Here is a 67,904-nt window from a genome sequence, read left to right as displayed (position 1 = left end):
TTACGCTTACGTACCTCACCTATGGATTGGACTCACAGCTTAAGTATGTGCCCTGACCAGGAATTGAACCTGCAACATTTTGGTGTACAGGCTGACACTCCAACCAACTGAGCCCCATGGCCAGGGCTTTGTAACTGTATCCATACTCTTTAATTTCTCCACCTTTTCATCTATCCCCCCAACCCCCTCCCATCTAGCAAATACCAACTTGTTCTGTGTCTATGAGTTTCCTTCCTTCCTTCCTTCCTCCCTTCCTTCCTTCCTTCCTTCCTTCCTTCCTTCCTTCCTTCCTTCCTTCCTTCCTTCCTTCCTTCCTTCCTCCATATATAAATGAAATTATACTGTTTTTCTCTGCCTGGCTTATTTCATTTAACATAGACTTCTAGGTCCATCTATTGTAGGGAGCCATTTCAAGTGGCATGGAAATGTAGCTCAGCCCCCATGAGGAAAATGAGTGGGAAGTGAGTCCGCACACAGGACCATGTTCACGGAGAGGTTTTCTCGTGGGGGATCAGGCCTGCATTGTACCTAGACTTCTGTAAGACTTGCTTTTGCTAAAACTCCCTCACTCTGAATTGAGGCACAAAGTGCTTACTGTAACTTCCTAAAATCTGAGCTAAACCTCCCAAGTATGGAGTATGACTGGTTTAACTACTTTTCCCCTTGGTCTGCAACATCCTTCTCTCTGAAGTAATTAGCAACATTCTTTCCTTTGTTATCTGTAAAAGGTAATCACCTGCATCGAACCTATGTGTAGTAAATGAGGACCATCCTCCATGTAATGTATGCAGAAAAGCTATAAAAGCATGTGCAGGCAGGGGCCAGGGCAACTCTCCCTTAGAGAGTGGCCATGCCATCCCTTTTCTCCACAGGACTTCTGTAGTCCGTGTGTATTTGTTCATAGCAACCACAACACACAGAACCTGCCAGCCAGGATCCACATCAGTCTATGTTGTCACAAATGGCAAGATTTCATTTGTTTTTTATGGATGAGTAATATTCCATTGTATGTGTACTACCTCTTCTTTATCCATGCATTTACTGATGGACATTTATGATGCTTCCATATCTTGGCTATTGTAATAATGTTGTAATGAATATAGGGGTGAATATATCTTTTCAAATTAGTGTTCTTGATTCCTTTGAATAAATAATCAGCAATGGAATTGCTGGGTTTTTTAAATTTTGGAGGGAAACTCCATACTGTTTTCCATAGTGGCTAAACTGACTAACAATCCCACAGACAGATATATAATATTAAAAGACTAAATTTGTCAAGTAGAATTAAATAGTATCCCTTAATTAACATGCTGTACTGGACATCTATAACATTTTTATCTATCCCTGTTGCTCATAGGCCAGAAAGTATTCTAAGTGTTTAACATGCAATGACTTACTTAGCTCTCACAACAGCTCTGTGAGAAATACGCAGTTATTATACCAGTCTTAAAAGTGATATCTCTAAGCTATCATAGAGCAATTCAGAATAATTATCCTCACTTCCATATTTCAGCATCTACATTTTCCCTTCTGCGTATGTACCTCTAGACATTCCTCATAGAACATGCTTTCTACAATCTTCATATTTTTTGAGATATAATTGACATAATCATTGCATTAGATTTAGGTATACAGAATAGTGGTTTGATATATGTATATGAGTCTATTACAAAATGATTACCACAAGTTTAGTTAATATCACCACACATATTTACAGTTTATTTTCTTGTGAGGAGAACATTCACTCCCTTCACAACATTCAAGTGCACAATGCAGTATTGGTAACGATGGTACATTACATCCCTGGGGCTTGTTTATCTCATAACTGGAAGTTGATACCTTTCCACCACTTTCATACATTTTGTCCTCCTCCTCAGGTCCTACCTTTGGCAACCATCAATCTGTTCTTTGTAAGTTCAGTTTTTTTGTTTTGTTTTGTCTCAATTTCCACATATAAGTGAGTTCATATAGTATTTGTCTTTCTATCCCTACTTATTTCATTTAGCATAATGTCCCCAAAGTCTATCCATATTGTTGAAAATGGAGAATGTCCTTCATTTTATGCCTAAATAATACTCCCATGTGTACCTGCATTACATTTTCTTTACCCATTCATTTGTTGATGGACACTTAGGTTGCTTCCACACCTTGGCTATTGTAAATAATGCTTCAGTGAATGTAGGAGGGCAGATACCTTTTTAAGATAGTGATTTTGTTTTATTCAGATAAATATCCAGAAATGAAATTGATAGATTATATGATAATTGTATTTCGAACTAATTGTTGAGGAATCTCCATACTACAGTGGCTGTACTATAGGAAATTTACTTTTCCACCAACAGCACATGAGGGTTCCTTTTCCCTCACATCCTTGCAAACACTTATCTCTTATCTCTTTGATGATAGCCTTTCTAACAGGTATTGATAACTCATTGTGGTTTTAATGTGCATCTCCCTGATTGTTAGTGATGTTGAGCAGTTTTTCACATTCTTGTTGGCAATCTGTATGTCTTCTCTGGAAAAAAAATGTCTATTCAGATCCTCTGCCTGTTTTTTAATCAGATTGTTTTTGCTATTGGTTGTAGGAGTTTTTTTTATTGTAGTTTGGCTATTAATCCCTTATCAGACATATGATTTGCAAATATTTTCTTTCATTTCAAATGTGGCCTTTTCATCTTGGTCATGGTTTTATTTGCTGCCAAAGCTTTTTAGTTTAATGTAGTCCTATTTGTTGATTTTTACTTTCGCTACTTTCACTTTTGGTCAAATCCAAAAAATCATCACCAAGCTTGGTGTCTAAGAGTTTACAACCTATTTTTCTTCTAAAGGTTTTATTGTTTCAGGTCTTAAATTCATTTGGAGAATTTACTAGTGAAACCATCTGGTCCTGGACTTTTAATTATTGGGAGGTTTTTATGGTTGTTTCAATTTCTGCATTGTTGATTGGTCTATTTAGGTTTTCTATTTCTTCATGATTCAGTCCAGGGGGTTGTATATTTCTAGGAACTTGTCCATTTCTTCTAGGTTATTGAATTTGGTGGCATATATTCTCTCATAGTATTCTTTGAGTAGGTACGATCCTTTGTATATCTGTGATGTCTGTGGTAACTTCCCTTTCATTTGTGATTTAATTTTTGTGTATGGTATAAGTAGGAGTTCAGTTCCATTCTTTTGCAGATGGCTGTTCAATTTTCCCAGCATGATTTTGTTACGGAAAACAACTCAGCTGCTTTCTGGTGTAGAGAGTGGAAGTTTATTTTATGCGTGGGCCCAGAGGAGTCAGTTTCCAAATTCTGGGCCTTGAACAAAGGGAAAGCAGTGATTTTATAGAACAGGGGCGGGATAGAGGGGGGTGGGGAGGCCTGTCCTTGGAACCTTTATTTCTGACGCAAAAGCAGGAGGCAGCTTACAGAAGCAGAAGGAGCAGAGCGTTATCTCTGGCATGTAGACGATATATAGTCCAGAGGCCAAAAGAGGCTTTTGGCCTCTTTGGGCCAAAACAAGCCACCGGGCTGCAAAAACAAATCACTCTCTAGTAACTGTGTTGTGTCTTAAAATGGCTATCAATTTCCCCCAGAAATTTATTGAAGAGACTATCATTTCCCTATGGGATAATCTTGGCTCACTAGTCATAAATTAATTGACTATGTATGGTTTATTTCCAACTTTTTATTTTGTTCTATTGATCTATGTGTCTGTTTTTATGCCAGTACCATACTGTTTTGATTACATTTCAATACAGTTTGTTTATTTTTAAATTAAAAAATTTTAATTAAATTTATTGGGGTGACATTGGTTCATGAGGTCATATAGGTTTCAGGTGCACATTTCTATAACACATGATCTGTATATTGCATTGTGTGCTCACTACCCACAGTCAGATCATCTCTATCACCATATATTTGGCCACTTTTACCGTTGGCTACCTCCCACCCTCTTCCCTCTGGTCACCACTACGCTGTTGTTGTTTATGTCTATGAGTTTCAGTTTTATATACCACAGAAGAGCGAAATCATAAGGTTCTTAGCTTTGTCTGATGACTGATTTTGTTTAGCATAATATTCTCAAGATCCATCCACGTTGTCACAAATGGCAGTATTTCATCTTATGGTTGAGAAATATTCCATTGCATGTATGAATCACATCTCCTTAATATAATTTTCTATCAAAGGCCACTTTGGTTGTCTCCATGTCTTGACCTCTGTGAATACTGCTGCAATGAACATAGGTGTGCACATATCTTTGCCAATAAATGTTTTTGACTTTTTCCTATAGATACCCAGCAGAGGGATTGCTGGGTCATATGGTAACTCTATTCTTAACTTTTTTTGGAACATCCATACTGTTTTCCATAGTGGCTGTACCAGTGTACATTCCCAACATCAGTGAAGGAGGATTTCTTTATCTCTGTAAACTCTCCAACACTTGTTATTACCTGTTTTGTTGATAAATAGCCATTGTAACAGGTGTGAAGTGGTATCTCATTGTAGTTTTGAGTTGCATTTCCCTAATAGTGAAGTTGAACATCTTTTCATGTATCTGCTGGTTGTTTGCATGTATTCTTGGAAAAAGTGTCTGTTCAACTGATCTTCCCATTATATAAATTTAATTGTTTGTTTTGTGTTTAGTTGTATGAGTTCTTTATGTAATTTGGATATTAACCCTTTGTTGGAGCTGTTGCTTGCAAATATCATTTCCCATTCAGCTGGTTGCCTTTTTGTTTTGTTGTTGGTTTCTTTTTCTGTGCAGAGCTTTTTAGTTTGATATAGTGCCATTCATTTATTTTTGTGTTTATTTTCTGTCTAATTCATAAAATTTTCTCTATGTCCAAGGTCCATAAGTTTAGTACCTATGTTTTCTTCTATGTAGTTTACTGTTTCAGATCTTACATGTAGGTCTTTGATCCATTATGAATTAATTTTTGTTCAAGGGGACAAACTATCATATAGTTTCATTCTTTTGCATATGGCTTTCCATTTCTAGCACCATTTTTTGAAGAGTCTTTCTCTTCTCCATTTTGTGTTTTTGGCTTCTTTGTCAAAAATTATTTGCCTATATGCTTGTGGTTTTATTTCTGGGCTCTCAATTCTGTTCCACTGGTGTGTGTCTGTTCTTCTGCCCATATTATGTTGTTTTAATTATCATAACTCTATAGTAAAATTTGAAGTCAGGTAGTGTAGTACCTCCAGTTTTGTTCTTTATTTTCTCAGGATTGCTTTGGCTATTCAGGGTGTTTAATGGTTTCATACAAATATGACAAAATTTTGCTCTATTTCCTTAAAAATTAGCATCAGGATTTTGATGGAGATTGCATTAAATCTGTATATTGCTTTGGATAATATGGGCATTTGAACTATGTTGATACTTCCAGTCCATGAGCACAGAATATCTTTCCATTTCTTAGAGTCTTTTAAAATCTTTTCAGAAACTATACTATAAAGGACATGTGGACAGGAAGGCGGAAGAGGATATGAAGGCAACATAATTTCCCTCTCTTCCCCTTCTCTCTAAGATAATTTGATGTGGAAAAACCAAAGGGGAGGGTAGAAGCAAGGGAGAGAGGGAGTTTGGCTGGGGTGGGGTAGAATTGTGGGGGCAAAATGCAGACAACTGCAATTGAACAACAATATAATTTTTAAAATGCTATGAAGTTTTCAATATGTAGGTACTTCATGTCCTTTGTTCAGCTTATTCTTAGATATTTAATTCTTTTTGTTGCAGTTACAAAAGAAATTGTTTTTTTCCTTACTTTTTCTGAAGTTTCATTGTTAGTATATAGGAAAGCAATGGATTTTTGTATGTTGATTTTATATCCTGAAAGTTTACTGTATTTGTTCTTTGTTTCTAATAGTATATTAGTAGAGTTCTTCAGGTTTTCTATATAAAGAATCATGTCATCTGCAAAAAAGTGCACTTTTATTTCTTCATTTCCAATTTGGATGCCTTTTATTTCTTTCTGTTGCTTGATTACTGTGGCTAGGACTTCCAGAACTAGGTTGAATAAGAGTGGTGAAAGTGGACATCTTTGTCTTGTTCCTGATTTTAGGGAAAAAGGTTTCTGTTCTTCACCATTCAGTATATTAGCTGAAGGTTTGTCATATATGGCCTTCATTGTGTTGAGGTGCTTTCTTTCTATACCCATTTCATTGACTGCTTTAATCATAAATGGGTACTATATCTTATCAAGTGCTCTTTCTGCATCAATTGGTAAGATCTTGGGATCTTTATCCTTTGTTTTGTTAATGTGGTGTGTTACATTAATCGATTTGCATTGTTGAACCATCCTTGTGCTCCTGGAATGAACCTCACTTGATCATGGGTATTATTTTTAAAATATATTGTTGTGTTTGATTGTGTATTATTTTGTTTAGCATTTTGCACCCACATTCATCAGAGATATTAGTCTGTAGTTTTCTTTTGTAGCGCTATCCTTTCCAGGTTTAGTTATCAGGGCTATGTTGGCCTCATAAGATGTGTTAGGAAGTATTGCCTCTTCCTCAACTTTTTGGAAGAGTTCAGTAAGAATTTGTATTAAGTCTTCTTTGAATGTTTGGTAGAATTTACTAGTGAAACCATCTGGTCCTGGACTTTTAATTATTGGGAGGTTTTTATGGTTGTTTCAATTTCTTCACTGTCGATTGGTCTATTTAGATTTTCTATTTCTTCATGATTCAGTCTAGGAGGTTGTATATTTCTAGGAACTTATCCATTTCTTCTAGGTTATTGAATTTGGTGGCATATATTCTCTCATAGTATTCTGGTACAATCCTTTGTATATCTGTGATGTCTATGGTAACTTCCCTTTCATTTGTGATTTTGTTTATATGAGTCTTAACTTTTTTTTCTTAGTGAGTCTATCCACATATTTGTCAATTTTATTAACCTTTTCAAGGAACCAGCTCTTTGTCGTATTATTTTTGTGTAGTGTTTTTGTTCTCCATTTCATTCAATTCTGCTCTAATCTTTATTATTTTTTTCTTCTGACTTTGGGTTGCTTTTGTGTTTTCTTTAAGTTCTTTAGTTCTTGAAGATGTTGTGTTTGGCTGTTAACTTGTAATTTTTTTTGTTATTGTTCTTGAGATAGGCCTACAATGATATAAACTTCCCTCATTTTTAAAGATTTTATTTATTTTTAGAGAGATGAGAAGGGAGGGAGAAAAAGAGGAAAAGAAACTTCAATGTGTGATTGTCTCTCCCATGCCCTAACTAGGACCTGGCCCTGACTGAGAATCCAACTGATGACCCTTTGGTTCATAGGCTGGTGCTCAATACACTGAGCAACACCAGCCAGGGCTATACTTCCCTCTTATTACTGATGTTTTGATATATTATACCGCCATTCTTATTTGTCTCTCTCTATATTTTCACCTCATCTTTTATTTCTTCTGTGAGTCATGTTTTGGTAGCATGTTGTTTAATCTTCACATATTTATAGATTTTTAAAAAGATTTTTATTTATTTATTTTTAGAGAGAGGGGAAGAGAGAGAGAGAGAGAGAGAGAGAGAGAAAGAAACATTAAGATGTGGTTGCGTCTCATGCACTCCTCACTGGGGACCTGGCCTGCAACCCAGGCATGTGTCCTGACTGGGAAATGAACTGGTGACCCTTTGCTTTGCAGCCTGGTGCCCAATCCGCTAAGCCACACCAGTCATGGCTGTTTGTAGATTTCTTGACTTTGTTTTGGCAGTTGATTTTTAATTTCAAAGTACCTACTTTTAATTTCAATTGTACCTAAATATGCTAGGTACAATTTCAATCTTGAATTTGTTGAGACTAGTTTTGTGATATAACAACATATGTTCTATCCTCGAGAATGTACCATGTACACTGTAGAAGAATGTATAATCTGATGTTCTGGGGAGGAAGGCTGTGTAAATGTCAATTATGTCCATTTGATCTAATGTGTCATTTGAGGATGATATTTCTTTGTCGATTTTCTGTTTGGATAATCTGTCTAGAGCTGTCAATGGAGCATTAAGGTCCCCAACTGTGACTGTTTTTGCTAGTTTCTCCCTTTAGTTCCATTAGTATTTGCTTTATATATTTTGGTGCTTCCTGATTGGGTGCATATATATCAAGATGTATCAAAAAGCACCATAATGTAACTCTTTTTGATATAGTGTCCACTTTATCATTATAGAATTTCCATCTTTGTTTCTTGTTACCTTTATTGCCTTGAAATCTATTTTGTCAGATATAAGTATGGCTATACCTCACCATAAGTTTTGGTGCTGCTATGTTGGGTGCATATATATTTACAAGTATAGTATTCTCTTGTTTGATTGACTGTTTTATCATTATATAATTAACTTTTTGCCTCTTATTTTAGTTTGATTAAAGTCCATTTTGTCTGATGTACATATAGACAAAAACTAAAGCTTCAGTCATGTGCATGAGCTCATTTAGGAGATACCAGGAGTGAGGAGACCTGGAGTGAGGGGAAAGAAAGGGTGAAGATGGTGTCCGCTGATTTTCTGGTCTCTGAAAATTGTAGCTGTCAGCTGGTGGGTGTATATTAAATAGATGCCTGCCTCTAAGGTCACAGCTATTAAGATAAGCAAATATGTCTCTTTTATGGAAAAATTGGGTGTATTCCTGCCCAACACAGGTGGCCTGGAACACTGCCACCTTTGTTCCAGGTCCTCGGGGTATAATCATGGTGACTACACTGGCCTTCTAAGAACTGCCACTGAGTTTTCCATAGCCTAGTGGGTGTTGTGAACTCAAGCCTCTTTGACTTGCAAAGATAGATGTTTGGGGGCTCATTTCTTAAATGAAAGACTTAAAAGTCATGGCAGTAGATGTGTGCCAAACCCTCATTCCTCAGACTGATGCTGGGATGTGTGAGTTCTCTCTCTGTTAAGTGCAGCTGTACTGAGCTGGAGTTGATTGTGAAATTGTGTTTCAGTCTCTACTCTCTGTTCAAGTTTTTTTTCTCCCATTTGCTTGATGTAGAGGAGCTTCTCAACTAGTTTCTGAGTTTCTTTCAAAGGGAAAGTTCCATATATAGCTATATATTTGGTGTCTGTGGGTGGAGGTGAGTTCAGGAGTATCCACCATGGCTATCTTGAACTGTAACCCTTCAATCTTCATCTTTTTAATCATTCTTTTCTAGATGTCCACCAGTTTACTGGTGTTTTTAAAGTTTAGAATCTATTACTATAGTGTTCATAACACCCAAGATAAAGGATTATTGACACATACATTGCAATAGCTACTATCCTTGTTATAGACAATAACAATTGTGTCACTTCATCTTAGCATAACTCCGGCTTTTTAATAGTTACTTGAGCTTGTAGTTAAATAAAACTTTTATATTTCTTCTACACAAAATGTTGGCACATCTCTTATTTTGAAATTTTGAAGATGATTTTTAGTCTGAGATGTTATATGTATTTGTTTTAAATTCTCATTTTTTCCATCACAAGAAAAGAAATATTTATTATAATTACCTATATGCAAGGCACAGTGTTCTTGGCATTATTTGGGAGAGATACAAAAAATGATGCAAAGGCAGAGCCTGCTACGAAGAAGCTCAAAGTCTAGTAAGGATGAGTCATAAACCAAAGTAGATATAATGCATAATAGAATGTGCTAATTTCCATAATAACTTTAACATTGCAATTTGATGTGAAGAGAATGGTTCCAGAACACAATACAAACTGAATGAAAATCAGATAATTTAGAGGCAGAAACAATTTTGACATTAAAAAATGAAGAGCATTTAGACAGAAAAATATAGGAATATATTAGGGCAATGGAAAAGTACAAATAAATATTGGGAAATAGGAATACATCAAGACTGCCTGAGTTTGAAAAACACTTATTAGCCTATGATTATGTAAAATCCAGACATTTTTATTCTTTAGATTCAAAATTAAATTTGAAAAGTTTCATAATTTTTTTTGAGCTTTTTAACAGTGAGATTTCACTGCTTCCCTCTCTTGTGAGGCTGAATGATGTGCAGGTTTGCTTAACTTTCTTTTTGTAATCGTCCACAAATTTATGAAAGGCAGGAATCAAAATCTGCTGCCAGTGTGATGATTCTTAGCCCTCACCACTGTCCCGTTTGTTGTTTGAATAATTGAAATATTTCCTGAAAAGGGATTTACACTTCAACATTTTCTGAAGTTACAACCAGGCATAAATCATTGATCAGTGCACCCATGTAAATTTTTTTATTCATAAACACACATAATATATCCTATTTTATTAGAATAAAGGGGTAAAATATAATGTACATATCAAGAATAAAAGTATTTTTTTACTTCTTACAATAGAGTCATAATACTTTGTGCTATAAAATTGACTTTGAAAGTCAATCACCATATCTCTTTTTATAATTTTTAATATATGTTTTTCTGTCCCTTCTACTTTATCTGTGGTATTCATTTTTGAAAAATGTATATTAATTATAATAAAAAGCACCACAATAATGTTTTTATACATTTGACTCAGGTAATTGTTGCATAGTTTGTTCATAATGATTATCAACAAAGGGAGCATATTAGTATCCTATAGGCTGAAAGACATTTATAATATTACTTGTTAGACTTTTGCATTTGTTTCATATTAAAAAATCTATGAAAAGAATGAGCAGTTTGTCAATTATTTATACAGACTACATTTTTATAATTTTCTTCTTTTCTTCCTATTGTCCTCTGAAATACTACAGTAAAAATTATATCTTTCTTTTTAAATATGGAAACATGGCTTCTAGTTCTTGTGTCCAAGCTCATGAGTGGTCTATTTATTAAGCATGGGTAAATAAATTATTCAGCAAGTGATTCTACACTTTGTTTACATATGATCTACAAGCCTTTGCTTACTTTTTATCTTCTTGGTTAATGAAATTTTTATGGCTTTTATTTATATTCATCTAAGGATGAAAAGGCTTAATATTGAAAATTTGTTAATTATGCTGCTTACTAATACTTCTGTAAATATTTCTTGGAGAGTATAAAACTCTTAGTTCAAATAGAAAGGTCAGATTTTTTTAAGATTATGACTGAATCAAGGGGTCCCAGGGATGTAGTAAAGTGTTATTTTCCAAGAATTCTTACTTTTATTTGTTTTTCATAGCCTGTTGTTTCTTTTTAGTGCAAGCATCAATTTTTCAAATTTCTCAGTATACATTGGATTTTTTGTTATTAGAGTTCTCTCTGTTCCCTTAGCTTATTCTATCTGTATTTACTCTTGTTGGCAATTTTTAAATTTATCTTGGCATTCTGTGTCTCTATGTGCCTGGTGCTTTTAGTTTGTTCATATTTGAGAATAGAAGACTGGTGACTTGTCACTTTTCTCTGCTTTTGTATGCCTGTTTCTCTGTTAGCTTTCTCTCACCTGTAGGACTAGGACTAGGAAGTCAGGTGTGAACAATATTGGTGATCTTTAGAGTGAACAGATGGGGAAATCACTCTTTGAATGTGGAAATGAGGAGAGCTTTACTCTGGCACCAGAAGTCATTCCAGAAACATTAAAAACCTTATGCTTATGCAGTTAATTCCTTTGAGTGCTATTTTGATGTGCCTAGAAGTGTTATGCTGGGCTGCTATGTTCAGTGTGCATGGAAAAAAGGAAGGGGTTAGAAAGGAAATCAGTGTGGGGCACCAGACAACACAGTATTTCAGTAGACAGACTTTGTAAACCTTCTTCCTACTCTCATGTTCCAGGACACTTGTCTTTGAGCCACGTACCTTCATAGGCTCAGGAGAGTTCTTCGTATAGACTGTTTATGTAAATATTGGGCTGCCTTTGCCTTTTATCTATCATTATCTTCATTTGTATAATTTCATGAGGTACTTAAGAGAAAGGAGAGATAAATTCTTCTCTTTAGCTGTTTTTAACTGGAAGAGACATTTTTTGCAACACTTGCTTTAAAAGTTCAGTTTGTTAGTTATATGGAAAATGGAGCGTACTAAGGAGCAAAGGCTGGTTCCAGGGACATAAGTAATCAGGTTCAGAAATAGGGTGGTGACAGTAGAAATGGAGGTGAAGAAAGAGAGGAATTCAAAGGAAGGTGAAATGTGTAACATTTGGTGACTATTCTGCCATCAGGAGTTGTGTATACATTGATAGAAATGATTGCTTCCTTTTGCATAACCAGTAGATATAATTCTAATACAAAAACATTATGTAAAGCTCCAGACTGCGTGTCTCTTCAGAATTACTATCTACCAGTATAATTAGGTTTTAAGTAATTAAAATTCAATCTACTGATTTTCATTGAAAAATTGTATTTTCTGAAATCTAATTCCAGAGCCATTATGTCTGGATTTACATGTAAACAGTATGAGCAATTCATAGAAAAGATGGAAGATGTAATTCAATACTTAATTCTTCATTTTTTCCTCCTCTTTTTCCATCACTCCATAAAATAATGTCTGAGTCTCAACCTTTTAACTCAGATTAATCAAATGTTTATGCTTTTGATTCTGGGGCAAAAACTCCATTCTTATCCAAATAACAGGTTTATTCATTTGCATTTGATATATTACTTTTGTTGTATTATTCTATGGGTTTTGCTTAGTTACTCCTCATAACTTTTCCACAGAATACTAAAAAAAAATCCACGCCTGATTAAGACCACTAATGTCACCCTCATCCAGATCCTCATGGTTGCTGATATTTGCTCTCTATGTTAATTCTAAATTATTTTTACAATAAAAAATTTTTTACTCATTTTCTTTGATTCCTTTTTTTCATCATGCCCAAATGTACTAAATTACGACCTTTACCAAATCCATTTAACACTACTTTCTCTAAAGCCTAATTATATTCAAAGCTCTAAATCCCAAGCAAATAACAAAATCATGTCTTTTTTTTTAACTCACTGTAACATAGAGTAAGATTAATTACCATCTCATAGAAACCTCTCATTTCTTCTTTTTAAAATTTTGTTGCCTTTTTCTGTTTTATTGTTGTTCAAGGGCTGTGGTCTCCATTCCCCACCCCCAACTCTCCCCAACCCCACCCATTCCCACACCCTCTTCAATCCTACCCCCCTTTGGCTTTGTCCATGTGTCCTTTATACATATTCTTTGTAAAACCTTCCCCCCTACTATCTCTCCCCGAACCTTGGTTACTGTCAGTTTTTTCTTTATTTCAACGTCTCTGGTTATATTTTGCTTGCTTTGTTTTGTTGATGAAGTTCCATTTATAGGTGAAATCATACAGTATTTATCTTTTACCACCCAGCTTGTTTCACTTAGCATAATGCTCTCCAGATCCATCCATGCTATTGCAAAGGGTAGGAACTCCTTCTTTCCTTCTGCTGCAAAGCATTCCATTGTGTAGATTTTTGACCCACTCATTTACTGTTGGGCACTTAGGTTGCTTCTAATATTTGCCTATTGTAAATTGTACTGCTATCAACATTGGGGTGCATAGGTTCTTTTGAATTGATGTTTCAGGGTTCTTAGGGTATAATCACAGCAATGGAATTGCTGGGTCAAAAGGCAGTTCCATTTTTAGTTTTCTGAAAAAATTCCATACTGTTTTCCACAGTGGCTGTACCAGTCTGCATCCCCACAATGGTGTACTAATTTTCCCTTTTCTCTTCAGCCTTGCCAGTGCTTGATGTTTATTGATTTATTTATGATGGCCATTCTCACCAGTGTGAAGTGGTATCTCATTGTGGTTTTAATTTGCATCTCTCTGGTGGCTGGTGATGCTGAGCATCCTTTCATATATCTCTGTGCCCTCTGTATGTCCTCCTTGAAGAAATGTCTGTTCAGGTCCTTTGCCCATTTTTTAATTGGGTTTTTTGTCTTCCTGGAGTGGAGTCATGTGAGTTCCTTATATATTTTGGAGATCAAACACTTGTCCAAGGTATCATTGGCAAATATATTTTCCCATGTGGTTGGTGCCCTTTTTGTTTTGCTGATATTTTCTTTAGATATGCAAAAGCTTTCCTGCTAGTTTCTAGGCAGTTCTACTCCAACCTTTGTGGACTTTTATTCCTCTTTGCAGTAAAGTATGGTGTCCCAAGGCTTCTTCCAAGTTTGACATTCTTTAGTTTTCATGCAATAGAATTTCAGCGGATTAACTCACCCACTCGTGCCTTTGATTCCTAAATTTAAACCTTTAAATATGTGGGGTACTGCCATAGGTCATAGGAAATCTTTTAGATGTTTATAGGTTAGACAATATAACAAATAACTCAATGGAAAAAATAGAAATATATTTTCATAGAGCGGAGCTCATTTAGAATACAATTGAAAAACCTGGGAGTTGTCTTAAAGGAAAAAAGTCATTATTTTTCTCAATTTTTTTCTATGTATTAAGAAATGTCATAAATTTTTCCCTTGAAGGAAATCTGAATAGTTGTTTTTAAAGATAGTTGCACTTTAACCATTGTGTGTATGTGATGGGTTACTTGTTCAAACTTTTCAGAATTATAGAAAGTAGCTATTAGTTCCTGCATATTCCTGTCCCAACTGTGAAATAATTACTATTAAATTGATATATGTTCTTCCAGATTTTTTAATTTAAGAGTATTTTATATAGTGTTATGTAATTACTACCTTTTTAAAACAAAGAATGAATTACAATTCTACATATTTCTGCAAAGTAACTTGCTTTTTCTGTACCTACTACATTATAGACATTTCCTTCTTCCCCTCTCTCCCTGTCTCCTGTCTAAATGCTTATGAATCTTAATTTTAAGAAAATAAAATGTCCTTCTCTATATGAATGGTTATTTATTTATTTATTTTTTAAAATTTTATTTACTTACTTTTAGAGAGAGGTAAAGGGAGAGAGAAAGAGAGAAACATCAACATGGGGTTGCCTCTCAAGTACCACCCACTGGGGGACTTGGCCTGCACCCCAGGCATGTGCCCTGACTGGAAATTGAACTGGTGACCCTTGTGTTGCAGGTTGGTGCTCAATCCACTGAGCCACACCAGCCAGGCTGAACAGTTATTTATTAAATAATCCACAATTGGTTAACATTTAGGATGTCTGTATTCATTTTATTGTTAATATTAAAACAATTTTGAAACACCCAGATACGTATATCTTTGAAGGCTTTTGCATTTATTTAATATACCTGTAGAATAAATTCCAGGAAAAAGTTGCTTACTCAACTAATATGGACATTTAATATTTTATACTTAATACTGTATTTTCCTCCTGATTAATATCAACTTACTTTTCCATCAAGAGTGTGTAAAAAGTGTTGCTTTCTTGACCTTTTACTATCAATGGATAATTGATAGAATAATTCAAACTTTTGAATCTTCTCTAATCTATTTTCTACTAGCTATTAATGTTGTTAAAGTAAGTTTTATATTTATCACTATGCCTGTTTCCTTTTAAAATATTTGTCTCATGTATTTGTAGTTCTCCCTTGATCATGAGTAAGCATATTATGTCTTCTCTAATGCTGCCCTTTTCTTTTGTCTGAGTGCATGTAGTGTTGTGCATGACAGAAAAATTTCATCTTCTAGAATTCGATGGTTGGTTTTTATATATACTTTTGTGTGTGTGTGTGACCATGTATTGTATTTTAATTTTTCTAAATGGTTTTACTTGATAGCAATGTTTTCAGCTTTATGTTACAGTCTACCTGAACCAGTGGCCTAAGTACTAAATGATTTCTTAACACATGCATGATCTCACTTAAGAATTTTGGAATTTTGGACACAGGTAGTCCAGGACTGGTAGGACAGTTCTGTGGTGTCACCAAAGACCCATAATCCTTCTATTATGTGAGTTTCTGTGTTTAGAGTATTGACTTCCTCACTCATTATGATTGCTGCTGTATTTTCAGGAATCAAATCACATTTGAAGGAGGAAGTTGGCAGAACAATGGAGCCAGTCACATCTACCCTTTTTAACACAAAAGTAAATGCTTTATGAGAAGCCCTAATAGCCTTCTGGTTATGTTTCTTTGACAAGAGCTGAGTTACATGGCAACCCCTAGGTACAAAGAAGCCAAGAAAACAACTAGTTTTAAAATATATGTAGATCTACAGGATAAACCTACATTCTAGATACATGCTTTTTAACATGTATCTAAAAACATCTCATGTAGTTTTTATGATTGCATATCTGTGCTTCTGCTGTAGGACATAAGAAATATAACCTTTGTACTTCTCTTTTTTCTCTCTTTTTACACATATCCCACGTGTGTGAGATCATAATTCTGCACACTTTTTACAAAAATCTTATTTTTCTTTACTGTTATAATAAATATTTTATATCCTTTTTTACATATACTTAAGTATCATGCCTACCATCTACCTTACAATCCAATTTTAAGAAAAAAGAATTTATTATACGCATAAATCATAATTTATTCATCTACTCAGCAATGTTGAACATTTTACATATTTATTAACAGTCTCTTCATGTAAACTCTGGTATGGTAAAAAGATCTGTGGACATGAAGTAGAAGAAGGTCACTTAATTTTTTTACTTCTTGTTTTCTGTAACTTGAACATTTGGAGGTTGTATCTTGCCATCTCCAAGGTTGTGCACAATTGAAAACCTGTGTTTTCTAGTGAGGCTCTATGTGCAAAAGTGCCTTAACATATATACACAGATGATGCCACTACTGTTACTGCGATTTTGCAGTCGCTCAGTACGCTGGAAACGTGGGTTGAAGACAGTAGACTGGGGCCCTGCACAGGGATGCAGAGGAACACGACTGCACTGTGAAGGGGCAGACTGATAGGCAGTTTATGTAAGTAAACCAGATCTAATTACTAGCTATCGTCACTCTTCAACTGGGGCTTAGATGTCAAAGTGAAGTTTGTACTATTTTGTCAGCATTGAGTAGCAAGGTATTTGCAACACCAGTGAGATTTTTAATAGAGAGCACAGTGGCTCCAGAGACATGGCTAGGGATTTTGATTTAATTGGTGATTTAATAGGGAATGAGGCTGAGGTATTGGAATTTAAAAAAATCTCTCCACGATTAGTATTTTTAAAAAATGTAACTTAAACATTTAACCTGGAGTGAAAATCACCCGTACAGGATAAAGTTGATTTCTCTGTATTTTACACTGCGTTTCCCCTACTTCTCCCCCTTCTCCCACCATTCTGATTAGTATATTCATTATGGTTTTTGTGTTTCTATCACTTTACTACCTTAAAAGCTGATTTAAAAATGGTAGGCAGGGCATTTCCATTCGTGATCAGACCTACTCACCCTTGCTCGATGGCCTTGAATCACCCAATCTGGAACAGATTTGACTCCATACATGTGCCATGGCTTTGCCTACACATTTCCTGTGAAGATGATCAAGATGCAACATACAGATGACCAGCGTGAAGATATTTTCTGCATGATTCTACATAATTTTAGATTTTGTGTATTGACTGTTTTGCTCTTTGACGAGGAATAGCAAGTTGGATATGGGGATCTAATTTCAATTATATGCTCAATCTTTATGGTTGCCTTTATTTAACTATTTGATAACTATTTCCAGCTGCCTTGGAAAAATAGAAATACACATATACACATTCACTAAATTGATTGGAACATAATTCAGTCTGGTTATCAAAAATAGTAATTACTAAATTAGTCATTACTTTTTATGTTGTACACTATGTATTCATAAAAGTGGTCTGTTTCTTGTTTGATAATGCAAATAGCATCAAATCGTCTTTCCTACATAAATATTAGTACGTTATCTATGGCACATTGTAGAAATAACAAAGTGAATATTCAATAGAAATTTGTGTCCCCATGAGTCTGCTGGCACAGCCAAACAGAGTTGATGAGGTGTCCTGTCACCTGCGGCACAAAAGACCTTAGGAGTATATCACTTATGCATATAAAACTTGGCTTTGAAAACTTGTTTATTTAGAAAAGAACTGTTCAATTTCTGTATTTAATTTCTCTATTAGTCTTTCTATTTATTATCTACAGCTAACTCTAAACTTACTTGAAAATATAATATATTTTAAAACATTCAAAGTACTTGTGAGTATGGTATTGGTGTCAAAATAAGTACTGAGGTTATATCTACTATTTGATTAGGCTAAAATTGATTTTTAAAAATGTAATTAGCTAATACATTAAAGTAGTCTTTATAATTTATTGGTACGAGAAAATGTTTTCTATTTTTTTAAATGTTTTTTTAAAATCCAGTAAAATTTAAATTCTCAAAATGATTTTTTCAAGTTTATCTATTTCCCATTTAATCTGTTATATAGAATAGTAACCACAGAGATATCCACAGAAATGACAACAAAGATATAGTCAGTTAATGAACAATTTTAAGTTGTTATTTATGTGCTGCTTTTCCCAAAAGAGATAGGACATAGCATTGATGAGAATATTATTTATTCGGGTGTTACATGGATGAGAACACTTCTCTCTTAGCTTTCTCAATTCTCACTTTCTGTATTTTAGAAGTTCTCCTTTTGCCATTTTTAGCTCACTCACATTCTCATTGCAGAAGATAAACAGAAACCTAACAGTTCTGTAAAATATGGCAAGTTACTTTAAACTTTCTGAGAATTGATTTCTTTATCTGTCCTTTTGGCCTCTAATAACCATTTTATTATATTATATTGGAGTTAGATGAGAACTGTACGTGAGAAGTCCAGCATAATGTCTAAAATGTGCTCATTTGTGTTGGCTTTTATATGTTCATAAAACAAATCATTTCATCATGTTTAGTTACGTTTCAGGTGAAATATCAAATTTTCATATTTGAAATGTCTTATATTTCTATTGTAATTGATTTTAAAAACCAGATATTTATGATTAAATAGAAAATTATTTAGCCCAGAAAATTCATTTCAGTTATTTTGATAATATGTTTTATTGGAAGGAGCTAATAAAATACTGTTGCAGTCAACAAAACCTGATATGGTTTTCTCCTTTTCTCTAACAAATTTCAATTTGTTTATTTTTTTCTATTTAAAATAAACCATAGATCCCATAAATTATTTAACTTAAATTACTGAAATCTGTGATGCCTAAATTTACATCTGGACAGTTGCATCAACCATAATACATTGTATTAAGTAGAATGCTCACATATTTTAATGGTAAAAAAATGTCCTAGTGTAAGAAATAGACAAAACTATTTGCATTTAGAGTATTTTTATTAAATTTTTTTCTTTCTGAGATAATCCACAGATTCTAGAACAAATATTAGAAGGAAAAAAGATCAAAGTTTATATGAAGAAAAAAATTGCTGAGCTTGCAAACTCAAAATATAAATAACTTCTTTTCCTCATAATTTTAACAATTAAAGGAACTGTGAAAGAACTGTAAAAATAAGAATAAAATTGTGAAATTAAAATTTTGTGTTGTTTTCTAGGGTTATTATTATTTGATAAAGACAATGAATCTAAAATAAATGTATATAATATGCTAATTAAGGCCCAAATAAATCAAATTTTACTAAACTGCTACATATACTGTCTGGGCTTCACTCTTATTTGTCAGATCACTGTTCCTATTCTGGAGGAAAGTATGGGTGATTGACCTAACAAGCTGTAGTTTCTCTCATCTAGGATACTAGGGATAGGGAAAAGTACTTAAGGTTGGTTTGTTTGCTGGTGCCTGTTAGTTTACTCAGACTCAGTTACTGAGTTCAGTCTAGTTTCTAAATCAATTTCAAAGTACAAAGACAAAGTATGCATGTCCAGGAGAAGAAGCTGTTCTTTGAATCATGATCTAGTGCAACTACTCGGAGGACACCTGGGCACAGCTGTGTGGGAAAGTGTGGCCTCATTGCTAAAGAGGAGAGTCCGAACTCATTAGGCATATCCTGAGCTCCTGGGGTTTTTTCATTGGTGGTGATAACTACGATAATATTCACTTCTATGCTTTTGTGCTGTGCTCTTGGCAGGGAATGTTCTGGTTTTGACTCCATCCAGAGAGCGTACACTCATCTCATATGTTATCTACTCTCTATGGGTTCTAATCTTCCACCCTGAATGTATTATATGCTAACTCTTTTTCTGTCTTGATGTACATTCTTTCATAATAGCAACTGTAGCACTGGATTGTACCTATTTTGGTGGGTGTTATGACCATTCCTTCAATTTCTTACAACAGAAACTGGAGCTTGAGTTCTTAATATCTTTTATATCCCACATTCAATCAAGTGCCAGTTTCGTCAGTTCCTTTCTCAATCTTCTCTTACAAGACTATATATGATCTAGCCCAGGGGTGTCAAACTCATTTTCACTGAGGGCCACATCAGCCTCAACGTTGCCCTCAAAGGGCCGGATGTAATTTTAGGACTGTATGAATATAATTACTCCTTAACTAGGAGTAAGGAGCTTGGTGCTGCCGCTGGGCAGAAACAAGGTACCCAGCCAGATGAAACAAGGTGGAGGGCCAGGATTCGGCTTGTGGGCCTTGTGTTTGCCACCTGTAATAGCCCCTGGATACTTTTTCTACCATAACTCACACCTGTCTTCCTCTTGTTCACTATACTCCACTTGCTTAGCCTTCCTCTTTCTCAAGCTTGCCCATCAGGCTCTTGATTCAGAGACATCACACTTCTTTTTATATCTGCCTTTCCCAAATATTGTAAATTGCTGTGCATTCTCCCCTTTTCTCTGCACAAATGTGACAGCATCTCCATTTCTCTCTATTTCTTTATCCCAGAATGCTTGCTTTTCTTTATAGCTTTGGGAGTATAAAGTTCTCGCGCTCCTAAGAAAGAGTTGATTGTTTTCCATTACAGCAACAAGTAACAATTAAAACCCATTATTAAATGGGTTTAATCAACCAGTGATTTACTACAAAAGTGCATACACTTCTGAACAAAACCTAGTAACATCCCCTGCAATCAACTTCAGAAAATTAGAAGATCAGCAACAGCTTCTGTTCAGCGAACAGATTTCTGAGTCAGCCAGTCTGCAACACTCTTACTCTGGCAATCATGTTTCCATAGCTAAGGTCAACACCTGTTGCTTTGTTTGCTGCTAGAACTTAATGCTTGACATCGCTGCCTAGCTCATAATATGGACTCCACAAATATTTAGTGAGTGGGAATAATTGTCACTAAGCATAATATTCCCACTGCCTGAAACTGTGCCTAGTACATAAAAATAATTATCTCATAAAACATTAGTTAATGAATGAATGAATGAATAAATGAACTCATTGTCCACACAATTAAAAAATGTTTGTTAGGGACATCTTTGAAGCAAGCCACTGATTATTCAGATATTCAGATCTCTGGGGGTTCATGTAGTCCTCACAAACTCATCTCTCTATTCAGAAACACACTAGATGAAAAGGTGTCTACCTGCCGTTTGGAAGAGTTAAAGGCATTACAAGCTCATTATGTTTAAAAGTGAATCCATGCCTTTTAGCTGTCAACGAGACCCTCTTCTAATGTTCTCTCTGTCAGTAAATGGGATAGGCCAGAAATTCCCCTTTTCCCTAAAATCTCCATTTTCAACTCAGCATCAAATAATGGTGATTTTTACCTCCTAAATATATCTCAAATTTGCTCACTTGTCTCCCTTTATATGAGTGACACATTAATTCAAGTTGCACTAGTTGTTACCTAAACTACTTTATAACCTACTAATTGGTCCAGGAGCATCTCTCCAGCCTTCTCACCAATCTTATCTTTAATCAGTCAAGTCTCTCCATATAAACTTTTATCAGATGCTTTGCTAAAATCATTGATACAGCCTACGAGCTCCATTTATCCTCACCTGGCACCACATTCCACCTCACTGTTGGAACTTTAGTCCCCGGCCTCCTTCAAGTCCGTGGGATTGTCATGTCTCCTTTTTTCAGAGAACTTTCACAAATATTAATCCTTCAGCCTAAACATTCTCCTTTCCACTCCTACCTATTCTTCTTATGCAGGATATATTAAATCCCCATCACTCCTTCATTGCCTGACTGAGTCAAATATCCCTACCTTACTTATTAGTCCTTTGTCTCTTTCCTGGAAACACTTCTCATGTTTGAAGTTCAACTTTTGTTTGGGTGATTATTGAATTAATTGCTATGTCTTTAATGAAACTGTAAATTCCATAAGAGGGGGGACTATATTTTTGTCAAGTACAAGGGAGTCAATACATATTAAATTAATAAAGCATTGAATGAATGGGAGGCATTTAAATATGGTCAGATCTTCTTAGTACATCTCATAGTGAATACAGTTAGACCTTGCGTTCTGAGGATGTGGAGGGGCCAGGGGGGGCAGCAGTGAATGGGGGGGGGCCCACCTCATTCTAGAGCTGCTCATTGAACATTTCACTGAAAAGTGAAAGTCTCTCTAGTGTCTCTTTGACTCATGTTTGGTGAGGCAGAGAAAAGTAGAACACAGAAGGTGTATAAAGATCAGTTTCACCTTCACTGAGGAAGGGGAGAATGCATTTGTTGTAAAATGCCAATTCCAGAGCAAAGTACCGCAGCAAGTTTTCATTTAAAACAGCCAACTTTAAAATGTGTGTCATATTCTCAGAAGGATTTTTATTTTGGGGGAATCTCTTTTTCCTTAGGTGTTAAGCAGCTCTTTCCCCTAGTTTTAGGGTTCATTTAGATAATGTTTGAAAACCCAAATGAGTTTGTCACATTAAAATGCAGCAGTTATAAGTGGTGTTTTCTTTCTCCTAGTCTTGCCTGAAAGTCTCAATTGCTGCTATTATGACATCAGTTTCAAAAATCTCTCATTTTAGAATTCAAAAGTAAAGACAAGAGGGAGCTATGAAAAGAGCGTTATCCTTGGGAAGAACTTGTGTGACATGCACACGTCTTCCACTTACCACCCGATTTTCCTTTGTTTCCGTACCATTTTGTTACCCCACCAGGAATTTACAGGAAACATAGTGCCTGGCATATAATAAGCCCTCAAAAATGTTAGCTCTTTTCCTCCATTTTATTAGTTAATATGCATCAGCTTTAAAAATTGCCATCTCCATTAGCTTGTTATAAATGGTTATAAATCACAAACACTTCAGGTAAAACAGATCAGGGGGAAATGGAAGAAATACTGTGCATCAGCTAAATGCTGCTTTAGCAACTGATGCTTTAGCAAATACTAGCCATCAACATGGCTCTGCAAGGTAGCAAATGAGAGACTGAGGAGGCTCAGAAAGTCTACATGGCAAGTTGAGAGACATGACTAGCACACCACTGATGCCTATTATTTACAGGACTTCAGTTCCCTCCCTTGATGGCCTTGCTCCTAACTGCAGGTGATACCAGTTAAATTGATTTCCTCTATCTTCCTTCTCATCTTTAAACATACTAACCAATTTTTAGCTTTTCCAATATAAAATAAAAATGTCTTGTTAGCAGATTAATAAAGGAAAAATAAAAAGACTGCTTATGAAAGAATATTTAAGAAACCCAGTTCTGATTAGTAACCAGCTTTGGTACCAGAAAAACTTCAAAGTACTCTCTAAACATTGAATTTTCATCAGTGAGGCTGCAAGCCTTAGTTCTCATCTTTCATGCTTACCCATGCAATAACTTCAAAAGAATAAAGGGAAGAATGGTAATCTCTCAAAGTAACCTTGAGCTAGAGCCAGTGATCTAGTTTTTACCTCTCATGCATTCACAACCAAATCATTGCTTCATTACATTATGCTTTATTAAATATAATAATTAAAATTTTGTTACAAATGAGTAAATACTCAAACCATTCAGAAATGAAATCCAAAGCCCAAGGGTTTCTAGAAGAAAATGAAAAAGAATTAGCATCAAATGTCAACATCTTCAAGGGAAAGAAATCATTTAAAGTTGCCTTTTACTTACCGAAATATCTCCTGCATATTTTATTGTTTTTGTCATCTTGCTTGTTATAATCCAGCCAGTGAGTGTTCAAAGAACATAAAATCCTACAAAGAAGTAAACTGAATATAAGTGAATTTACAAAAAGGCAACAGTTTAAGATCAAGAGCATCATGTGTAAGCTTTGATTACTTAATGCAGTCATCTTTCCTTGTGGTGCTCCAGCAACATGTGATTTATTTTTCCAGTAGGAGAAAAATGTTGTAAAAATTGTAACTTGTATGATACATATATGTCTCATTTTCAGGGCACAAGTAATTGAAAACCTTATCTGAATCAGTATGGTATTATCAGTCAAAATGTGGGTGATCAGAGTTTGCTTCAGAATTAGATTGTAGGACATTCTGAGTCAGTGCAGAAAGCTGTAATAGACACCGATCTTTAAATAAGAATTAGATATGTCACCATGGACTCTGGTCGGTAACTAGATAGTTATCTAAGGAGGTACCAGAAACTGTACCAGAGGTCACTGGGGAGGCAGGAGGTCAGAGCAGTGGGTGTGGTGGTGGGCTTGAACCACAGGAGGACAAAACTTAGATGTACTTCTGAATTTTGCTGTCTGGATCAGGGAATGTCCTCACACTAGCAGCTTTTTAAACTCTCTTATAACAAGGTAATAAAATGGAGACAGTATTTAAAAATAAAAAACATAATTCTTCCTATTAGTTTATATATGTCAGTAATTTATATTGGTAATACATGTGAGAAATCTTTAAAAGATGTTAGCAAAAAGTGCAAATATTTTCTAGTATTGTAGTAAAAGGGAAAAGAAGAAATGGGTGGGTGTCGTTAGGTATTCTCAGTGAGCACGTTTCTCCTTCAGACTCTGGAGTTAAAAGTTGTGTTTCGGGCGATGGGGTTGTTATCCAGGTCGGTGCGGCTCAGGTGCGCGGTGTGCAGGGACTTCGACCACACAGGGTTGCCGCCGGCCCGCTACAGAACGGAGCTGGGGAGGGAAGATTAAAGATGGCCTCTTTTTTAATACACTCAGTACAGGAAGCATCGAAATGGCCAAATTAGAGTTTGGGGAAGAGAGTGTGAATGTGTGCGCACGTGCACACATGTGTGCACTGGGAGACTGGTGTTGAAGTGCAGAGTGATGAAAATGGAAAAGGTGAGCAGGAGCTGTCAGATGAAGGGAGGAGAGCAGGGAATGAAAGCAATGTTGGGAGACAGGCAAGAATGGCTCGGATTGATTATATGTGTAGACGATAATGGGAAGTGAGGGTAAGGGACCACTCAGCAAGGATAAAAAGCTAGCACTCGACATACACAAATTCTGCCTTCTACCTATCATAAGGAGCCAATAAGTTAATTCCTCTTGAGTTTCAAAAGAAATCATCTCTCTAGTACATATCTGTAATTATTTATTCTCTAATAAAATAAGTATCTATCATTGATATCACTTGGGAATTATTTTTAGTTAATATAGCTCCCCGAGTTTTTTACAAGAGACTCAGTAAACAGGGCCTATTATTTTCCCCACAGCAACACACATCAACGTAACCATAGTATTTAGGGTTCTAAAACCCTGAAGAATGAGGAAATATGAGAGGTGGAATGCAGGTTCATTTTTAAATTCCATGAATCCTTGTGAGTGCACTGGAAATGCTGGGCAGTGAACGAGATACTGGAGGGGACATCGGGACAGGAGACAGCCACTCCTTTGGCACAGATATTGGAAGACTTCTTTTTTTTCTATCACCAGCCTCCACACCAAGGAGGAAAATGTTGTTAATGAAGTTCGAAGTTGGAAAGAAAAGACAGAGACATAAAGTCTTTGTAATATGGAAACTGGGGCACATTAATGCAAATCTATCGCCTCCTGTATTCTATGTACCTGTCAGAAAGGTAAGGAAACGGCACTTCACATTCTGAACATCACCTAGCTCGTTGATAAGCAATGAAACCGCCCTGAATTTTGTCTGGGATAAATAATCAGGGTATTTATGCTTACATATTTTTCAGTGAATGTGAACATAAGCCAAAAATATAAATTGAAGTTGAAAGAGAAGGGAAACTTGGGTTTTGATGAAACGATGCGAAAGGGCTTCCTGACAGAGATGCAGGCTCCTGCCTCCTCACCGCAAAGATTGCTGGTCCTAAAGCCGGCTTCTCGGCCAAAGCTATTCTTTGGGGTAAATGTCGTATGTTTGTAACTGGCAATTGAAAAGGAGAGAGATAAATCAGCTACATTCTTACAAAGAGAAAACAAGCACCGATCATCGCTGCTTTGATGGTCACATCTAAATCGGCAGGAACATGGATCCCAAAGTTGTCAGCATTGGTGAAAACGTTGTTTACAAACCCGGACCAGTATTTTGAAATCTTCCCAATTGTAAGCTTTTCATCGATGGTCTTCACCTTTAAAAAGAAAATCAGAGGTATAAGATTCGAAGGGGATGTAGATGGTTTTAGACTTCTTCACGTGTTTACTTTGAGAGATAGGAATTTTATTTATCATTTCTATGACAATATGATGTTCATTCCTTTATATAAGCACAAATTGGTAGATTTAACTTTGTAGTTCATTCCTCAGGAATTTTGCTTTTCTAACAGTTTTCTAATCCGTCACAATTTTTTAAATATACAAATGAAGAATATAATAGCAATAAATAATTAAAGACAGCTGACCACAAGATGGCAGCAGGTACATACTCTCAGTTATGTGATCTAACCAGGAAGGTAATTTTTTACTAGAGGTCCAGATTTTAAAATGAACAAAATAAACTGACAAACAAAATAAAAACAGAAGCAGGGATATATGGAACAGACTGACAAATCTCACAGGGGAGAGGGTGGGAGGGACAGGAAGAGATTAGCCAAAGAACGTATATACGCAGATACACGCACAGGGCCTATGAAGACCGAACCGATGTGGTGGAGGTGGGAGGGGTGCTCGCTGGAAATGGGCAAAGGAGGAAATGGGGGGCATCTGTAACTGTTAATTAAAAAAAGAAAGAAAAGCCCTGGCTGGTGTAGCTCAGTGAATTGAGCGTGGGCCTGCAAACCAGACGATCGCGGTTGGATTCCCAGTCAGGGCACATGCCTGGGTTGCAGGCCAGTTCCCAGTGGGGGACACATGAGAGGCAATCATACATTGATATTTCTCTCCCTCCCTCCTTACCCTCTAAAAATAAATGAATAAAATCTTTAATAAAAAAAGAAAGAAAAGAGAAAAATGTTTGAGAAAGGTTTTAAAAGGAATTAGCTTCACTTGCAGGTGTAATTTGTTAACTTTTAAATTTTACTGCAAAGATTTTATAGTTATAAATATATTTAAATGTTACTAACCATTGCTTAATCTCATTTTTACATTATACTTAGACATTTGCTAGATCATTCCATTATAACCAAACACGAGTCCCATTTTTGCATTAAAAAAAGCCCTAATATATCACACAGGAAATTCAGGCTAATTTGACCTAAAAAAATCTATTATATTTCTCAGGTAGAATAAGTCCACGATTACACTTTATCAGCTATTCATTTGCTTGCTCTGTTTACTATTCCAAAGCAGAAAGTAATTCAATGAAAACTTTCACTTTTGGCATGTCAGTAGAAGATAGAAAATAGAGAAAGTTACTTAGGACATCCCTATACAAGGACAGCTAAAATTCTATGTCTAAGTTCTTTTTGACTATAGGGCATATTTTTATACTTTACTTCTTAGGAGAGCCTTGCCAAGTCCTCTTGGAGTGGGGTGGGGTTAGTACAGCTCATTTTGCAAAATTTGCATCGTACTCAATATGAATGGTGTTCCCTAACAGTCTACAAACTGAATGTCCTAGATGGATGTGCAAGAATGAATGAACAAAAAGTAAATACACAATTTAAATCAAACCAACTCCTCTGTCTAAGATGTACTTCTAGGAGAAGCTGTTAAGTTATTTCATAATGATAGAGATTAAATTCATAGATATTTATTGTTTTTTAACATTCAATGTACACAAATACACTGATGTGAGAGATTGTTTTACAAAACAAAGTTATCAAGTCTTATGAATGTGACTTTTAAATTAGTGATATTTTATGGAATATGCTTCTGAGATGAGATTTGGAGTACATTACCACCAGGAGTATAGGAAAGAGTATGTAATTTATGTGATTCTAAACTATATATAGTTGTTTTATACTTTGGGTTCTATACTGCCACATAGATCAACTTTTTATAGTATGTTAAAAATTCTTGGACTCAGTGTTTCTGAAATTATGAGTTCTTATCAGCATGTACAATATTGGCTTATTACATTAGTCATAAATATATTACTCTCTAATGATATATTTCTATATTTATAGTCATGTATTTATTCCAGATATTTTTTATGTTTTGAACATTTAAAAAATTGAATTATGTTGCAAAATATCAAGACCTAAGTGAAAACTTCATTTTGTCAATCATACCTCAAAATCCACATCGCCAAAACAGCCGCATGTTGCACAAGGACCAACAATTTTCAAAATATCTTCTCCGTTTGCATTTTGGATTGTGAATTTAGGCAGAAAGGGGTCCCACTTCTGTGCAACATAACCAACTGTAGTGCCAGGAGGGGCTTGGATTTCTAACTGTAAGAAGAGGTAACAATCAAATAAGATTTCTAAGGTTGTTGTATTTTAATTTTACTATAATGTAAATTTACTTTTGAACAATATACTTTAATGAAATTATTTTTATATGCTACAAAAAATTTTAAATATCTGCTTCTAAGGAAGCAAAACACTGTTTTTTTGGACTTTATAAAAACTAAGAATTTCACTGTATATATTTAGCATGATGCACTAAAGCCCAAGTCTTTGATCTTACTTTCCTAGAGAGAACCTATTCCAGACCTGCCTTCTGACCTGGGACACCGGCTTCTTTGCCATTTCTGTTCCAAGTACAACAGTTGGTCAAGCATGGGAAGCCATTTCCCATGAGGGACTCAGTATCTACTTCTGCTCAGTTGTTGCTACAACACACATGTATTTTTAATATTCATTTATCAATTATTAAGTATGCACAAATTTTTTTTCTCTTCAGGCTGTCAATTTCTGGCTTCTCTGTGTTCAATTAAAAGCAAATGCTTCTGCAGAGTTTACAATTATTACACACCAATATAATCATTGTTTAACTTCTTCCAAAGTGTTAAAGATTAGCAATTGCATTTTCAAATGTTAGTATTTTACCCTTTACCTTTCATTCTGATTTCTTTATTTTTCATTGTATTGTATTTCAATAGGTTTATGTAGCCAAATCAATCCTTTATAAAATAAGGTGGAAGTGGGTGCACATAATAAAAATTTTCGGCACATAGGGCCCTGACTGGTGTAGCTCAGTGGATTGAGCTCGGGCCTGTGAACCAGACAATCGCAGTTCGATTCCCAGTCAGGGCACATGCCTGGGTTGCAGGCCGGTTCCCTGCAGGCCAGTTCCCAGCAGGGGATGCGCAAAGGGCAACCATACATTGATGTTTCACTCCCTTTCTCCTTCCCTTCCCCTCTAAAGATAAATAAGTAAATTAAAAAAAAAATTTCGGCACATAAATCAAACTAACCATCATCAAATCTCATTTTGTCTTTTCTTACTTATTGAGTTTATAGTCTTATGTATGTCTATCATGTTCTTGGATACACAAAGGTGGTTTCAACAAAGTTTCATAAAATTATAAGTATTGTTCTGGGATCGCTTTTAAAATTATTGGTTTGATTATGACCAATTTTTAAAAGTTATTAATGACTGTCTGGATGTATCTTATGCTTAATTTATGTGACACTGGCTACTATAAATTAAAACATCAATTACTAGGAATATTCAAATGGGCGTGTATTCTGTGACTATACTGACTACATACCATGTTGGGGCATATTAGGTCTTGAATATTCTCAGTCTGAGGATGGAAATTCTTGGGCTCCATGTATGAGTTAGCTATCTTATCACCAAGCCAGGTGATTAGCTATAAATCGTTGGAGAATAAACTTCCCTAATTATCCTCCTTCTGTTAATATTTATTTCCATTGTTCTAGAGTACTTATACACAGGCCCTTCACAGAGAAACCTGGATTTGAATAAAGACACCTGGACCAAATTCCATTTATATTTCTTATATATGTAGGCGTAGGTAAGTCACCTCCACCCTCTAAGCCTGTTTCCCCAACTGCAAAATGTGGATAGCAAAACCTATTCTTTCTAGCCCATAGAGATGTGAAATTAAGACATAAAACTAAGTAATTATTATTTATCACCTGTATTATGTCAATGAAAGTTATTATTAAAGGTCCATCAAAAAGTAATGGAATATATTATACATTAAAATAAAATAATTGAATGATTCCCTATAGAACAATAACTTATCTTTTCCAAACCTTGATGTTTGTCATAAATGAGTGACTACAATGTGACATTCTGTACTAAACAATATTACCGAACCAAGAGAGAACATCTTGGAAGAGTTCAGTATCACTTGGCACTTTCTGAACTTTTGCTACAGCTAGAGAAGACAAAGGGACAAAGGGTAGATTGAATAATGGTGAAACTCATAGATATTACAATTACATGCTAATAACAAGATTCAGGAAGATGTGTCTCATTTACATGATGCATGAGCTGTCTTCACCAATTAACATCATAGAAGCCACATTGCCTTTTTTTTTTTTGGTTGGAAAAGAAAATTCAGTGAATTACCAAATCCTCAAGCTGTTCAGATTCTAAAGGGGCAACTACTAATTCAAACAATTGAAATGTTAATTGCCCCATAGCTCCAGATGAATGCCATTTATTAAAGAAATAATTGGTAATCTTTTCAAAGGTAGGAGAAAGAAAGCACACCAAGCCAATGACTGACCTCTTGCAGGTAGCAAGGGCACCAGCAGCTGTTACATCTCAAGGGCCTGTTTACTGTGATCACCTCTCGACCCGAGTTATCTGTGATCCTCAGAGTGCAAGATCGCAGTGTGGAGCAGAAAGTCCGATTGAAGCAGATGCTTTCCTCCACGGCAAAGTATATTCTTTGTCCCAGGCTGTTTTTAATCTCATATTTGTTTGAGGTCTCAGTGCCAAGTATCACTGATGGGGCAAAAAAGAAAATCTTCAAAGTAATGCTAATGCTTAGTATCATACCTTTAAATAAATAAAAGGGGTAGTGTTATTTAAAAACATAGTGACAGATTAATTATTAAGAATATGGTAACTTCTTCAAACAAGTCTACTTTGGTGCTCTAAAATTTGAGGACTTCTCTATGGAAATCAAAGTAAACTCAGAGAACAAAGTGTGCATTTAATAAATGTTGATACTAGATACATGATTTACTTGGAAACATGCAATACCACTTTTCAACCAAGAAAGTAATACTATAAAGAATAATCTAATACTCAAATAATAATTGTGTCATTGATATGAAATTTATTGGGACAACTCACATGAAAGAATTTTGTCTAAAGCCTGTATGGTAATATATGTACAACTGCATTCTATCCTGCTATTTCAATTTTGACATATTTTAGGAATAATATAGTGTAAGAAGAACAAAAAAATATCCAACTAATTTGCATTTTGTTAGCCCTACTTGTTTTCATGGATTTTTAAAAATTTAGTCTCAAACTTGATTTTCATTTCAAAAATTATTAAGAAAATGTAAAATATTAGCAACCATGGAAATCATCACTTTTTAAAATTTTAAGATTAAAAATAATGTTAGATTCCTAATGGCAATATCACCAAAGGCGTGAAGAGTTTTATGCTTTTAGGTTTATTTATGTCAGACTAATAATTTTACTTACCATGTTTATTTTAAAACAATAAAATAAAATCAATGCTATTTCAACCTAAAACTATTCTAAACATTTAACTTGATTCTTTACATAAAACGATTAGATGGAGACAACCTTCTGAAGTCTAAAATATTTTCAACAGTTTAAATAAGTAGAGAATATACTTACTTCCGAGAAGCTCCACCTGCTGGTGTATAATGATGAGTTCTAACTGTTAAAGGAGGACATAAAGGAAATAAAAAGTATTGCATCACGACTCTGAAAATTTTTGGAGATATTATTAAGCTGTTTACTAGACTATTCGTAGGTGATTTTCATGCTCTCTGTTATCGAAACAGTTGAATACAGCTCACATTTCATAATGAAAAAGAAAGTAAAATGTTTTTTGTTCATGTGAAAATAAAAAAAATTTACAAGAACCCTGAAAATTCCAAGGCAGTATTGCCCCAAATATAAATAGAAACTGTGGTTAACTCTGTGTGCTTTTTGTGTTAATGGAATAAAAGGGTAGCTGCTGGAAACAATACTTTGAGAAGATTTTTAAACAATCTCTGGATAATAATGCCTGTGAAATGTTAAATGTCTACTATCCCACCTTTTTTTTTTAAAGAAATGAAACAAAACAACAAGGATCCAAATGTCTGGCCTCCCCTCCCAGCTCCACTAACTTGACTCTCTGTCAAGCTGCAGCTCATGCCCCACCGTGAGGCTATGTCTTTGTTACAGTTGAAAGGATGTATTCTGGAAAATTATCTCATTCACACCTTCATTTGGATTACGGGGGAAAAAGCCTGCTGATGTTGACAAAATATCAGTTTAAGCCAAATAAGAGTTATGCCACTAAATGCAAGGTAAATTTTGCCTTGTATAATTAGAAATTAAGTCAATTTACAAGGCAAAAACTATCCACACAACTGTGAAATGACTATAAAAGTAGACAATGCAAATTGTTCTTAAAGAAAATTTTAAAATATGTTTTTAGAATGAATTTTATTTGTGTATGCTTTAGATTTGACATTTAGTACTTGAAGTCATGAACATGTCTAATGCTGGTCATTGTTATTTCTAATATTTAATTTTCTATTTCACCTTAAAAATTACTTTATTCTCTTTCCACATTAGTAAACTCTCATATAACCATCATTACTAATATTTGTCATTGGTTGGGCAAACCCAGAAAATTGAAAGTTACATTATTTCCTTCATTCCTCTTGTATATACTGAAGTGGAGGTAAAGCTAATATCATTCCTTTATTCAAATCTTATTATTGATAAAAGTGAGCATGTGGCCTCTTCTTAAGATTCAAAAATATATTTTCTGAAAATATTTTATGAGTTAAGGTAGTATAAAACCTATTTTAACAATCATGGCAATTGTTTTTAAATTAGAGCCAGCCAAATGGGAGAAGATATTTGCAAATAATGGCTCCAACAAGGGATTAATATTTAAAAAAAAACTCAGGCAACTCAACAATAAAAAACAAATGATTAAAAATGGGTGGAGGACCTGAATAAATACTTCTTCCAAGAAGACATAAAAATAGCCAATAGCTATATGAAAAGATCCTCAACTTCACTAGCTGTTAGGGAAAACACAAACCTATAATGAGATACCATCTTACACCTGTTAGAATGGCTGTTGTCAAGACAGGTAATAACAAGTGTTGGGAGGTTGTGGAGACACAGCAACACTCATTCACTGCTGGTGGGAATGCAAGCTGGTATATCCACCATGGAAAATGGTAGGGATGTTCCTTAAAAAATTTAGATTAGAATTATCATATGACCCAGAAACCCCTCTTCTAGGGTCTACCTCAAAAGTTGGGAAACATTTATTCTCAAAGATATATGCACCCCTATGTTTATGGAAGCATTATCCATGGTGACCAAGACATGGAAGGTGAATGGTCCCTCAACAGAGGATTGCATATAAAACTGGAAGCAACACAAGCAAACAAACAAAAACTCATAGACACAGGCAGAGTATGGTGGGTACCAAAAGGAAAGCATTTGGGGGGTAGTAAAGGGTAGAGATGGTGGACTATATGGTGATGGAGATCTGACTTTGGGTGGTGGACATATAATGCAATATACAGATGATGTATCAGAAACCTATATAATTTTATCAACAAATGTCATCCTAATACGTTTAATAAAAAATTACAATCAGTTTTTTTTGTAGTGTACTGTTGTTCTGATTTCTTATTTTGAGAGAATTTGAGGGGTTGGGGATGAGAAGACATAAGCCTCATGAAAGCTCTTCATAATGATTTAGCATTGGCTCTATGCAGAAGTAACATGTATGGGAAGAACTATTGGGCCAAGACTAAGGTTTAAGTTTAGGGACTTTAAATATCAGTGTCATGGATCAAGTCTTTGTCCTGAAATTAAGAAGCTAACAGTTAAGGCCCATTCTACAATGGAAAAGGAAATTATACCTCTTTAGTATCTAATAGTGGGAGTTGTTTATTTAATGACTACACTGAGGTAGTCACTGTGCTAAATATTTTGACAGTGTCTAATTTATTTCTCGCAAGAACTCAGAGACAGATATCACTATGTTTTACATGTGAGGAAACAATCCTAGATAGATTAAATAGTTTGCCCAAGAATTGCAGTCTGTAAATGGTTGGCCTGGGACTTGACCTCAGGCTGTGCTATAGCCAATTTTTGATATGCTTTCCACTCTGTTGTATGGTCATCACTAAGCTAATCTTAGAAACTGGGAGAAGCATCCCTGACTGGTGTGGCTCAGTGGATTGAGGGCCAGCCTACAAACCAAAGGGTCACTGGTTTCATTCCCAGTCAGGGCCTGTGTCTGGGTTGGGAGCAGGCCAGGTCCCCAGTAGGTGGTGCGTGACAGTCAACCACACATTGATGCTTCTCTCCCTGTCTTTCTCCCTCCCTTCCCCTCTCTCTAAAAATGAATAAGTAAAACCTTTAAAAAAAGAAACTGGGAGAAGCAACTCTTAAGTGAAACCGTGGAACCCCTGAATACCTTTCTTCCTTATCCTCTACTCTTTACTCACCCTGTCCTCTGTAAAGCATTTGATTCGATTTGATCTATCTCTGAGAGAAAACCTCCTGCAGTCGAATGTCTTGTTTTTGGTTGTTCTCATAGTTTCATTTTAGTCCTAGGCCACCTATAAACCATGGAAAATGGGCCCTTTCCATCCTTTGCTGTTAATTAATGACCTGGGAATTGTTGGAAAGTTTAAACTTCACCAAATCATATATTCAGGTGTCAGGGAAAGTAAAGCACTCCTAAAGTATGAAAGCTATAGAATGGGTATCTAATGACAGACAGCCTTGGATATAGAACTTATTAATAACTTCTTTTGTATAATATGCCAGGTTTGTAGGTATCAGCAATTGCGTTTAATATATGTACTGTGGACTCTTGAACAACCCAAGGTTGAATTGTTCAGGTCCACTTATATAGAGATTTTTTCAATAAATACTGTAAATATATTTTCTCCTCCTTATGATGGTCTTAGTAACATTTCTTTTTCTCTAGCTAACTTCATTATAAGAATACAGTATATGGTACATGTAACATACAAAATTCGTATTAATCGACTGTTATAAGTAAGGCTTCCAGTCAATAGTAAGGTACCAGTAGCTAAGTTTCAGGGGAGTTGAAATTTATAAGTGGATTTTTCTGTGTCTAACCTATGTGTTGTTCAAGGGTCAATTGTACTTCAAAATAAATAGTATTTACATGTTTTTTGTAGACTTTAATTCACTTCTTTTACCCATAAGTATCTAAATTATTATTATCCTTTGACACTTGTAGAATAAAATGTTACTGATTATTATGTTTTAATCTAATCTTGAAAGAGAACCTATTAGTTTTGTCCTTAGGTTTAACCTTAAGTATGTATATGTGTATATATATATATGTGTGTGTGTGTGTATACACACACACATATATGTATATACTTACACACACACACAAAAACACCTGGGAGTATATTTACAAATTGCTAATAAAAAAAAGATTCTCAATAGTGATTGGGTGGACTTGATTAAAAGACAGTAGATGATATTTTAAATTTTTACTTTTTTTTAATTTAGAGAATTTTGTATATTTTTGTATATTTTTTTCTGTTTATTTATTGAAGAGTGTACTATTTCCAAAGGTTCATAATTTTACTTAATTCTTATGGTTTTCAGATAAAAGTTAATGCATAATGCATACAAACTCATTCTATATATGTCCTTACAGATTTGTGGTATAGAGCTTTTAAAATGATCATTCGTCCTGTTATGTATATAGTGTTTTAAAACAAATGTGTTCTTTTAGTATAAAGTGAATACATTATCTTTACCTTTGAAGTAAAATATTCACCAATTTGTGGCATATTTTTGTTTTTTGTAAAATATTACCACAAGACTATTTTTGGAAAATTGACTTTGTTTTAGAACTGAAGCAGATGAGTTCATATCTCTATTGACTATGAAAGAAAATGTATTCATGTCAAGCATCTGGCTCCGGGTGTGTCATCATTCATGGATGGAAGAAGAATATGTGATGACCATATGTGATCATCAAACCTCAGCCCTCTGGCACTGGTATATCACTCTTATCCTTGGCAAAACCTTGTCTGACAATGTTCCCAAACAGCTTGCAGCAGTTAATCAACTCTAGTCAGCTATTACAGCTGATCCTTTCTGCAGATGGAAGATGGTGGGTTAGCTTTCCTAGCTCTTTTACATATCTCCCTGAGCTCCCCAGTCTCTAAAGTACATTTGTCTGCCAGTGGGTTTCTGGAGAAGGCATCTGCAATTATAAACATTTTCCCAGGAACATATGCTGTATGCAGCTTAAACCCTATCAGGCATAACAGAAATCTCTTGTACCTTAAGGGAATTAACACAGAGATTTGATTTTGATAAAGGAGATAGACTTTATAGTTTGAAAGAATGCCAAACAAGCTGAAAATTGCAGCAGATGTGCTGACATCTCAATATTAGCGTAAGTGTATTTCTAATCTTTTGTAGGATAAAATACCGAGGCAACAATAATATATACATATAATTGCTATTCACATGTCATATAATTTAGATGATATATCTTGATTGAATTATTATAACAGCTTGAACCACTGCTTACCTTGTAACGATGACTAATGACTATAAGAAATAATAATAGGACTTTTCAAGCAAATTGACCTGGAGATGCAACAGTGTCAAAGACAATATCAACTTGGTAGTTTGCTTTCCCTTGGATTTGCATCTGCCATCTGAGATTCAGTCGAAGACAAACTCTCAGCTCACTACAGAAGTCTCTTGCTCAGTATAACAACCTTTTTCCTTCTATCCACCTGCACACAGCACAGTTGTGTGTTACCTGGCTTTGGTACACAGCCTGGCAGTTTTTGTCAACATTTTTTGAGTTGCCAATTAGGTTACAGAATGTTTAAGTGAAAGGACTAGGTTATATGCTTTTAATATGCTTTGATTTTAGCAAGTGCTCAATAAATATTCTTTAATTAAATAGTTGTCAATGTCTAGACATACATATTAAATGATTTTTTGAGCATAAATTTGTTGGCACTTTGAGCAGTGAGCAGAAGGAGGATAAATGTGCTAAACAGCTCAATCAGAAATGTTTACTTTTATTACTCTGGCAAGGAACCTAGAAGTGGTAATAAAAATAAACATAAATTTCTTTCCACACATAGAAATATGGTAAATAAAAGAAAAAATTAATTTCATGGTTTATAATGTCTTTCTCACTGCAGTAAGTTAATTGTTGAAGTCCTTCAACCTTGGCTGAAAAGCAAGAAACCAAGTTTGTATTCATTGTAAGGGGAAACATGTACAGAAATAGGAAAATAGAAACACCTGGCTTAAATACTCTAGACCAGGAGGGAGGCTGCCTGGCAGAGGGTGTCCGGGCTGCCACACCTGGCTCTCTGGGCTAGAAGGTGGGATGTGTTGGCCACGGTCTGGGTCTGAAGCTCCAGGAAGAAAATGAGGTGCACCTCTGCTTCTTTGGTTCTGCGCATCTGCAAGAGAACAAAAATGCCAGCTTATATGTAAATCTAGGCTACTGCAAGTACTCTTTAAAAATAGTACTTGTTACTTCTACTTTGGTGGGCAGATTCTCCCCTGCTGCCTGTTCCTTTAGCGTTTCCTACTCACTGTCACACCACGTGACCCTGAAGCAGAGAAAAGGAATGTGGAAGACAGCAAGTAGTTGTGAGAAAAAGCTGGGTAATTTGGGCTAAAAACGTGATGTCAGAAAGTATATATTGCTTGAAGGCCTGTAGAACTTCTGTTCAAAGAAGTAAAAAAATATAAACTACAAAAGGAAAAGAAATGGTAGAAAGAATGAAATATTCTCTACTCCTAAAAGGATAACCTTAGACGTAGGTTTTGAGTCATAATTATGACTTTCAAGGAATATTCTCCCTTCCCCAAATATTATGAGGGTGCCTCATAATTTCCAGGAATATTTTGTGTTGTTATCAATCATATTATTGTGACTCGGTTTAGTTCAGTGGTTCTGATTCTTTACCCTGCTTCAGTACTGCCTGATAGCTTGTTGAAACAAGATGTCTAGGCCCCTTTCCCAGAGTTTCTGATTTAGTGGATGATGTGGAGGTAGGGCTTGATAATTTACAGTTCTAATAAATTACCAGGTAAGCTGGTCTGATGGTATAACTTGAGAATTAATGGTTTAATTCTATATACTATGAGCATATTTATAACTATTTTATGAGCTTCTTAAGAGCAGTATAATATCTAATTTAGCTTGGATTTCTCAACATTTTATAGAAAACCATTCAAAAAATTTTTTTGACAAAATGGATTCTTTTGTAGCTCACCCAAAATTACAAAAGATAAAATAATTACAGATTTCTATAATGTTTGGCTTTTTCTTAAGAGAATTGCCTGTTTTCTATGTTAATGCCAGGTAAAAATACTACTATTTCAATGATCTCTTAGATAGAAATATGGAGATTTGCTATTTAATCTGTATTAGTTTGGAGTCTTTGTAAAATTATGCATAAACCCTAATAAGTAGTACAAGCAAAAGTATTCTTCTCTGTTGAAGAATATAAACTATTCTTTCTACTATCATTTTTCCTTTTTCTTCTCATATGACTGCCATTTGGATACCTCCCTCAATAGATACTGGTATTTTCAAAGACTATCAGTGTTTTTTTACTTCTTATCTTTACTAATTTATTAATTAAAAAGTTCTTAGTGTGCACTGATTTAGTTTATCAACACTATGCAGTTTTAGAATGAGTATAAGTGTGGATTAAGTTTCACAACAGTATTTTCAAGTATTAGAGCAGCCACAATAAAGGCAAATACTTAAGACTATTCTAAAGACAGATGAGTGGGAAAGACAAGGAAAATGGTTCTGGTTTACTGTAAGAAGGAATTTGTAATAGGTGCACAAATATTTGAACAAGTACTCTCATACAAGTACTAAAGCTAGAACGATGTCTATATAATTCACAATAAATTAGAATAGTCTCTCTTCAGCACTGATGCTCATTCATGTAAGTTGTGTGTGTTTGTGTGGGGAGGTATTCTTCTGAATCTCTTAAATTGGTAAAAAATAAATTTGGAAAAGGACTGAGCTATCTTTGTAGATAGTAAGTTCCCCATCATTAGGAGAATTAAGGTATAGCCAGGATGAGCACTTGTACAAAAATTTTAAAAAATTGGTGAAGGAACATAGGCATCAAAGGACTTGTCCTTTGGACAATGACATAGACTGTTTCTAGTCATCGGAGGCTCATTAAGGCTGCGTGTAGCTCTGGCATTAATGAGGAACAATAGCAGGTGATTCCTTTATTTATTTAACCGTAAGAGAGCGGGGATAGATGAAGATGAATGGCCATTTGTACTGCTCTATGGCATTTAGAATTTGGACAAGATTCAGGGTTAGGACCATATGGAAACAAACTTGTCATTTGGCTCTTCTAACATAGAGCTCCATACCCATAACATAGCAGTCTGGTCCCCACAAGGACCTCATCCTGAGCTTCTCTCAGATCTGGGCAGACACTGAGGATATAGGCTTTAGAACTAACTCCTCTTGCTTTTGAGAAGGAACCTGAATGGGGCCCTAAACAGTAACCTGAGAGGAAGACTATGTGGCATTCCATCAGATTTGGTAGAGGAGCTAAAGGCCAGTGTAGCCATAAACACTGAAAAATAATAATAGGCAACAGACATCTCATCTCCAGCATTAGTGCCAAACGCACTGCTGTCACTGACTTTCAGAGAAACATACAGGTGAAATTGTGATCTAGGGAAAACTAGTTCCTTATGAAAAAATTCAGAACAGAGCTTCTGTCTGGGAGTGGAGGAACACAGTAACTGGCTGGAAAGGAAACTTTATGAGGTGCCAGGAATGTTCTACATCTCCATCTTGGTGGCAGATACACAAGCACATCCTTATCTTAAAATTATAGATCTTAAACTGGATGCTCATTGTGCACTTTACTATTCACATATTAGCCTTCAATTAATGTTAGAGTCTCTCTCCTGGTCAATCTTGTTATAAAAAAGATTAGTGGATTACTCTAATTTTATCCTGTAAACTATGTGTGCTCTAACAAAATGCAGTAGGCTGTTCAGTGTCTGTCAAGAGGCTCTACCATCCTGACCCAGGTCTGTAGGTCCTTAGACCTCATATCAGGTCCAGAGACAGTAATGCACTTGGGGCCCAGGGCAGGTCATGCCCAAAGTCTTTATTCATGAGTAGCCTCAGTGGGTGGAGACTGTCGGGATCCCCATTCTGTGATCACTTGCTTTCTCATCTGGGATTTCAGTTCATATTGGAACAGCCTTTAGGAATAGCTTTTGTTCAGTTGTGATTGTCCCAGAAATTCCTGCTTTTCTCAAATTTAAAATAAAGTTTGATACCAATCTGTTCTTAAATTGTGTTTATTTATACTAAACCAGGGGACTGCAGACCACCCAAATATCTCTTCAGTTCTGGTGACATCCAGTATTCAGACTGCCCTGGTTTAGTGGTGCCAATTGAACTGCCTACAAAATGTGTGAAGTGTCCAATAACCCTGTGTTACCTGGGAAAATGATCACCACCAATGTAGTTTCATGGGCCAGAGAACTTTCACAATGTTGTAAATAATGTCTTTAAATATATCTAAAGAAAACTATGCCCAACAATGTTTAAGTAAATAATAATGATAATCCATCCTGCTTGCCCTCTCAAACATAATTTCTAATTCAAAAGCATGCTTCACTTTTACTCCTTTGAAGCAGTGCAGGGTCTCTGGCAGATGTTTGACCCATGTCACATGTTACTTTGAGTGGGATGCAGGAGGAGTGTTAGTTTTCTACCTGAAGTTTTACCTCAAAGTTTAGTGTTGAACACATCGTTAATGGCCATCACTGCTGTTTTGGTAGATTAATCACATTTTGATCATAGTATTGCTTTCTAGTCACAAGTTTCTTCAAAGACTCAAACCACCAGATAAAGAAGGAACTTCTTTGAATTTCCATCTGGCTTTGAATTTCTATCTACTATTTTAAAAATGTATAACTAGCTTATAAATATTTCAAGCACTCTGCAACTCTTTACCTTAGAGGCTACAGTTGTTCTGTAACTCTTACTTTATAAAGCAATGAAGTGTTTTGACTAAGTGTCACCGTCAATCTTAAATAAAAAAAACTTGTCAAGTTTTTTTGTCTTCAGTACAAAAATGAAACACACATATTAAAATTAATGATTTGATGCCTCATGTCTATATTTTACAATTTGTTTGAGCTTCCCCAGTCATACTCAGGGACTGGTATACCGAAATGTTGATGAGAAATGAAACATTACCTTGCTTTGCTTTACTTTTCAGTAAATAGCACCCAAAGTGTATTTTGATTAAAAAAGCAAATTAACATACACATTTTTTGAATGGATCATTAAATTAATTTAGGATTTTTTAAATTGGTGGGTTCTGTTATCCTATTTGTAATTAGGTTAGTTTTCCACTAGTTATACTAATCATAATTCCTCATGATAAAACTTTTCATTATAGCTTAGAGTTTAATGACTTATTCTGAAAATGAAATGCCAACATATTATACTTTCATTTTTATGTAACTTCACATGTGCTTTTAGTAAGGTTGCAAACCATTACCCAAAGAAACAACCACATCTTTTGTCTTTCTGAGAAGTTCTTTAAAGTAAGGAAAGGAAGGCAACACTAATGATAGTTACACAGTTTTAGGGGTTTGAGGAAAGACCAGCTCCTCGCTGCCCCACAACCTGGTTACTCTGTTTGCTTAAATTAGTTATTTTCTGTTTGCATATATAATTTACTATCAAAGAAATTTTGAAAGATTTTTGCTTCATAGTTCAGAAATATGTATTTCTAGTCCACTAAAATTTTAGGATTAGCCGGTAACAAATGTTGAATTCATTCTGATAAATGGCTGTATGAAACAACAATTGGAAAATTAAAAAATGGTGAACTGTACTTCAACACTTTTTAACTTATGTATGAAAAGTTTTCTTCAAATCTCTTTAAACTTGGATGATCAACCTGTCCTTGTGTTTGGCATCAAATATTCCCATTTTAAATATTTTTTTGGCATCAGATATTCCCATTTTAAACTTTTAAAAGTTGCTATGCAACTTTTCTTATTAACTCACTACATTTATATTTATGGTAACTAAGACATTATTTACAGCCTAACTTTCACATTTTACCAAAGTGGTTTTTTAAAAAAATTAATGCAACATGCTCCTTGGAAGTTAAAGATTTAAAAATTCCAGTGTTCAAAAGAAACAAATTACAGGTTTTCAAGTATCAACCTCACTGATTATAATATTCCTGCAACTCTATATTTTTAGTTATACTATAAAGAAAAAATTATTAGCTGGCTACATTTACTCTTACCTTTAGAGGCCATGAAGATTTCTGAGTCACTTCTTCAAAGACAACCAGGTCCAAAGAAAAGGCTTTTCTTGTTGCAGCAAAGAGAGAAAACACAGCATGAGTAAAACTTCAGAAAGGTATCTGTCTACTTCATGTGAGCTTACAAATACCAGAGGCAGGGAGTGCCTTGCTCAGCTTCCAGAGAGCTCTGTTTTATCGCTGCGGACAACAGGGGAAGAAGAAGCCACCACCCCAGGTACACACTGCTTAGGAACCATCACACCACTTGGTGGCTGAGGAATAACTTAAAAATAATAAAAACCACAAAGGAAACTATGTAACACTCATTTTAAAAAGGCTTGTTTCCACTTAGTTGTTTTTATATTCCTTGGAGCATATATACTTTTATATTCACTATACATCAGAACTATTCTGTTTTTCTAGTTTCTAGAAATCTTCTATGCCAGAATCTTTGTTAAAATATTCTATCATGTGTAAGTTTCTACAGTTCCAAATATAGTTCTTTTATTCTGATAATGTTTGAACAGCAACTCTCTTATTTTTATCTTGAGATGTTTACCTACCCTCTCCCTAAAAACAAACCAATAAAAAGAAGATGTGCCCCTACTATTTATGTACATAAGTCTTTAATTTTATTTTTGATTTGATGAATAAGAGGCATTTAAAAATACAAACCTTCAATTGCCTTGCAGTTCATTGAAACATATAGGTGATATTTAACTGCATTGCACACTAGATGGAGGGGGGAAAACACTGTAACCTTGAGTAGACAGCTCACATTTCTAAGTGTAGCTGACCAGGTCACCATGGAGATTTTGCTATCCAAGTCAATTGCCCTGGGTGGCACGGTTTGCAAAGGCTGAACTTGCAGGGTATACTGCGTTATCAGCAACACCGGATACTTCTAAAAATAGCTAAGTGGCCTGAGAAGGCATAAAGAGTGATGAAAAATTATAAAGTAAGCCTCATAGGTTGTAGATAGCCAAATTCTAAGTGCTTCTTGTTTGGCAAAGAGATTTGTTTTTATTATTGCTGTTTTGCACTGTTTGGGATTACAAAGAGCTCACATTATCACAGAAAAGGTGTATAAACATGATTAGTATTTTTTAAATCCTCACTCAAGGATATGTTCATTGAATGTTTTAGAGTAAGGAAGGCAGAGAGAGAGAGAGAGAGTGAAAGAAACTTATGTGAGAGAGAAACATCAGTCGGTTGCTTTTCCTACGCGCCCGGATGAGGATCGACTGTAACATAGGTGTGTGCCCTGAATGGGGACTGAACCGCGACGTTTTGGTCTATGGTAGGATGGTCAAACCAACAGAGCCTGGGCTAGGGCAACATGACGAGTATTGTTAAATTAAATGATATATTTGCTAAATTTCTTAATGTTTGTCATGGACATTTGGAAGCACTTTATTCTAAATAAACTAATTCGTCAACACTATCAAATCTGGTATTTTAAATTATGGTCATAATGGATCAGTTTATTTTTACTTTCTACAGAACACCAACTTTGAAACAAAAAAATAAAAACCCAAGTGAATGAAACACATATTTTGACATATTTTCACTTCTTCACATACGAAGTAAACCTTGTATGTATTTGGATTGGCCATATGACTGACTGATGGAATCTTTGAATGTTTAACCTGCAAAGGAGACTTTCCAGGCCGTCTAACTTGGTCAAGTGGAGGCACTTTCTCTTTCTTCCTTCATGTTTCTCCCTCTGTCTCGCCAAAGGCCCAGAAGACGCCAACCTGAGATTTCATCTTCCCTCCCCCTACTCCTTCCTCAAGAAGAGGCTTGCAAATGCTCCTTGGTGGATCTCTCGGATGTTCAGGTGTCCCAATAGCATGTGCTCCAGCAGCTCCAGGAGCTGGCGCCACCTCCTCTCGTGCGGCTGTTGCTGCTGCCCTTCACCTTCACAGTACTCTCTGTCCTCTCCTAACACCTCCTGCCTCCACGGCAGAACCAGGACCACCATTTACTAATGGTCACAGCATCCTCAGCTCTGCGCTGCGAAGCCCTTCGCTTTTTCAAGCAGCGTCAGTGTCAGTTTCACTTTGCCATCAGGTTGCAGTTTTCTGTCCTCTCCCTTGATTCCAGGGAATACAGAATACAAGGTGAGTGTGACTGACAGATGTAACTCAAGGTTTGAAGATACCATAGTGGGAATAAAGCACTCAAAAGGAGACTTACAAATGCAGGTCAGCACACGTAGGCAGTGGGCCCGCCCCTTTGCAGGCAATTTCCACTGGTGCTCTTTCCCCAGCCCGCTGAGCCTGTCCTCTGCTGCTTGGCGCTCAGGACTTGACTGTTCTGCCTTGCCTGCCCTTGACCCTCCTGAAAGGAGGGCCTCTTTATCCTCACTGTTTTCTGTTTTAGCCAAGAGCAAATAGAAAACTTGCATCATAATCTCACCACGATTGCCCCTGCCCGTGGCCTTTTGGTAGGACATGTCCCAACTATTTCTGTTAGTTATTCAGAATTATCCTTATTATTTAATTATTTAACGGCTAGATAGTTGACTTAAATTTTCATGACTGAAAAGGCTTACCAATATAGTCCGTCTTAATTCAAGGGAAGAGACTGCCAATTTATTTAAAACTATGTAGTGACAGAAATACTACCTGTTATAACACAAACCCCAAACAGCAATGTGTTCCGATGGCCTCCTCTGGGGAGTAGATGGAGAGTAGAGTAGGATGTCGGCCTACAGGTCTGGGGCAGGACTGAGGACCACGGACTGGCATGAACTAGTTTTAAGAAATTTTAAATAGCTTTTTGGTTATTCTGCCTTGGATTCTCCTATAAAATTAGGTGTTCCTGAAAATCATATACACATGTATAAATATATGTGTCCATATGCAATCAAATATGTATGAAATGAGAGAAAATTATTTGTTTTTCTTGGTTTATATAAATATTATTTAGGCAAAATCATACGAAAACATTTTACTCACTTGAAATTACATTTATAAGAATTTATGTTAATACATAAAATTACATTTGTTTTTAGCTACTGCATGTTATTACATTTTATGGATATAATAAGTACAATTTTTGGCCTTTGCCCTTCTAATGGACATTTAGATGATTTCAATTTGAGAGGCAATGTTTCTTATGCACATGAAACAAAAATGCTGTCTTATGAGGTATGAAGATCTTCATCTCTACTAGATATCATTGAATCAATCTCTAGTATGCTTGTCGTAATTTATAAGTAATTGTAGTGGATAAGCATTCCCTTTTCCACATATTCCTTTCAAAACTGCCTTGGTTAGTAGAGCAGGAAATTACCAAGGGGACTTGCAGAGGTTAATTTATGAGAGGGCAGAATCCAGGGGTCTGACATCATCATCTGAGTAATGTAAACACCTTTGTGTGCATTTGTTTTCAGCTGTTCCTATCATGACATCTTATGTAAGAATAGCTAACAACAAGTTTTGTAAATAACTGGTTGGAAAAATAACACTGCAGGCGAGAAACGGTTTGCAAATGGGCTATAATTTAGCGATGAAATGACTCCTTTTATTGAGTGGTCTCATGGCATGGTTTCTTCAGATGTGACCCATGCAACCAAGCAGCACACAGACATGCATTTCCACTCACAGATCTCATCTCTGGATTTGTAATTCCTGTACTAAGTTTGTTGTGACACAAGGCAAGGTGTGTATAAACAAATTAATGAAGAAAATAAATATGAGGACAAATATTGTTTTATGAATGTTTTGTCCCATCATTTGATATGTAACTGAAATATCCAGTCCCGTAATGTAAATGTGAGTGTTTTTTCTATGGGAATGTGCAGCTCCTATTTAGGCAGCCATTTAACACACTTTGCAAACCTCCTATCAAAGTGCATGTCATTACTACCTTGTTTAAACCTGTTATTTTGATACAACATTTCATTCGTTCATTCAATGAGCATTTATTAACTTTTTATTATGAGCATAGCATTATAGAGCACACTGCGATATAATGATATAACCTCCATCTGGAGGAACATGTACTCCAGTGGATTATCACAATACAATGGTGCAATATTCTTTTTATTTTTTTAAAATTAAGAGTAAGTTACCACCTCCTAAACATAAAACGATGTAACTCACACTCTCTCTGTAAAGCAAAATTAATTAGAATCAGTAATGCACCATTCAAATAAGATATTCTTTGTTTTATACATACTTGTTTAATTTTTCCTTTCCTCTGTTCCTCTAAAACCCAAAAATGACTATTAAGATATTCTTTTAAAAGAGGATTTTACTTACTTATTTTTAGAGAGAGGGAAAGGGAGGGAGAAAGAGAACGAAAGAAACATTAATCAATGTGTAGTTGCCTCTAGCATGCCCCCTACTGGGGGACCTGGCCAGCAACCCCAGCATGTGCCCTGACTGAGAATTGAACCAGTGACCTTTAGGCTCTCAGGCCAGCACTCAATACACTGAGCCACATTAGCCTTGGCAAGATATTTTTTCTTAAATAATGAAAAGATAGTTAACTGTATCATGCTATCATGCTTCTTAGCTGTTAATGAGATAATCTCTTACCTTTTTTGTTCTGCCTTCTCAAAAAAATACTGATAAAAATAACTAGGGAAAAAAAAAGAAAAGAACACTGGATACAGGGAATAAGAATCTGTGTGAACTAAGAGAAAGCTGGTTCTGGAGAAAATATATCTAGATGGTTCCCATTTGCCAAAATGATGTGGAAAGTACTCCAAATTTGGAGTCCTGTGCACAGACCCAGGGACAAATATACCCCATAGTCACTATATTGCAAGGCCCAAGGCAGAAGCAGAAGTTTAATTTATGTGTAGAAGTTCTTTTTTAAATTTCTGCCTTGTATGGTTTCTTCTTTGGAGTTAAGTTGAATGGAGACTTGGAAGTAATCTCTTTTGTTATACTGCCCTGTCTTCTGGCATTTGCCTGATCAGTTACGCATAAGGCAAACTTTTTATAGTTCATAATAGTATTTTCCTTTAAAGTATCTAAAAGTAGAGGGAATATTTTGAGAGGTTGTAGCTCAATCCAGCATATATTACTAGAAAATCAGATGAAGTATTTGAAGAAAATAATAAGATATATGATGTATCCACAACTATTTACTTAGATGTTCTTCAAGGTATAAGCTTATGTGTATATCTCAGAAGAGAGAAAGGGAGAGAAAGAGAGAGAGAGAGAGAAAAAGAGGAAGGAAGGAAGGAAGGAAGGAAAGAAGGAAGGAAGGAAGGAAGGAAGGAAGGAAGGAAGGAAGGAAGGAAGGAAGGAAGGAAGGAAGGAAAGAAGGAAGGAAGGAAGGGGAAAGAAAAAGAGGAAGCGAAGGAGGAGGGAAGGAGAAAGAGGAGGAAGAGGAGGAAGGTAAAACTAGAGTTAGTAAGTGAGAGGGGAATTAAGAAGACTCTATAAATCTTCAGAAACTCCAATGTTCCCCACCAAGAACTACTTTATCATTTTGAAAAATCTCTATTCCTACTATTATTTTAAATATACTTACCTTGTGCTGGGGTTCTTGGCCTCACTCAGTGTGCTCATTTGTCCTCCACACATCTGCCTGTATCTGTAGACGTCACCAAAACACTGCACCAAGCCTGGGCTGAAGACAGCCAGCAATGCTCTGCATACATCTGCTTCAAAAGCAGTCATACATGCACAGCAGGAGCAGCTGCAATCCTGTGCCCACTGGAGAACACCAGTTATTTTCTGTGGAACATTTTCTTCACAGTTCCAACATCAAAAATAAGCTTCCCCAACCCTGGCCAGGTAGCTCAGTGGGTCAGAGCATTTTTCCAATGCACCAGGGTTGCGGGTTTGATCCCTGGTGAAGGCACATACATGAATTGACCAATGAATACATAAATAAGTGGAGCAGCAAATCAATCTCTCCCTCTCTCTCTCCTTTCCTCCCTCTCTTCCTTTCTCTCTCTAAAACTAAATTTAAAAAAAAAGTTTACCCAAGCTTGGGTCTCCCCAAGAGCATAGTTCCAAAGAAACTGAGATATTTATTATAGCATTAAACATATAGACAAAGTACATTAGAGTTAATTCAGGCTTCGTAGTGCATGTTCAGGGCTTTCTTCTGGCATTATTTGTAGGCCACATGTCACCTCATTTGAATGCATGCCTTGTTAAATAGTGGCCAAAGAGTAGGCTGTGCCCTGCATGCCTTGGAGAACGGTGCGTCACTGACGGGGAGTCGAAAAGCAAGGCCTCTTTTTGCTATTTGTCAACATTCTGTTTCTTGTTTTGTCTGTTTGTTTTCCTAATGTAGGGCCTGACCTATTGTGAGCATTTGTGAAATGTGAACTGAGAAAATAATAGAAAAGTTGTCACTAGAATATCTTTTTTGTTTATTTGTTTGTTTGTGTCTTCTTTCTTTGGTTATTTAGTCCAGCGATTTTCAACTGGTGTGCCACAACAGTTTTTAACCCATGCAGTACCTGACTATTCAGTCAAGGACACTGACCTTGTTTTCCTTATATGATCAAATGTGAAAATGACAGCAGCCAACACAATAGTAGTTATCTGGTGTGAACAAATCAAATTATACCCATTTTCTGTCAGGTCATCAAAAACCAGAATATATTTTTTTGGCGTGCCACAGAATTTTGGTAACTAGTGTATGTGTACCATGAAATGAGAAAGTTTGAAAATTGCTGATTTAGTCTATAAGCAAATGAGGAAACAGAAAAATGGATGAGAATTATGATCTTGCTTTTAATTATAAACTGTAATCAGTCTCGATTTGAATAAGATGTATACAAGTATGCTATTGTGTTTTTGGCGTGTCTAGAACAATTGTGTGTTTGCTTAAAGTGAACTATATTTATGTGTATATAGTTTTATTTTTTCTTTTGAAATCTCCTTAGTCAGGTTTTTCTCATTATTAAATAGATTCTAATGTGCTGTTGTCAATAGAAATATATTTTGAGCACATATGTAATTTGAACTTTTCCAGGAGCCACGTTATAAAATAAAAAGAATCAGGTAAAATTAATCTCAATATTACATTTTATTTGACCAACTATTTTTAGCATAATATAATTTCAACATGTGGCACTAGCCAGTTTTCAAGTATATAGTACCTACATGTGGTTAATGGCTCTTGTTTGGGGCATAGAAATCCTAGTGTATTTATACAGCAAGGATAAACACTTGGCTGATGACTGATTTAAAAGTTTTTTGTAATCTATTGTTTTCCTTCACATATATACATGTTTTGAAATAATTTTAAACTTCAATATTTTACTTACTTTTTAATTTTTTAAAGATTTTATTTATTTATTTATTTATTTATTTATTTATTTATTTATAGGCAGAAGGGAAGAGAGGTAGAAAAGAGGAAGAGAAACATCAATGTGTGGTTGCCTTTCATGCATCCCCAACTTGGGACTTGACCCACAACCCAGGCACGTGTGCTGACTAGGAATTGAACGAGTAATCCTTTGGTTCACAGGCCAGCGTTCAGTTCACTGAGACACACCAGTTCCTTTCCTCTGAAATAATAACTGTTACCTCTTGTGCATATATTGTCAGGTAAAAAAACACTTATACTCATATTATGGGAATGTATATTTAGAATTTCTAATTACATGAATTTTATTATTTTTTGATTGAATTTATTGGGGTGACATGGGTTAATAAAACCATACGGGTTTCAAATGTATCACTCTGTAACATATCATTTGCATACTGCACCATGCGCTCACCACCCAAAGTGGCTTTCTGCCACCATTTGTACCCACTTTGACCTCTTCTACCCCCCCACTCACCACCACCACCTTGCTGCATCTGGCAATCCCCAAACTGTTGTTCATATCTATGTGTTTATTTCTTTTTAAATCTCTTTACCTTTTTTACCCAGTCCCCCAAGAGTCCTCTCTTCTGACAAGTGTCAGTCTGTTCCATGTATCCATGCCTCTGTTTCTATTTGGTTTGGCAGTTTATTTTGTTCATTATGTTCCGGAGTCTCCATAAGTGAGATAATATGGCATTTGACTTTCTCTAAGTGGCTCTTTTTACTTAGCATAATATTCTCCGGGTCCATCCATGTCATTGCAAAAGGAAAACTCTTCTTTTTTATGACTGCGTAGTATTCCACTGTATAAATGTAACACAACTTTTTTTCTTAATCTACTCATCTATTGATGAGCACTTGAGCTGCTTCCAGATCTTGGACATTGTAAATAGGGCTGTAATGAACATTGGAGTGCATATATCGTTTGAAATCAGTGTTTCAATTTCCTTGGGACAGATTCCCAGAAGTGGATTGCTGAGAGGTAAGGCACTTCCTTTATTAATTTTTTTAGAAAACTCCATACTGTTTTCCACAGTGGCTGTACCAGTCTGCATTCCCACCCACAGTGCACAAGTATTTCCTTTTCTCCTCGCCAGCACTTGTTTGTTGATTTATTGTGGTAGTCATTTTGACAGATTTAAGGTGATATCTCAGTGTGGCTTTATTTGCATTTCTCTGATAACTAGTGATGTTGAGCATATTTTCATATATCTATTGGCCATCTTTGTTCTCTTTGGAGAAGTATCTATTGAAGTATTTTGCCCATTTTTTAATTGTTTGTCTTCTTGTTGTTGAGCTGTAAAAGTTCTTTATACATTTTGGATATTAACCCCTTATCAAATGTATCATTGATGAATATGTTCTCCCACACAGTGGGTTGGCTTTTCATTTTATTGATGGGTACCTTTGCTGTGCAAATCTTTTCAGTTTAATGTTGTCCCATTTATTTATTTTTCTTTTGTTTCCCTTGCTCGAGGAGATATATCGGAAAACACATTGCTACAGGAAATGTCAGATTTTACTGTCCATGTTTCTTCTTAGATTTTTATGGTTTCATGACATACCTTAAGTCTTTATCCCTTTTTTGTGTTTATTATTGTATATGGTGTAAGAAGTTGGTTTAGTTTCATTTTTTTTGCATGTAAAATACCATTTTCCCAATACCATTTGTTGAACAGACTGTCTTTACCTCATTGTGTGTTCTTGTCTCCTTTGTCAAATATTAATTGACCATATTTCTGGGCTCCCTATGCTGTTCCATTGATTTATATGTCAGTATCATGTTGTTTTAATCATGATGGCCTTGTAATATAGTATGAGATCAGGTAGCATAGTACCTCCAACATTGTTCTTCTTTCTCAAGATTGCTGAGGCTGGATTATTTTGTGGTTGTATATAAACTTTTTGGAATATTTGTTGTCATTATGTGGGACACGCCATTGTTATTTTAATAGTAATTATGTTGAATCTATAGATTTCTTTGCATAGTATGGATATTTTAATGATGTTAATTCTTCCAATATACTTATTTTTATCTTCTTCCATTTCTTTCTTCAGTATTCTATAATTTTCTGAGTATAAGACTTTTACCTCCTTGGTAAATTTATTCTTACGTATTTATTTATTTATTTATTTATTTATTTATTTATTGTCTGCAATTGTTAATGGGATTATTTTCTTAGTTTCTGTTTCTGATAGTATATTATTGATGTATAAAATGTCACTGATTTCTGAATATTAATTGTCTATCCTGTTACTTTGCTGAATTCATTTATCAGTTCTAGTAGTTTTTTGGTGGCATCTTTAGGCTTTTCTATATACAGCATCATGTCATCTGCAAATAATGACAGTTTTACTTCCTTCTTTCCAATTAAGATGCCTTTTGTTTCTTCTTGTTTGATTGCTGTGGCTAGAACTTCCAGTAGTATGTTGAATAAAAGTATGAAAGCAGACATCTCTCTCTTGTTCCTTATCTTAAGGTAAATGCTTTTATTTTTTGCCTGTTGAGTATACGTTGACTGTGGGTTTGTCTTATGTGCCTTTTGTTATGTTGAGGTATGTTTCCTCTATCCCTACTTTGCTAACAGTTGTTATCATAAATCAGTACTGGATTTTATCAATTGCTTTTTCAACATCTATTGATATGATAATCTGATTTTTATCCTTCTTCTTGTTCATATATCACGTTTATTGATTTATAAATATTGTACCAACCCTGCATACCCAGGATAAATCTCACTTGATCATGGTGTATGATTTTCTAAAAATGAATTGCTGGATGTGGTTTGCTGGCATTTCGTTGAGGATTTTTGCCTCTATGTTCATCATATTGGCCTATAATTTTTACTCTTTGTAGTGTCTTTATCTAGATTTGAAATTAGGATAATGATGGTGTTCTAAAATGAGCTTGGAAGTTTTTCCTCCTCTTCAGTTTTGGTAAATAGTTTGATGAGGGTAGGTATTAGTTTGTCTTTAAATGTTTGATAAAATTTGCCTGTGAAACCATCCATCTAGGACTTTTGATTGCTGGAATTTTTTTAAATTACTGCTTCTATTTCATTAGTTTTAATTGCTCTATTTAAATTTTCTGATTCTTCTTGTTTTAGTTTTGGAAAATAGTATGTTTTTAGAAATTTATACACTTTGCCAAGGTCCATATGTTGGCATACAGTTGTCCATAATATTTCTTTTACAATTGTTTGTATTTCTGTGGAGTCAATTGTTACTTCTCTTTCATTTCTGGTTTTATTTGGGTCCTCTGTTTTTCCCTGATGAGTCTGGCTGAAGATTCATCATCTTGTTTATCTTTAAGAAACTGCTATTGGTTTCATTGATGTTTTTGTATTTTTTTAGACTCTATGTCACTTATTTTTACTCTAATCTTTATTAAATCTTTCCTTCTATTTACTTTGGTCTGTGCTGTTTTTATTTTAGTTCCTTTAAGTGTGTCATTAGATTGTTTACTTGAGATTTTTCTTGCTTCTTGAGATAGGCCTGTAGTGCCATGAACTTCCCTTTCAGAACTGCTTTGGTTGTGACCCACAGATTTTGGATTGTCTTGTTCTCATTTTCATTTATTTCTAGGTAAATTTCGATTTCTTCCTTGACCTCATGGGTAATCCAGTCATTGTTTAGTACCATGTTAGTTAACTTCTATGACTTTGTGGTTTTTGAATTTTTGTCCTGTGGTTGATTTCTGGTTTCATACTATTGTGGTCAGAGAAATTGCTTGATATGATTTCAATCTTCTTAAATTTATTGAGACTTCTTTCCTTCCTCCCTGCCTTTCATCTCTCTCCTTATTTTAATCATTCCTCCCTTTTTTTTATTTCAAGAGCATTTTTGCAGTGCTAACATGCTTCTTTCTTTCATCCATCTTTATCAAAGCTCTTTGATTCCTTTAGTGCCATGTGAATAAATCCTTCATTATTTCTTTTCCCAACTTAATATAAAATTCACAGAGCTCCAGTTTATTATCTTGGCTTTTCACAGTCTATTACTTTTATTGTGCCTAAGACCAGGATGGTCCAGAGGAGAATTTGATCTAGACTGTGTGATATACTATTTAGAGGATTTGGTCTCTGTACTTCTTTTTCCATTTGTCTGTGAAATATTATGTATCATTTTCAAAGTCCTAAATTGACCGTATGTCCAGTTTTTGTTTTGAGGTGGTTATACTTGTAACCAAGTAAAGTGGAAATTCTAGGGCCCTCCTTAGCTTTGGGAATGATTAGCCTACACAATTCTCTTTCCACAAAAGCACTGGAAGAGAAACACTGGAAACTACACTTTGCCCACAGAATTTTTAGACTGGCTGTTGTTCAAGGTGGGGTTAACATATGAGCGGTTGGGGCACTGCTTGGTAAAGGGCCTAAGTCTGCTAACAAGGCATTTAGACCCCTGGCCTGTAGCACACCCATACCTACCCCTTGCTCTCCTCCCTCAGAGGACCTGCCTTGCTTTTGAACTTCTTTTCCTTTGACTGCTTTGTCTTGCAGCTGGAGTTAGTTAACTCTGGGAAAGATTGTTCATTTGTCTTTTCTTTAATCATCCTTCCTGCTGGGAAAATGAAAAGTCCTCGACATTTTTCCTGCTTCTCATGAGGCTTTGACACAGATGGGAGGGGCTATCTAGAGCTTTTGTCCATATTTTTTCTAGCCTGCCTAAATATCTCTTCAGTTTGCTTTTCAATTTGGGAGAAAATTTTAAGATTATAAGATTCAAGGCACAGAAAGAACTCTTAAAAATCATGTATTGTATTGTTTACTAATGAGTAGCTTAATAATCAATTTCAGTGTTATTTTTCATAGTAGGTACTGATAGCCAGAAGAAGCCTCTGATTCAATTTCTTAAAGCCTTTATTACTATCGCTCTATTAACCCTTTTTTTCCTACTAAACCCTATACAAAGACATTAAAAATATTTATTTTAGTCTTTTAGGTTATTCACAATTTAAATTGACTTGTAAATTTTCAAGCTAAAAATTTAAAGCTATTTATATAAAAATCTAACATATTTTTGTTTGGGCAGTTAATCAGGAGCAGCGATTCTGGTTTGCAGATTCATGCTGTTATAAATTGAGATATTCTGTCCAATTTTTTTGTGAAGAAGCAAGGGAGATTTCATTATATCTCAAGACAGGCCATTTCAAAGGCCCGTCTTGTGTCTCACCATCAGGGTGCTATTATTACACTTAATGTTTCATTTCTCATGAGAGAAATTTTTTCCTTTTTTAAATCCCTTGTCACTTTCCAAATTATCATTTTTGAGACTCCCAATCAAAGGAAATTGTGATTCTTTGAGCCTCTCAGCTGTATTCTTTGTAACCATGGAAACCAAGCCAAACTGTTACCAAAGTAACCTTTCTGAAGCCATGATTTCACTCTCATTATCAGTGTTTCCTAGAATTAATAAATATATTGAATGTTTAATATGAATAATGTTGTATATATGTGTAATATTGTATATAATGTGTAATATATGAATTAGTGTATAATTATTTTTAACCGTACTTCAAATTATAAATAACTGAATTTATTGTTCAAGATGGAGGAACAAGCACACTCATGTGGCAATATTTTGAACAACTAATGGAGTGTCTGAAACAGTAATTAATTTGACCTCGGTGCTCAGAGTATTTCCCTTCTGTGGCACACATTTTGTAGCTTACGGTTACTGTTTTTTCACCCAACTTGGCTCTACAGTACTGGATGCCATAATATTTATTATAAATGGTATTATTGGTCTTCAATTTGCATAATGAATCAACGGGTAAAAACACAGAGTACATAGTTATATGCAAATAACAGAAGGTAAATTTTAGAAATGTTGAACATCTAAAAGCAGTTTTTTTATCTTTATAACATGGAGAAAGTGTGATTTAGTATAATAGCCAATTGAATATTATTGAGACTCAATTTGTATTGTTTAAATTGATAAATCAGGAATTTAAAGAATAGTCATATTTTAGAATAATATTATAAATATTTTCATATAAGTATAGTATTTATACATCTGAATATTTTAAGTTAATCTTAAAAATCATCGACATGCTGCAAGTCTCAGCATGGTACCAAGTTCCATTTTCTCATTCCTGGTTTAGAATGCTTTTACCCCTTCTTGGGAAAAAACAACAAAATGATTCTTATTATAGGAATAGTGACTGTAAATAAGAATTTAAAAAAATCTGTGGTCATTAGAGTTCTTGATTTACTTAAAAAAGGGAGCATTTGAAGGAGGAAAAAGAGAAAAGAAAATTCACATGCCCTTAACATCTTTTGCATCAGATGCTATGAGAGAATTAAATATATATATTTAATTAAATTTAGTTAATCACAGCAAGTTGATAAGGTGAGTAATGTTCTTCATTTTACAAATGCTATGTATGTTTTCTACAAAAATTTGTTTCAATCATGTTCTCCGATAGCTATCCAGCTGAAAGTGCTTATGAGCCATAAAATAACCAAAGTGAGTACAAGAATAAAATATGAAAAGATAATAGATTAGATCAATGAACTTTAAAATATGCCTTGGGAAATCCTCGTGTTCCAGGAAGAGGCCTTCCTCCTGGGCCTTCTGAGGTGTGAGGGGTAACCCAGGACTGGGGGCCCAACTAAGGATGGGAGGGAGATTTTGGACCCTTCCCTCCTTCAAACAGAGAAGTGCTGATTTGATCTGCTTTCAAAATTTTCTTTAAAATAACTTGCCTAAAAATTCTAAAAAGTATATGATCAGTTTTAAATAATTTTTTCAAAATCATCTCTAATGTATAAGTGGCATAAAGCTCAAAGAATATTGCAGTAAGGCAGAAATGAAACCATAGTCAGCTTGTTATCCACATAAACACCAGTGTTGCCTATTTTGTTCCGCAAAGGTTCACTAACTTATTTAAAGCCAGACACTTCATTAAACAAACATGTGATGAGGTGCAAGCAGTTCTTTCAGAAAGTGAAAGTGAGAAACCATAGAATGTGACCACCCAGGCTAAAGATTCTTTTCATTTTCTTTCTTGAGGCCTGGCATTTGGCTGATTTTTTGGACCCTCTTTTTAATTGCCCTCTTACATTTATCAAAGGAACAGTTTTGAGGGATTGATTGAAATATTAAGCAACTGTAATACGTCTGTTTATTGTATGACTATTGTGTTTTGATGCCTAAGCTCGGTCTAGAAGGGATCTGTAACTACGCCCAGCAGGTGCGTGTGTGAACCCTGCCTATCCAGTTACACAGAAGGCCCTGAGTGATCCTGCCAACCAGATGTCTTGACGAAGTAGTGAAGAAAAAGAAAACCTTAAAACAGTTTTTTCTCATATAACCAGTTTATTACATATGTTTTTAATGGAAATATAACCAACAATAACACTGTACAAATTTAAAGTACTAAAATGTTGACATGGTTCATTTATATACTGCAATATGATGACTGCCATAGCATTAGCTAACACCTGTATCACTTGCATAACTATCGTTTCTTTCTTGCAGCAGCGACCATTAAATTTAGTCTGTTTGCAACTTCAAAGATTATAACCCAGTGCTGTTGACTATAATCACTATGCTTTGCATTAATTAGGTCTGCAGAACTGATTTATCTACTAGTTGCAAGTTGTGCCCTTAAACACCATCTCCCCAATTTCCCCATCCCCTCAGCCTTGGTGACCACCATTAATTATACTTTATCTCTTATGAGTTTGGCTTTTTTAGATATAAGTGACATTGTATAGTTTTTATCTCTTTCTAACTTCATTTCACTTAGCATAATGCCCTTGAGGTCCATTCAAGTTGTGACTAGTGGTGGAATTTCCAAAACACTTTTTCTTTTGTATATAACTAAAATAGAATTACCAAAGTAGGAGACCCTAGGGTTCTCACGGAGTCCACTGCACCCCCCTTTTTAGTGTGTCAAGGGAAAGAAAAACATTAAGTAGCCTACTAGTTTAAAGTAAACAAAGAAGAAAGTTATAATTGAGAATTTTTAAAGTTTTTTTAAAAGATTTTATTTATTTATCTTTAGAGGGGACTGGAAGGAGATAAGGAGAGAAATATCAATGTATGGGTACCTCTCGTGTGTCCCCTGCTGGGAACTGGCCTGCAACACAGGCATATGCCCTGATTGGGATTCGAACTGAGATACTCTGGTTTGAAGGCCCGTGCTCAATCCACTGAGCTACACCAGCCAGGGCTGAAAGTTATAATTGAGACTTTAAAAATATTGGTATATTTTGCAAAAATGGGGGTGAAGCATAAGAGTTCTTCTCTATTTCACTCTTTGGCTAATTCAATTCATTCATATATGCATACATTAGCATACCAAAGAACTCACAAAATGAAATGAATTATTTTTAAGTCAAGTAGAAACAAACAAACATAATAATGGCAAAAAATGAATGTGAAAATTATATTAGAATTTGTAGGTATTTGTAGATAAGGAAATTGCAGTAAGGGCTTACATATCATCTGTGTTTAAATTTTCCCTCACATTTTATTTTCTTTATAAACTAGAAATATCTGAAAATGTTGCCTTGACCTTTCTGAGTTGCTACTAGAAGGCTAATGAAAGCGAGGAAAAAACAAACCACACTGGTGTGGGGATCTCAGGGTCTCTAGGGTTTAGGTGCTCTACCTGCTTACCCTCAGGTGCAAGGAATTTGGACAATGAACACAGAGGAATGGTGATTCCAAAACCATTTCTGTCAATTCATTGAGATGTTTAATTGCCCTCCCTTTCAGGTAGCAAGTTCTTATATCTGTGAGCATTGTCTCGTGCAGCATTTAAATATCACATGGAAGAAAAACAAGTATTATTTCTCTCATTTATGTCTGTGTCACTTGCAATGCCAGAGTCTTTGTCTCCTACCTTCGACTAGAAGCTTCCTGAAATATGTGTTGATATTCACCTCCTGAACTTCCTCTGCCCACACACTACCTGCCGTTCTCTATTTTGACGAGTGCAACCTGGCTTCTGCTTCCTAATTCGAAGGCCTATCACTTCTCTGAAAGAGCAGTTTCCAAGGTAACATATGACCCTCTGGTTTTCCAAACTCAATGTGCGTTGAAATCCTTATTCATTGGACCTCTTTAGGCTCTTGACTGAGTCGACAACTCCCTTGTTTTGAAACACTTTCCTTCATTGACTTATTTGATGTTATTTCCTCTAGGTTTTGCTTTTCATGACTCTGAGGTCTTTTTCGAATTCACCTAACTTTTAATTTCGGTGTTACCTGTGCTATGTCTGTCCTTGGTTCTGTCTTTTTTTTCTCTTTCTCATTTTATGTTCTCTCCTTCAATAATCTTATATACACGGAGGCTCTAATATCTATCAACTCCAAAATCCATATTAGTCCAAACCTCTCTTCTGGTCTTTAGATTTGTACAACACAGATTTTATTTTTAAGTGTATAAATAATTATTCATGTTGATAACTCAAAAACTTTTGATACTCTACAGATCCTACAGAGGCACCATTACCATCAACAATAACTTTATTATAAATCATATTTTATGACTTGCCTTTCTTTTGGCCAGTCATCATATTGGACACAGGACTTAGAATTAAATAAAATACACACATGGCCTTCCAAGAGTTCCAGACCCAGCGACTCTGAGCCCTCTTTTAGGTTTAAGGCTTACAAGTTACCGTGCCACCTTGGCTTACACCGCACTGCGCTAGAGCAGCTTGTTTCTGATACAGGGTGCAGCCAGGGGAGGGCCCCCCAAAAAAGATTTAGAATGGTGTCCAGAATTCAAAGTGTATAGGAATAATGGAGAGACATATAAGATGTCCTCACCCCTTCCCCCCCCAACAGGTGTGAGTTGGGGGGAAGGGATACATGGAGCAGGAACATGCAGGGCTGTTTTGTACAGCCACAGCCTTGCAGCTAATTCATGGCATGGCCAGTTAACATATCTATAGCCTTTGGTGGTCACTTGGATATGTTAAATGGTTGTGGCCAGGCTTGGAGCTAGGGGGATGAAGTCACTTCCCCCCAAGATGTAACTGGGGGCAGGTCCCCCAAGTTACAGCGCCTGCGTAGGGGCTTGGAGAAGATTGGCTCGAGGACATGGGATGATTACTGCCCAGACTAACGATGGCAGCCAGTAAACTTGTATTAATACAGAAATACTGGCAGGTGTAACTGATCTTGGGAGGAGTCGGAAATAGGGGTACAGAGGAAGATGGGTGCGAGGATTTAAAAGCCAGACACAGCAGCCATTGAGGGGGAGAGCCACGCGGTTTCAGCAGAGTGAGGACCCCCTCTTGGTGAGGTGAAAGAAGGAGCCACGTGGTTTTGGCAGGGTGCGGACCCTCTCTTTCCCAGGTGAAAGGGAAAAACCACGCAGCTTTGCCAGAATGGAGATCCCTGCAGCCAGGTGAAGAAGAAAGCCACATGCTTTTGGTGGAGTGCGAACCCCTGCAGCTTTGGTAGAAAAGGCCGATGCAGCTTTGGGATGCCCCCTTTGGCCACGGGGCCTGAAAAGCAACAGAGACTTTGACTGGAGCTGGGTACAAAGAACTCTTGCCAGTGGACCATGAGAGGGTACCACAGTACTTTGGATTAACTTGAGATCCTGCCTACATGGTGATACAGCTGATGGTGCCAGTGGCCTGCAACACAGACGTGTGCTCTTTTCCTGATTTACGGTACCCGGAGTTGGGACAGTGGGAGAAGGGAGCTGTGTGGGTGTAGGTGTATACCCTAAAGGACTTTGATATTTTAGTGGAGGCATTAAGCCTAAATAGCATTAAATAAACATTTTGTTTTCTTTTCACAAATCTCTGGCATTGAGAGATGTCTTTCCAATTGGCGGCGGACAGAAGAGCCCAGTAGATATTCGTATTTTGTCCTTGGGAGGGGCCCCTGTTGTATAGCAGTTTTTGGCATCCCTAGGTGGGCCGAATATTGTATTGCCCCTCCCTCGGACCTCTTGTTCGGTAACATTTCCTCATGTACATCTCGCATGCGCAGTGTCGGAAAGACAGGAACTCCTATCCTGTTTATGTCTCTTTCTAACTCAGTATAGATTTCCTGACTTAAATAAATGGGTCATCTCAAGAGTATTACATATATTTGATGTAAAAGAAAATTTTTATTTATTCCCTTGAGTTTTAGTTTTATAATTCCATAGCTATTCTCTTAACAGGTCAAGAACATTTCTTTATTCTTTTAAAGTATATATCGTATATTTATGAACCAAATGCAAAGGCTCATGTAAAATGCATGTGACTTTTGGTTAATCTATGAAACAAAGAAACTTATTTGAGAAATATTGCCTCAAACATTAAAAACACTATCAACTTAAAAAGGCATCTAAAACTTTTTAGTACAATTCCATCTTTTTTTTTTTTAAGATTTTATTTATTTATCTTAGAGGGGAAGGGAAAGAGAGAGGGAGAGAAACATCAATGTATGGTTGCCTTTCCCCCGGGGTGGGTGGTGCTGGGAAAATTTTATTTAGAAAATTTTATGCATTTTTATTGGGCTTATTATCATAATTAAAAAACCTGTTTACTGATATTAGCTTACACATACCAGTGAAAATCTTGACTGTAATTTATAAGGCCCTTTACCTGTGTTAGGGTGTAGGGAAGGAAAATAATTTTTCTCCTATGCTTTTAAGTTCTTCTGACTGGAATAATCAAATTAACATGAGACAGATTAATAAGAAAAAAAGACCAAATCTATGCCATATGTACATTTAGGGATTCTTTAAGAATATGAGACCATCTTGAGTCAAGAAGAAAGGGGGCCAGTGGTTGTGGTTTTGGATTCAAAGGGCAGGAAGGCAATTCATATAGAGATAGAAAAGCAAGTGTTTGGTAAGTAAATGTTTGCTGGGCATCTTTAACGGTGGGACAGAGAGAGACCTCTGATCAAGTGGGTCTTGCTGGGTTTCTTCCTATCACTGTCATGGTGACAGTTCCCTTCCTGGAGCAGGTCCTCTGTCTAAATTCTGGTAGGCCATGAGGAGAAAAGTTAAAGTTTTGTTTGTTTGTTTGTTTGTTTTCCTGAGATTTTTTATTTCTTAAAAATAACCAGTTGAAAATCATCAGAATCTCAATGAGGCATATTTTGGGGCGACAAGCTCCTTCAAGGGTAAGGGTTTTCTGTAGTCTTTGGCATTGTATAAAAATATTGGTATATGTACATAAGTTACTTTTATGGGATAGGTTCTGTAGCTTTTATGAGATTCTCAGAGGAGTCTGTTTTTCCCAAAATGTTAAAAACCATAATGACATACACTTTGCTGTATGTCATACCTGAAAATTACTAATGAGAAAGAAGTTTTCAGAGAAAATGTCAAATACCTCCAGCCAAACCAAATCTTTTTGTTTTAGAAAACTGTACTCCACGGAAATGCAAATTCTCTCAATGCTGACCCTATCTGGGCATCTCTGTTTGTGAGTAGATTCATTTCCAATTTGGAGAGTATCTCGTGTTCTATTACCATGCAGCCTACACCATGCTTGAGATTTCTAATTAGGGCGCAAATTGTGGTGGTATTTCTGGCGACCTGGACATGTGTTCAATAGAAACAAAAATTAGCTCCTCAATTCATTTTACATGGGCCAGAACACATCTGCCAGATGGTTATAGCTCTCAATAACTATTAAACTGGATCACATTTGAACAAATGGCTTAGATATATAGTGTTTTAAAGCTTATTCTGAAATTTCTAACATATCCATGGAGATTACTCTTAATGAAAAACTACATTAATCTACCTCGTGTATTGTGATTAGCCTGAAATGGATAATTCCTTCTCCTTTCACAAAAGTCAAGCTAAAAGTGTCTTTATCTACTATCATACAATGCTAACAAAACATCTGGGAGATTTATTGATATAAGCATCTATTAGGACATCAAAATTAATTCCATTTCCCTGAGGTATCTTATTTTAATTAAAAAAAAACCATGATCCTCTTCTATTAATTAGCATGTTGAAGGAGTAAGTTTGAGATGATTCTAACGAAGCATTTATCTTCTAAAATAATAATGTCAATCTAATTTGTTTTATACTTTTAATAAAAGTCTTAAAATCCCATCCACAAGGTTAATATAATTAATATTTATTATTTCAAACTTAAAGTCTTATTTTGGGAGTGCATATGTCTTACAAGTCTTATTATTAGTGGTGCCATTGTTTTAATATCTTATCTTTCAAAGATTATTAATGTGAACACAAATTCATTTAATCAGCTATATTAAACTTTCTGCTGAATATAAACCTCATATCTATTTTACTTCCTGTGTTTTTCTCACCAACTGGGTATGTTATAGCATATGACCAGGACATCAACCAGGTATACTCTGTAAATAACTCTCCCTTCTGCTCAAATATATAGTTCCTGTGTAGTCATATATTTTACTCTAAAGTTCTGTTATTGATATATTATTACATTTTAAAACTAATCTTAAGTACAGCTAAAACATTTTTAGAAACAACACAATTAACATATTAGATTAACATTGCATCTCATATCATATTCAGAATACTAATATACTGGAGCATGTTGGACAATTTTAAATCACTGTGTCTATATTAAATGATGGCCTCAGATGGTATAAGATTAGAAAACTGGATTGTAAAAACCTAAATGGTATTGTTCTATAACTTCTCATAAAATTTTTCCATTTACATATTTGTTTTGTTGCAGACATGTTTGTATTCGAAGGTACGGGATTATTCTCAAGTGGAACACTAAAATAAATGAAAAAAATCAAGATTTTGCAGATGGTTTCTGTTTTGGAATCTTTCATACTGATCACCTACCCTGTAAATGGTCAGATAATAAATACCTCCGACTTTCTGAGCCAAGATGCAAAATTGAGAGTATCGTGCAGGCCATTATATAAAAAGTGAGAAAATAGGATTCCACAAACCTTTCTGATGAAATTCAAAATATGGTAATTCCAACACTTTTTGTTAATACAAGTCTACTAATGAGAAGGATAGAATAGTACTTTTGGAATACTATTTCACTGAATGGTTGTCCATAGTTAGTGTTTCCTGTCATCAAAATCAGTGGCAAGTACTCATCTGTCAATACCAGTCTGTGATGAGGTTTTAGGTATTTCTTCATAATGTCCTTTCACAGAAACGAGTACTTGCATACCCTGAGACTAACCCATGGAAGGTATTCATAGAACTGTTAGACTTTTTTCTCAGACAGTTGCCGGTTAACATGCCATTCTATTTCAGACTATTCATTACCAGTTGAGGGTGAGGTGGAAGCTCTCGCTTACACAGTTAAATGAATCTTGAAATATGGAAATTTCCTTTGAAGTTAAAATGATTCGAATTTAGCTTGAGCTTGAGAAGTATATCTCCTACAAAGTTATGTGGTAATAGAGGTGTTTCTTTGTAATCTTAATCTTTGACAACTGAGGAAATATGTATAGCAAATCACTAGTATGCATTCACAACTTACTTACAATTCAAACAATACTAGTTATCATTAAAATGACTTCTATGCAGTTTATGTTTTGCATATAAATACTGTTATCAGTACTCATACTTTTATAATTTTACATCAAATCAATTAAAAAACATTTTCAAATGGACAACAAAAGCAATTTTCAAATTCATTCATTGTTCAAAAAGAGTAGTGGAGAGTGGCTTTTCTTGATCACAGGCTCTTAATCTTGGCTCTGACCTCAAAAAATAGCAATAGCATATCACTGCTAAACTATAGCATTGCTTTGTGGTAGAGTAAGTCAGGGCAGCCAGCTTCTATTTCTGACACACAGTCACAAAATTCATAATTATTACATCCATGAGAGCCAATGAAAATCACTGATACCACTAATTGTAGTAGTTTACATAATATAGTCTTTTATTCTTGATGCACTTATTAGCAATAAGTTGTTGTGTGGGATTATATAATATATGCAAGAGATATACGAGTTCTGTCCAGAAAAAGTCCAACCATTGTTAATATAATGAGAATGGTCCTTGTGACATTGATGTCACCTGGCAGCCACAGAGAGTGGACTGGAATGAGCATGCATGAACAACGAGGACTTCACTGTGCTAGTCAGCAAGGGGCAACAGACAACACTGAGTGAGCATGTGTACTGTGTGACCGTTGCATTCAAAATGACAGAGAGTAGAGCAGCAAGTTTGCATCACATTTTGTGTTAAGCTTGAACATTCCTCCCCGGAAACTATTTGGATGATTCAGAAGCCCTCAACTATGGGCAACGGGTGATTGGCAGCTTCATCATGACAATGTACCCACTCATACATTATGTCTCGTGCAGAGTTTTTTGGCAAAATATTAAATCACCCAAGTGACTCAGTTCCTGTACAACATAGATTTGGTGCCCTACAACTTCTAGTTTTCCCCCAAACTAAAATCACCTTTGAAAGGGAAGAGATTTCAGACCAATGATGAAATTCAGAAAAATACAGTTGTGCAGCTGACGGTGAGTGGGAGAACTGGGTGAGGTATCAGGATGCCTACTATGAAGGGGACTGAAGTGTCACTGTCTTGTGTACAAGGTTTCTTGTATCTTTTTTAATAAAGGTATCTTTCATATTACATGGCTGCATACCTTCTGGACAAACCTCATGTTGCAGGAAACATCTGAGATGGACAAGTGGGAAGAGGCTCGAGAAGGTGATAACCTTCACACTAAAGCAGTTTTGATTCCTGAGAAGGAAGAAGGGCTTGCATTGCAGTTTAAAGAAAGTCTTGGATAAGCCAATGGAGTCCTTCCTCAAAGTCACTCATCAGAGGAGTCCCTTCTGTGTTCCATCCTTTTAACACGGAGCAGCCTTTGGGCAGTGTGGTCATAGCACAATTATGCTGGCAGATTTCAAATGCAACAGCTGAGGCCACAAGTCAATTGTGTTTTCTTTAGTAATGAATCTGAGCTGGTGCATTTTTATGGTGGCACAGTCTACCACTTACTCCACACAGATTTATTCTCCACACTTACTTAAGAGAAGCTCCATCCTGGGCACCATAGGTCTTTCTCCCAGAGAGGAAACTGAACAGAGAGAAATTTGTGGAATGAACTAAAGCTCTAGTCACTGCACTTGATCTGTCTGCCATTGGTACTTATCTGTTTCCTCTCCTGCAATTCATTCCTAATCTCCTTTGTACTCAGATATCACCTTTCCAAGTCTTGATTACTTATCTGATGTTGTGACCTAAACCTTCATTCCTGAGCATCTCAATGGCTGATGATCAAACTTTCCTCAGGCATAAGTTGCTGCATGTATGTATTCAATGAGGTATGGGAGTACCAGGTAATGCGCAAATCAATAACTTGGGTTCCACATGTGTTTCTCCTTGCACCCATTGCAGACTTTATCTTCTACCACTCAATCAATTACCCCTGTTAGTTTGGTAGTTACTATTCTTATCTGTTAGTACCTGGATACAAGGAGTCCTGGTGGACATAGTGCCCTGGTACCAGCTATAGCTTATAGTGAAATGGAGTCCTTGCTGATTTTCTTGATAAGAGTATAAACTTTTTGGGTTTCAATACCTCAATCCCTGCTCAAGCCAGAACTGTAGAGATGGGAAGCACAGAATCCCCCATTGGGTCACTGGGAGTGATGGCACATAGGATCACTCTATGTTTTGGTTCTTAAATTTGTATATTTTTACTCTTGGGGGCACAATGACATATTGAGGTCTCTAATTTAATGCATACAACAGATACCAAAAGATGGCATTTTATCCTTTCAGAGAATTGACTCTGAACTGGTTCAGCTGAAGCCGAACTTAAAAGCTGTTCTAGCATTCTGTGAGGTCAGCTGTGTGTGGCTGGTTTTATATATAATGTAACTAGTGGGTTCTATGGTCCCGGGTCCACTCCATACCTCTTTTACTACAAAGTAGATTCCTCTTGGTCTGATGTTAGGCCATATAAAAACCATGCCTATGATTAGGAATTCTGTAAATGTCCAGATAGTGCTGCTGACCGAAACTATGCTGAGAAACTATGCAGGTAAGAATGGCAAACCCATACCCAGAATAGGCATTTATATCTTTAAGAGGGATAAACTAATGTCTTTCCAGTATAGAAGGGACAACTGTAGTCAACATGTATGGGGACGACTTTCTCACAAGTCCCCCCGGGTGCCACAGACAAAAGTGAATATGGCCGAGACATGATGAGATCTGCTTGGGGAAGGAGAAATGGGCTGTGGCCAGTTTCTCAGGGGAAACAAAGGCCAGCAGTGGCCAGTTCCTCCGAGGAGAAAAAGGCCCCAATGCCCTCTTCCATAGCCTTTTATTGGGTTGTAATACACAGGAATACAGGGCAGCAAGGATCAAACAGTAGATAACACTTCAAAGAAATCTGAGGGCTTAGTATGAGTCAGAGTCTGTCAGGAAGAGAGTTGCAGAAACTTTGGAAGACATACTCATTTCCTCTCGGATCCTTATCATATGAATGAAAGCACTCTTAGCAGAGCAGATTTCACAGTTTCATCAACAAGTCTTTGTGATGCCAGATATTTCCCCAGGACACACTCTAGCAAGGCAAGGAATTGCACCTCTCCCCAACAGGTATTCAGGCTTAAGGGTGTTACAGCCAGGAAGTGCTTCTCCCAGAGGACATGGGGACTCGGGCTATGTCAAAGCTGGGGGGGCAGGTGAGAGTCCATTGCTCTTTGTTGCAGCCCCCTGAGTCCTTCCATGAAGGCCTCCCAAGTGATTGAGTCTGGCTTAGGTTGCCCCCCGCTGTGAGGGGTCTTACCCATCATTGACTTCCAACCAAGCTTTGGGGGCAGGGAGAGGAAATTGAGGCAGCATTTGCTACCAGAGACAGGCTTTGTCTCCTGCAGCTCAAGTTCCAGAGGTTGCCTCTTAGCCTCAAGGGATCGAGATACAATTCCTAAAACTAGGCAGAGCGGTCTACAACAAACATGCCTCCAAGTGGTCCATCAGTTTCCTTAAGTAGTAGTACCACATTATCAAGAACTGTGGAGGATGTGAGATTTTACCCTATTTGCAAGCTAAGTTAGCTTGCTATATTTCTATAGATTTTGTCAGAAGACATAAGACACCCGGATCAGAGAAATTAGGCAGCATTACACACGGCAACGGCAGCACTCAGAATATCATCATTTTTGTGCTGGTTTTCTCAGCCCCAGTACCCAAAAGGTTTGTGAAGAGAAACACACATCCAGTTATTTGAACTATAAGGTGGGAATCCCAGCCTTGGGGAAACCAGATATTTTATAACAGGAAGTAAATTTGTATGT

General features: G+C 35.8%; 1 protein-coding gene across 1 annotated transcript; it reads right to left on the bottom strand.

The window, feature by feature from the left end:
* Positions 1-23,540: 23,540 nt before the first annotated feature.
* LOC119055980 (phospholipid scramblase family member 5) lies at positions 23,541-42,414 on the bottom strand. Its single transcript, XM_037154301.2, has 8 exons — positions 42,387-42,414; positions 37,342-37,505; positions 31,660-31,702; positions 30,566-30,786; positions 28,149-28,310; positions 25,947-26,108; positions 23,709-23,791; positions 23,541-23,626 (listed from the first exon to the last, which is right to left on the bottom strand). Exons 1-7 carry the CDS (start codon positions 42,397-42,399, stop codon positions 23,753-23,755), a joined length of 804 nt encoding a protein of 267 aa, XP_037010196.2. The 5' UTR covers positions 42,400-42,414; the 3' UTR covers positions 23,541-23,626; positions 23,709-23,752.
* Positions 42,415-67,904: the final 25,490 nt, after the last annotated feature.

Source organism: Artibeus jamaicensis, unplaced genomic scaffold, assembly GCF_021234435.1.
Source record: "Artibeus jamaicensis isolate MK-2021 breed Jamaican fruit bat unplaced genomic scaffold, CSHL_Jam_final contig_466, whole genome shotgun sequence".
Taxonomy (NCBI): domain Eukaryota; kingdom Metazoa; phylum Chordata; class Mammalia; order Chiroptera; family Phyllostomidae; genus Artibeus; species Artibeus jamaicensis.
Note: the sequence above shows the minus strand (reverse complement) of the source record. Positions and strands in the feature narration are given on the sequence as shown.

Excerpts from the sequence above, each read along its gene's own strand:
- LOC119055980 (XM_037154301.2), bottom strand. Across the intron at positions 26,109-28,148 it reads TTGGCGATGTGGATTTTGAG|GTGAAGACCATCGATGAAAA; the intron begins GTATGATTGACA and ends TTCTTTTTAAAG. Across the intron at positions 23,792-25,946 it reads TCGGTGCTTGTTTTCTCTTT|GATTTTATGTTCTTTGAACA; the intron begins GTAAGAATGTAG and ends ACTTCTTTGTAG.